The sequence below is a fragment of the Salmo salar genome, chromosome 18, assembly GCF_965601325.2.
Source record: "Salmo salar chromosome 18, fSalSal1, whole genome shotgun sequence".
NCBI classification, from domain to species: Eukaryota; Metazoa; Chordata; class Actinopteri; order Salmoniformes; family Salmonidae; genus Salmo; species Salmo salar.
Genome location: NC_138308.1, coordinates 101451462 through 101523550, shown reverse-complemented (window position 1 = coordinate 101523550; position 72089 = coordinate 101451462).

Below are 72089 nucleotides of genomic sequence, written 5' to 3'. Positions count from 1 at the left end.
TACCTCCATTTTGACTCATTAGCCCATGTGTTCTGTCTCGTGCCTCCATTTTGACTCATTAGCCTATGTGTTCTGTCTCTTGCCTCCATTTTGACTCATTAGCCCATGTGTTCTGTCTCGTGCCTCCATTTTGACTCATTAACCCATGTGTTCTGTCTCGTGCCTCCATTTTGACTCATTAGCCCATGTGTACTGTCTCGTGTCTCCATTTTGATTCATTAGCCCATGTGTACTGTCTCGTGCCTCCATTTTGACACATTAGCCCATGTGTTCTGTCTCGTGCCTCCATTTTTACTCATTAGCCCATGTGTTCAGTCTCGTGCCTCCATTTTGACTCATTAGCCCATGTTTTCTGTCTCGTGCCTCCATTTTGACTCATTAGCCCATGTGTTCTGTCTCGTGCCTCCAATTTGACTCATTAGCCTATGTGTTCTGTCTCGTGCCTACAGTTTTGACTCATTAGCCCATGTGTAATGTCTCGTACCTCCATTTTGACTCATTAGCCCATGTGTTCTGTCTCGTGCCTCCATTTTAACTCATTAGCCCATTTTTTCTGTCTCGTGCCTCCATTTTGACTCATTAACCCATGTGTTCTGTCTCGTGCCTTCATTTTGACTCATTAGCCTATGTGTTCTGTCTCGTGCCTACAGTTTTGACTCATTAGCCCATGTGTAATGTCTAGTACCTCCATTTTGACTCATTAGCCCATGTGTTCTGTCTCGTGCCTCCATTTTGACTCATTAGCCCATTTTTTCTGTCGCGTGCCTCCATTTTGACTCATTAGCCCATGTGTTCTGTCTCGTGCCTCCATTTTGACTCATTAACCCATGTGTTCTGTCTCGTGCCTACATTTTGACTCATTAGCCCATGTGTACTGTCTCGTACCTCCATTTTGACTCATTAGCACATGGGAACTGTCTCGTACCTCCATTTTGACTCATTAGCCCATGTGTTCTGTCTCGTGCCTACAGTTTTGACTCATTAGCCCATGTGTAATGTCTCGTACCTCCATTTTGACTCATTAGCCCATGTGTTCTGTCTCGTGCCTCCATTTTGACTCATTAGCCCATTTTTTCTGTCTCGTGCCTCCATTTTGACTCATTAACCCATGTGTTCTGTCTCGTGCCTTCATTTTGACTCATTAGCCTATGTGTTCTGTCTCGTGCCTACAGTTTTGACTCATTAGCCCATGTGTAATGTCTAGTACCTCCATTTTGACTCATTAGCCCATGTGTTCTGTCTCGTGCCTCCATTTTGACTCATTAGCCCATTTTTTCTGTCTCGTGCCTCAATTTTGACTCATTAGCCCATGTGTTCTGTCTCGTGCCTCCATTTTGACTCATTAACCCATGTGTTCTGTCTCGTGCCTACATTTTGACTCATTAGCCCATGTGTACTGTCTCGTACCTCCATTTTGACTCATTAGCACATGGGAACTGTCTCGTACCTCCATTTTGACTCATTAGCCCATGTGTTCTGTCTCGTGCCTCCATTTTGACTCATTAGCCTATGTGTTCTGTCTCTTGCCTCCATTTTGACTCATTAGCCCATGTGTTCTGTCTCGTGCCTCCATTTTGACTCATTAACCCATGTGTTCTGTCTCGTGCCTCCATTTTGACTCATTAGCCCATGTGTTCTGTCTCGTGCCTCCATTTTGACTCATTAGCCCATGTGTTCTGTCTTCTGACTCCATTTTGACTCATTAGCCCCTGTGTACTGTCTCGTGCCTACATTTTGACTCATTAGCCCATGTGTTCTGTCTCGTGCCTCCATTTTGACTCATTAGCCCATGTGTTCTGTCTCGTGCCTCCATTTTGACTCATTAGCCTATGTGTTCTGTCTCTTGCCTCCATTTTGACTCATTAGCCCATGTGTTCTGTCTCGTGCCTCCATTTTGACTCATTAACCCATGTGTTCTGTCTCGTGCCTCCATTTTGACTCATTAGCCCATGTGTTCTGTCTCGTGCCTCCATTTTGACTCATTAGCCCATGTGTTCTGTCTTCTGACTCCATTTTGACTCATTAGCCCCTGTGTACTGTCTCGTGCCTCCATTTTGACTCATTAGCCCATGTGTTCTGTCTCGTGCCTCCATTTTGACTCATTAGCCTATGTGTTCTGTCTCGTGCCTACAGTTTTGACTCATTAGCCCATGTGTAATGTCTCGTACCTCCATTTTGACTCATTAGCCCATGTGTTCTGTCTCGTGCCTCCATTTTGACTCATTAGCCCATTTTTTCTGTCTCGTGCCTCCATTTTGACTCATTAGCCCATGTGTTCTGTCTCGTGCCTCCATTTTGACTCATTAACCCATGTGTTCTGTCTCGTGCCTCCATTTTGACTCATTAGCCTATGTGTTCTGTCTCGTGCCTACATTTTGACTCATTAGCCCATGTGTACTGTCTCGTACCTCCATTTTGACTCATTAGCCCATGTGTTCTGTCTCGTGCCTCCATTTTGACTCATTAGCCCATTTTTTCTGTCTCGTGCCTCCATTTTGACTCATTAGCCCATGTGTTCTGTCTCGTGCCTCCATTTTGACTCATTAACCCATGTGTTCTGTCTCGTGCCTCCATTTTGACTCATTAGCCCATGTGTTCTGTCTCGTGACTCCATTTTGAATCATTAGTCCATGTGTTCTGTCTCGTACCTCCATTTTGACTCATTAGCACGTGTTCTGTCTTCTGACTCCATTTTGACTCATTAGCCCCTGTGCACTGTTTCGTGCCTACATTTTGACTCATTAGCCCATGTGTTCTGTCTCGTGCCTCCATTTTGAGACATTAGCCTATGTCTTCTGTCTCGTTGCTCCATTTTGACTCATTAGCATATGTGTTCTGTCTCATGCCTACATTTTGACTAATTAGCCCACGTGTACTGTCTCGTACCTTGATTTTGATTCATTAGCCCATGTGTTATGTCTCGTGCCTCCATTTTGACTCATTAGCCCATGTGTACTGTCTCGTGTCTCCATTTTGATTCATTAGCCCATGTGTACTGTCTCGTGCCTCCATTTTGACACATTAGCCCATGTGTTCTGTCTCGTGCCTCCATTTTTACTCATTAGCCCATGTGTTCAGTCTCGTGCCTCCATTTTGACTCATTAGCCCATGTTTTCTGTCTCGTGCCTCCATTTTGACTCATTAGCCCATGTGTTCTGTCTCGTGCCTCCATTTTGACTCATTAGCCTATGTGTTCTGTCTCGTGCCTACAGTTTTGACTCATTAGCCCATGTGTAATGTCTCGTACCTCCATTTTGACTCATTAGCCCATGTGTTCTGTCTCGTGCCTCCATTTTAACTCATTAGCCCATTTTTTCTGTCTCGTGCCTCCATTTTGACTCATTAACCCATGTGTTCTGTCTCGTGCCTTCATTTTGACTAATTAGCCTATGTGTTCTGTCTCGTGCCTACAGTTTTGACTCATTAGCCCATGTGTAATGTCTAGTACCTCCATTTTGACTCATTAGCCCATGTGTTCTGTCTCGTGCCTCCATTTTGACTCATTAGCCCATTTTTTCTGTCTCGTGCCTCCATTTTGACTCATTAGCCCATGTGTTCTGTCTCGTGCCTCCATTTTGACTCATTAACCCATGTGTTCTGTCTCGTGCCTACATTTTGACTCATTAGCCCATGTGTACTGTCTCGTACCTCCATTTTGACTCATTAGCACATGGGAACTGTCTCGTACCTCCATTTTGACTCATTAGCCCATGTGTTCTGTCTCGTGCCTCCATTTTGACTCATTAGCCTATGTGTTCTGTCTCTTGCCTCCATTTTGACTCATTAGCCCATGTGTTCTGTCTCGTGCCTCCATTTTGACTCATTAACCCATGTGTTCTGTCTCGTGCCTCCATTTTGACTCATTAGCCCATGTGTTCTGTCTCGTGCCTCCATTTTGACTCATTAGCCCATGTGTTCTGTCTTCTGACTCCATTTTGACTCATTAGCCCCTGTGTACTGTCTCGTGCCTACATTTTGACTCATTAGCCCATGTGTTCTGTCTCGTGCCTCCATTTTGACTCATTAGCCCATGTGTTCTGTCTCGTGCCTCCATTTTGACTCATTAGCCTATGTGTTCTGTCTCTTGCCTCCATTTTGACTCATTAGCCCATGTGTTCTGTCTCGTGCCTCCATTTTGACTCATTAACCCATGTGTTCTGTCTCGTGCCTCCATTTTGACTCATTAGCCCATGTGTTCTGTCTCGTGCCTACATTTTGACTCATTAGCCCATGTGTACTGTCTCGTACCTCCATTTTGACTCATTAGCACATGGGAACTGTCTCGTACCTCCATTTTGACTCATTAGCCCATGTGTTCTGTCTCGTGCCTCCATTTTGACTCATTAGCCTATGTGTTCTGTCTCTTGCCTCCATTTTGACTCATTAGCCCATGTGTTCTGTCTCGTGCCTCCATTTTGACTCATTAACCCATGTGTTCTGTCTCGTGCCTCCATTTTGACTCATTAGCCCATGTGTTCTGTCTCGTGCCTCCATTTTGACTCATTAGCCCATGTGTTCTGTCTTCTGACTCCATTTTGACTCATTAGCCCCTGTGTACTGTCTCGTGCCTACATTTTGACTCATTAGCCCATGTGTTCTGTCTCGTGCCTCCATTTTGACTCATTAGCCCATGTGTTCTGTCTCGTGCCTCCATTTTGACTCATTAGCCTATGTGTTCTGTCTCGTGCCTACAGTTTTGACTCATTAGCCCATGTGTAATGTCTCGTACCTCCATTTTGACTCATTAGCCCATGTGTTCTGTCTCGTGCCTCCATTTTGACTCATTAGCCCATTTTTTCTGTTTCGTGCCTCCATTTTGACTCATTAGCCCATGTGTTCTGTCTCGTGCCTCCATTTTGACTCATTAGCCCATGTGTACTGTCTCGTACCTCCATTTTGACTCATTAGTCCATGTGTTCTGTCTCGTGCCTCCATTTTGACTCATTAGCCCATTTTTTCTGTCTCGTGCCTCCATTTTGACTCATTAGCCCATGTGTTCTGTCTCGTGCCTCCATTTTGACTCATTAAACCATGTGTTCTGTCTCGTGCCTCCATTTTGACTCCTTAGCCCATGTGTTCTGTCTCGTGACTCCATTTTGAATCATTAGTCCATGTGTTCTGTCTCGTACCTCCATTTTGACTCATTAGCCCATGTGTTCTGTCTCGTGCCTCCATTTTGACTCATTAGCCCATGTGTTCTGTCTCGTGCCTCCATTTTGACTCATTAGCCTATGTTTTCTGTCTCGTGCCTACAGTTTTGACTCATTAGCCCATGTGTAATGTCTCGTACCTCCATTTTGACTCATTAGCCCATGTGTTCTGTCTCGTGCCTCCATTTTGACTCATTAGCCTATGTGTTCTGTCTCGTGCCTACATTTTGACTCATTAGCCCATGTGTTCTGTCTCGTGCCTCCATTTTGACTCATTAGCCTATGTGTTCTGTCTCGTGCCTCCATTTTGACTCATTAGCCCATGTGTTCTGTCTCGTGCCTCCATTTTGACGCATTAACCCATGTGTTCTGTCTCGTGCCTCCATTTTGACTCATTAGCCCATGTGTTCTGTCTCGTGCCTCCATTTTGACTCATTAGCCCATGTGTTCTGTCTTCTGACTCCATTTTGACTCATTAGCCCCTGTGTACTGTCTCGTGCCTACATTTTGACTCATTAGCCCATGTGTTCTGTCTCGTGCCTCCATTTTGACTCATTAGCCCATGTGTTCTGTCTCGTGCCTCCATTTTGACTCATTAGCCTATGTGTTCTGTCTCGTGGCTACAGTTTTGACTCATTAGCCCATGTGTAATGTCTCGTACCTCCATTTTGACTCATTAGCCCATGTGTTCTGTCTCGTGCCTCCATTTTGACTCATTAGCCCATTTTTTCTGTCTCGTGCCTCCATTTTGACACATTAGCCCATGTGTTCTGTCTCGTGCCTCCATTTTGACTCATTAACCCATGTGTTCTGTCTCGTTTCTCCATTTTGACTCATTAGCCTATGTGTTCTGTCTCGTGCCTACAGTTTTGACTCATTAGCCCATGTGTAATGTCTCGTACCTCCATTTTGACTCATTAGCCCATGTGTTCTGTCTCGTGCCTCCATTTTGACTCATTAGCCCATTTTTTCTGTCTCGTGCCTCCATTTTGACTCATTAGCCCATGTGTTCTGTCTCGTGCCTCCATTTTGACTCATTAACCCATGTGTTCTGTCTCGTGCCTACATTTTGACTCATTAGCCCATGTGTACTGTCTCGTACCTCCATTTTGACTCATTAGCCCATGTGTTCTGTCTCGTGCCTCCATTTTGACTCATTAGCCCATGTACTCTGTCTCGTGTCTCCATTTTGACTCATTAGCCCATGTGTTCTGTCTCGTGCCTCCATTTTGACTCATTAGCCCATGTGGTCTGTCTCGCGCCTCCATTTTGACTCATTAGCACATGGGAACTGTCTCGTACCTCCATTTTGACTCATTAGCCCATGTGTTCTGTCTCGTGCCTCCATTTTGACTCATTAGCCTATGTGTACTGTCTTGTGCCTCCATTTTGACTCATTAGCCCATGTGTTCTGTCTCGTGCCTCCATTTTGACTCATTAACCCATGTGTTCTGTCTCGTGCCTACATTTTGACTCATTAGCCCATGTGTACTGTCTCGTACCTCCATTTTGACTCATTAGCCCATGTGTTCTGTCTCGTGCCTCCATTTTGACTCATTAGCCCATGTACTCTGTCTCGTGTCTCCATTTTGACTCATTAACCCATGTGTTCTGTCTCGTGCCTCCATTTTGACTCATTAGCCTATGTGTTCTGTCTCGTGCCTACAGTTTTGACTCATTAGCCCATGTGAAATGTCTCGTACCTCCATTTTGACTCATTAGCCCATGTGTTCTGTCTCGTGCCTCCATTTTGACTCATTAGCCCATTTTTTCTGTCTCGTGCCTCCATTTTGACTCATTAGCCCATGTGTTCTGTCTCGTGCCTCCATTTTGACTCATTAACCCATGTGTTCTGTCTCGTGCCTACATTTTGACTCATTAGCCCATGTGTACTGTCTCGTACCTCCATTTTGACTCATTAGCCCATGTGTTCTGTCTCGTGCCTCCATTTTGACTCATTAGCCCATGTACTCTGTCTCGTGTCTCCATTTTGACTCATTAGCCCATGTGTTCTGTCTCGTGCCTCCATTTTGACTCATTAGCCCATGTGGTCTGTCTCGCGCCTCCATTTTGACTCATTAGCACATGGGAACTGTCTCGTACCTCCATTTTGACTCATTAGCCCATGTGTTCTGTCTCGTGCCTCCATTTTGACTCATTAGCCTATGTGTACTGTCTCGTGCCTCCATTTTGACTCATTAACCCATGTGTTCTGTCTCGTGCCTACATTTTGACTCATTAGCCCATGTGTACTGTCTCGTACCTCCATTTTGACTCATTAGCCCATGTGTTCTGTCTCGTGCCTCCATTTTGACTCATTAGCCCATGTACTCTGTCTCGTGTCTCCATTTTGACTCATTAGCCCATGTGTTCTGTCTCGTGCCTCCATTTTGACTCATTAGCCCATGTGGTCTGTCTCGTGCCTCCATTTTGACTCATTAGCACATGGGAACTGTCTCGTACCTCCATTTTGACTCATTAGCCCATGTGTTCTGTCTCGTGCCTCCATTTTGACTCATTTGCCTATGTGTTCAGTCTCGTGCCTACATTTTTACTCATTAGCCCATGTGTACTGTCTCGTGCCTCCATTTTGACTCATTAGCCCATGTGTACTGTCTCGTACCTCCATTTTGACTCATTAGCCCATGTGTTCTGTCTCGTGCCTCCATTTTGACTCATTAGCCCATGTACTCTGTCTCGTGTCTCCATTTTGACTCATTAGCCCATGTGTTCTGTCTTGTGCCTCCATTTCGACTCATTACACCATGTGGTCTGTCTCGCGCCTCCATTTTGACTCATTAGCCCATGTGTTCTGTCTCGTGCCTCCATTTTGACTCATTAGCCCATGTGTACTGTCTCGTACCTCCATTTTGACTCATTAGCCCATGTGTTCTGTCTCGTGCCTCCATTTTGACTCATTAACCCATGTGTTCTGTCTCGTGCCTACATTTTGACTCATTAGCCCATGTGTACTGTCTCGTACCTCCATTTTGACTCATTAGCCCATGTGTTCTGTCTCGTGCCTCCATTTTGACTCATTAGCCCATGTACTCTGTCTCGTGTCTCCATTTTGACTCATTAGCCCATGTGTTCTGTCTCGTGCCTCCATTTTGACTCATTAGCCCATGTGGTCTGTCTCGCGCCTCCATTTTGACTCATTAGCACATGGGAACTGTCTCGTACCTCCATTTTGACTCATTAGCCCATGTGTTCTGTCTCGTGCCTCCATTTTGACTCATTAACCCATGTGTTCTGTCTCGTGCCTACATTTTGACTCATTAGCCCATGTGTACTGTCTCGTACCTCCATTTTGACTCATTAGCCCATGTGTTCTGTCTCGTGCCTCCATTTTGACTCATTAGCCCATGTACTCTGTCTCGTGTCTCCATTTTAACTCATTAGCCCATGTGTTCTGTCTCGTGCCTCCATTTTGACTCATTAGCCCATGTGGTCTGTCTCGCGCCTCCATTTTGACTCATTAGCACATGGGAACTGTCTCGTACCTCCATTTTGACTCATTAGCCCATGTGTTCTGTCTCGTGCCTCCATTTTGACTCATTAGCCTATGTGTTCAGTCTCGTGCCTACATTTTTACTCATTAGCCCATGTGTACTGTCTCGTGCCTCCATTTTGACTCATTAGCCCGTGTACTGTCTCGTACCTCCATTTTGACTCATTAGCCCATGTGTTCTGTCTCGTGCCTCCATTTTGACTCATTAGCCCATGTACTCTGTCTCGTGTCTCCATTTTGACTCATTAGCCCATGTGTTCTGTCTCGTGCCTCCATTTCGACTCATTACACCATGTGGTCTGTCTCGCGCCTCCATTTTGACTCATTAGCCCATGTGTTCTGTCTCGTGCCTCCATTTTGACTCATTAGCCCATTTTTTCTGTCTCGTGCCTCCATTTTGACTCATTAGCCTATGTGTTCTGTCTCGTGCCTACATTTTGACTCATTAGCCCATGTGTACTGTCTCGTGCCTCCATTTTGACTCATTAGCCCATGTGTACTGTCTCGTGCCTCCATTTTGACTCATTAGCCCATGTGTACTGTCTCGTGACTCCATTTTGACACATTAGCCCATGTGTTCTGTCTCGTGCCTCCATTTTGACTCATTAGCCCATGTTTTCTGTCTCGTGCCTCCATTTTGACTCATTTGCCCATGTGTTCTGTCTCGCGCCTCCATTTTGACTCATTAGCACATGTGAACTGTCTTGTGCCTCCATTTTGACACATTAGGCCATGTGTTCTGTCTCGGGCCTCCATTTTGACTCATTAGCACATGTTTTCTGTCTCGTGCCTCCATTTTGACTCATTAACCCATGTGTTCTGTCTCGTGCCTCCATTTTGACTCATTAGCCTATGTGTTCTGTCTCGTCCCTACAGTTTTGACTCATTAGCCCATGTGTTCTGTCTCGTGACTCCATTTTGACTCATTAGCCCATTTTTTCTGTCTCGTGCCTCCATTTTGACTCATTAGCACATGTGTTCTGTCTCGTGCCTCCATTTTGACTCATTAACCCATGTGTTCTGTCTCGTGCCTCCATTTTGACTCATTAGCCTATGTGTTCTGTCTCGTGCCTACAGTTTTGACTCATTAGCCCATGTGTAATGTCTCGTACCTCCATTTTGACTCATTAGCACATGGGAACTGTCTCGTACCTCCATTTTGACTCATTAGCCCATGTGTTCTGTCTCGTGCCTCCATTTTGACTCATTAACCCATGTGTTCTGTCTCGTGCCTCCATTTTGACTCATTAGCCTATGTGTTCTGTCTCGTGCCTACATTTTGACTCATTAGCCCATGTGTACTGTCTCGTACCTCCATTTTGACTCATTAGTCCATGTGTTCTGTCTCGTGCCTCCATTTTGACTCATTAGCCCATTTTTTCTGTCTCGTGCCTCCATTTTGACTCATTAGCCCATGTGTTCTGTCTCGTGCCTCCATTTTGACTCATTAACCCATGTGTTCTGTCTCGTGCCTCCATTTTGACTCATTAGCCCATGTGTTCTGTCTCGTGACTCCATTTTGAATCATTAGCACGTGTTCTGTCTTCTGACTCCATTTTGACTCATTAGCCCCTGTGCACTGTCTCGTGCCTACATTTTGACTCATTAGCCCATGTGTTCTGTCTCGTGCCTACATTTTGACTCATTAGCCTATGTGTTCTGTCTCGTGCCTACATTTTGACTCATTAGCCCATGTGTACTGTCTCGTGCCTCCATTTTGACTCATTAGCCCATGTGTACTGTCTCGTGACTCCATTTTGACACATTAGCCCATGTGTTCTGTCTCGTGCCTCCATTTTGACTCATTAGCCCATGTTTTCTGTCTCGTGCCTCCATTTTGACTCATTTGCCCATGTGTTCTGTCTCGCGCCTCCATTTTGACTCATTAGCACATGTGAACTGTCTTGTGCCTCCATTTTGACACATTAGGCCATGTGTTCTGTCTCGTGCCTCCATTTTGACTCATTAGCACATGTTTTCTGTCTCGTGCCTCCATTTTGACTCATTAACCCATGTGTTCTGTCTCGTGCCTCCATTTTGACTCATTAGCCTATGTGTTCTGTCTCGTCCCTACAGTTTTGACTCATTAGCCCATGTGTTCTGTCTCGTGCCTCCATTTTGACTCATTAGCCCATTTTTTCTGTCTCGTGCCTCCATTTTGACTCATTAGCACATGTGTTCTGTCTCGTGCCTCCATTTTGACTCATTAACCCATGTGTTCTGTCTCGTGCCTCCATTTTGACTCATTAGCCTATGTGTTCTGTCTCGTGCCTACAGTTTTGACTCATTAGCCCATGTGTAATGTCTCGTACCTCCATTTTGACTCATTAGCACATGGGAACTGTCTCGTACCTCCATTTTGACTCATTAGCCCATGTGTTCTGTCTCGTGCCTCCATTTTGACTCATTAACCCATGTGTTCTGTCTCGTGCCTCCATTTTGACTCATTAGCCTATGTGTTCTGTCTCGTGCCTACATTTTGACTCATTAGCCCATGTGTACTGTCTCGTACCTCCATTTTGACTCATTAGTCCATGTGTTCTGTCTCGTGCCTCCATTTTGACACATTAGCCCATGTGTTCTGTCTCGTGCCTCCATTTTGACTCATTAACCCATGTGTTCTGTCTCGTGCCTCCATTTTGACTCATTAGCCTATGTGTTCTGTCTCGTGCCTACAGTTTTGACTCATTAGCCCATGTGTAATGTCTCGTACCTCCATTTTGACTCATTAGCCCATGTGTTCTGTCTCGTGCCTCCATTTTGACTCATTAGCCCATTTTTTCTGTCTCGTGTCTCCATTTTGACTCATTAGCCCATGTGTTCTGTCTCGTGCCTCCATTTTGACTCATTAGCCCATGTGGTCTGTCTCGCGCCTCCATTTTGACTCATTAGCACATGGGAACTGTCTCGTACCTCCATTTTGACTCATTAGCCCATGTGTTCTGTCTCGTGCCTCCATTTTGACTCATTAGCCTATGTGTACTGTCTCGTGCCTCCATTTTGACTCATTAGCCCATGTGTTCTGTCTCGTGCCTCCATTTTGACTCATTAACCCATGTGTTCTGTCTCGTGCCTACATTTTGACTCATTAGCCCATGTGTACTGTCTCGTACCTCCATTTTGACTCATTAGCCCATGTGTTCTGTCTCGTGCCTCCATTTTGACTCATTAGCCCATGTACTCTGTCTCGTGTCTCCATTTTGACTCATTAACCCATGTGTTCTGTCTCGTGCCTCCATTTTGACTCATTAGCCTATGTGTTCTGTCTCGTGCCTACAGTTTTGACTCATTAGCCCATGTGTAATGTCTCGTACCTCCATTTTGACTCATTAGCCCATGTGTTCTGTCTCGTGCCTCCATTTTGACTCATTAGCCCATTTTTTCTGTCTCGTGCCTCCATTTTGACTCATTAGCCCATGTGTTCTGTCTCGTGCCTCCATTTTGACTCATTAACCCATGTGTTCTGTCTCGTGCCTACATTTTGACTCATTAGCCCATGTGTACTGTCTCGTACCTCCATTTTGACTCATTAGCCCATGTGTTCTGTCTCGTGCCTCCATTTTGACTCATTAGCCCATGTACTCTGTCTCGTGTCTCCATTTTGACTCATTAGCCCATGTGTTCTGTCTCGTGCCTCCATTTTGACTCATTAGCCCATGTGGTCTGTCTCGCGCCTCCATTTTGACTTATTAGCACATGGGAACTGTCTCGTACCTCCATTTTGACTCATTAGCCCATGTGTTCTGTCTCGTGCCTCCATTTTGACTCATTAGCCTATGTGTACTGTCTCGTGCCTCCATTTTGACTCATTAACCCATGTGTTCTGTCTCGTGCCTACATTTTGACTCATTAGCCCATGTGTACTGTCTCGTACCTCCATTTTGACTCATTAGCCCATGTGTTCTGTCTCGTGCCTCCATTTTGACTCATTAGCCCATGTACTCTGTCTCGTGCCTCCATTTTGACTCATTAGCCCATGTGGTCTGTCTCGTGCCTCCATTTTGACTCATTAGCACATGGGAACTGTCTCGTACCTCCATTTTGACTCATTAGCCCATGTGTTCTGTCTCGTGCCTCCATTTTGACTCATTTGCCTATGTGTTCAGTCTCGTGCCTACATTTTTACTCATTAGCCCATGTGTACTGTCTCGTGCCTCCATTTTGACTCATTAGCCCATGTGTACTGTCTCGTACCTCCATTTTGACTCATTAGCCCATGTGTTCTGTCTCGTGCCTCCATTTTGACTCATTAGCCCATGTACTCTGTCTCGTGTCTCCATTTTGACTCATTAGCCCATGTGTTCTGTCTCGTGCCTCCATTTCGACTCATTACACCATGTGGTCTGTCTCGCGCCTCCATTTTGACTCATTAGCCCATGTGTTCTGTCTCGTGCCTCCATTTTGACTCATTAGCCCATTTTTTCTGTCTCGTGCCTCCATTTTGACTCATTAGCCCATGTGTTCTGTCTCGTGCCTCCATTTTGACTCATTAACCCATGTGTTCTGTCTCGTGCCTACATTTTGACTCATTAGCCCATGTGTACTGTCTCGTACCTCCATTTTGACTCATTAGCCCATGTGTTCTGTCTCGTGCCTCCATTTTGACTCATTAGCCCATGTACTCTGTCTCGTGTCTCCATTTTGACTCATTAGCCCATGTGTTCTGTCTCGTGCCTCCATTTTGACTCATTAGCCCATGTGGTCTGTCTCGCGCCTCCATTTTGACTCATTAGCACATGGGAACTGTCTCGTACCTCCATTTTGACTCATTAGCCCATGTGTTCTGTCTCGTGCCTCCATTTTGACTCATTAGCCTATGTGTACTGTCTCGTGCCTCCATTTTGACTCATTAGCCCATGTGTTCTGTCTCGTGCCTCCATTTTGACTCATTAACCCATGTGTTCTGTCTCGTGCCCACATTTTGACTCATTAGCCCATGTGTACTGTCTCGTACCTCCATTTTGACTCATTAGCCCATGTGTTCTGTCTCGTGCCTCCATTTTGACTCATTAGCCCATGTACTCTGTCTCGTGTCTCCATTTTGACTCATTAGCCCATGTGTTCTGTCTCGTGCCTCCATTTTGACTCATTAGCCCATGTGGTCTGTCTCGCGCCTCCATTTTGACTCATTAGCACATGGGAACTGTCTCGTACCTCCATTTTGACTCATTAGCCCATGTGTTCTGTCTCGTGCCTCCATTTTGACTCATTAGCCTATGTGTTCAGTCTCGTGCCTACATTTTTACTCATTAGCCCATGTGTACTGTCTCGTGCCTCCATTTTGACTCATTAGCCCATGTGTACTGTCTCGTACCTCCATTTTGACTCATTAGCCCATGTGTTCTGTCTCGTGCCTCCATTTTGACTCATTAGCCCATGTACTCTGTCTCGTGTCTCCATTTTGACTCATTAGCCCATGTGTTCTGTCTCGTGCCTCCATTTCGACTCATTACACCATGTGGTCTGTCTCGCGCCTCCATTTTGACTCATTAGCCCATGTGTTCTGTCTCATGCCTCCATTTTGACTCATTAGCCCATTTTTTCTGTCTCGTGCCTCCATTTTGACTCATTAGCCCATGTGTTCTGTCTCGTGCCTACATTTTGACTCATTAGCCTATGTGTTCTGTCTCGTGCCTACATTTTGACTCATTAGCCCATGTGTACTGTCTCGTGCCTCCATTTTGACTCATTAGCCCGTGTGTACTGTCTCGTGACTCCATTTTGACACATTAGCCCATGTGTTCTGTCTCGTGCCTCCATTTTGACTCATTAGCCCATGTTTTCTGTCTCGTGCCTCCATTTTGACTCATTTGCCCATGTGTTCTGTCTCGCGCCTCCATTTTGACTCATTAACCCATGTGTTCTGTCTCGTGCCTCCATTTTGACTCATTAGCCTATGTGTTCTGTCTCGTCCCTACAGTTTTGACTCATTAGCCCATGTGTTCTGTCTCGTGCCTCCATTTTGACTCATTAGCACATGTGTTCTGTCTCGTGCCTCCATTTTGACTCATTAACCCATGTGTTCTGTCTCGTGCCTCCATTTTGACTCATTAGCCTATGTGTTCTGTCTCGTGCCTACAGTTTTGACTCATTAGCCCATGTGTAATGTCTCGTACCTCCATTTTGACTCATTAGCACATGGGAACTGTCTCGTACCTCCATTTTGACTCATTAGCCCATGTGTTCTGTCTCGTGCCTCCATTTTGACTCATTAACCCATGTGTTCTGTCTCGTGCCTCCATTTTGACTCATTAGCCTATGTGTTCTGTCTCGTGCCTACATTTTGACTCATTAGCCCATGTGTACTGTCTCGTACCTCCATTTTTACTCATTAGTCCATGTGTTCTGTCTCGTGCCTCCATTTTGACTCATTAGCCCATTTTTCTGTCTCGTGCCTCCATTTTGACTCATTAGCCCATGTGTTCTGTCTCGTGCCTCCATTTTGACTCATTAACCCATGTGTTCTGTCTCGTGCCTCCATTTTGACTCATTAGCCCATGTGTTCTGTCTCGTGACTCCATTTTGAATCATTAGCACGTGTTCTGTCTTCTGACTCCATTTTGACTCATTAGCCCCTGTGCACTGTCTCGTGCCTACATTTTGACTCATTAGCCCATGTGTTCTGTCTCGTGCCTACATTTTGACTCATTAGCCTATGTGTTCTGTCTCGTGCCTACATTTTGACTCATTAGCCCATGTGTACTGTCTCGTGCCTCCATTTTGACTCATTAGCCCATGTGTACTGTCTCGTGACTCCATTTTGACACATTAGCCCATGTGTTCTGTCTCGTGCCTCCATTTTGACTCATTAGCCCATGTTTTCTGTCTCGTGCCTCCATTTTGACTCATTTGCCCATGTGTTCTGTCTCGCGCCTCCATTTTGACTCATTAGCACATGTGAACTGTCTTGTGCCTCCATTTTGACACATTAGGCCATGTGTTCTGTCTCGTGCCTCCATTTTGACTCATTAGCACATGTTTTCTGTCTCATGCCTCCATTTTGACTCATTAACCCATGTGTTCTGTCTCGTGCCTCCATTTTGACTCATTAGCCTATGTGTTCTGTCTCGTCCCTACAGTTTTGACTCATTAGCCCATGTGTAATGTCTCGTACCTCCATTTTGACTCATTAGCACATGGGAACTGTCTCGTACCTCCATTTTGACTCATTAGCCCATGTGTTCTGTCTCGTACCTTGATTTTGATTCATTAGCCCATGTGTTATGTCTCGTGCCTCCATTTTGACTCATTAGCCCATGTGTACTGTCTCGTGTCTCCATTTTGATTCATTAGCCCATGTGTACTGTCTCGTGCCTCCATTTTGACACATTAGCCCATGTGTTCTGTCTCGTGCCTCCATTTTTACTCATTAGCCCATGTGTTCTGTCTCGTGCCTCCATTTTGACTCATTAGCCCATGTTTTCTGTCTCGTGCCTCCATTTTGACTCATTAGCCCATGTGTTCTGTCTCGTGCCTCCATTTTGACTCATTAGCCTATATGTTCTGTCTCGTGCCTACAGTTTTGACTCATTAGCCCATGTGTAATGTCTCGTGCCTCCATTTTGGCTCATTAACCCATGTGTTCTGTCTCGTGCCTCCATTTTGACTCATTAGCCTATGTGTTCTGTCTCGTGCCTACAGTTTTGACTCATTAGCCCATGTGTAATGTCTCGTACCTCCATTTTGACTCATTAGCCCATGTGTTCTGTCTCGTGCCTCCATTTTGACTCATTAGCCCATTTTTTTCTGTCTCGTGCCTCCATTTTGACTCATTAGCCCATGTGTTCTGTCTCGTGCCTCCATTTTGACTCATTAACCCATGTGTTCTGTCTCGTGCCTACATTTTGACTCATTAGCCCATGTGTACTGTCTCGTACCTCCATTTTGACTCATTAGCCCATGTGTTCTGTCTCGTGCCTCCATTTTGACTCATTAGCCTATGTGTTCTGTCTCGTGCCTCCATTTTGACTCATTAGCCCATGTGTTCTGTCTCGTGCCTCCATTTTGACGCATTAACCCATGTGTTCTGTCTCGTGCCTCCATTTTGACTCATTAGCCCATGTGTTCTGTCTCGTGCCTCCATTTTGACTCATTAGCCCATGTGTTCTGTCTTCTGACTCCATTTTGACTCATTAGCCCCTGTGTACTGTCTCGTGTCTACATTTTGACTCATTAGCCCATGTGTTCTGTCTCGTGCCTCCATTTTGACTCATTAACCCATGTGTTCTGTCTCGTGCCTCCATTTTGAGTCATTAGCCTATGTGTTCTGTCTCGTGCCTACATTTTGACTCATTAGCCCATGTGTACTGTCTCGTACCTCCATTTTGACTCATTAGCCCATGTGTTCTGTCTCGTGCCTCCATTTTGACTCATTAGCCCATTTTTTCTGTCTCGTGCCTCCATTTTGACTCATTAGCCCATGTGTTCTGTCTCGTATCTCCATTTTGACTCATTAGCACGTGTTCTGTCTTCTGACTCCATTTTGACTCATTAGCCCCTGTGCACTGTCTCGTGCCTACATTTTGACTCATTAGCCCATGTGTTCTGTCTCGTGCCTCCATTTTGACTCATTAGCCCATGTGTACTGTCTCGTGCCTACATTTTGACTCATTAGCCTATGTCTTCTGTCTCGTGGCTCCATTTTGACTCATTAGCATATGTGTTCTGTCTCATGCCTACATTTTGACTAATTAGCCCACGTGTACTGTCTCGTACCTTGATTTTGATTCATTAGCCCATGTGTTATGTCTCGTGCCTCCATTTTGACTCATTAGCCCATGTGTACTGTCTCGTGTCTCCATTTTGATTCATTAGCCCATGTGTACTGTCTCGTGCCTCCATTTTGACACATTAGCCCGTGTGTTCTGTCTCGTGCCTCCATTTTTACTCATTAGCCCATGTGTTCTGTCTCGTGCCTCCATTTTGACTCATTAGCCCATGTTTTCTGTCTCGTGCCTCCATTTTGACTCATTAGCCCATGTGTTCTGTCTCGTGCCTCCATTTTGACTCATTAGCCTATGTGTTCTGTCTCGTGCCTACAGTTTTGACTCATTAGCCCATGTGTAATGTCTCGTACCTCCATTTTGACTCATTAGCCCATGTGTTCTGTCTCGTGCCTCCATTTTGACTCATTAGCCCATTTTTTCTGTCTCGTGCCTCCATTTTGACTCATTAGCCCATGTTTTCTGTCTCGTGCCTCCATTTTGACTCATTTGCCCATGTGTTCTGTCTCGCGCCTCCATTTTGACTCATTAGCACATGTGAACTGTCTTGTGCCTCCATTTTGACACATTAGGCCATGTGTTCTGTCTCGTGCCTCCATTTTTACTCATTAGCCCATGTGTTCTGTCTCGTGCCTCCATTTTGACTCATTAGCACATGTTTTCTGTCTCGTGCCTCCATTTTGACTCATTAACCCATGTGTTCTGTCTCGTGCCTCCATTTTGACTCATTAGCCTATGTGTTCTGTCTCGTCCCTACAGTTTTGACTCATTAGCCCATGTGTTCTGTCTCGTGCCTCCATTTTGACTCATTAGCACATTTTTTCTGTCTCGTGCCTCCATTTTGACTCATTAGCACATGTGTTCTGTCTCGTGCCTCCATTTTGACTCATTAACCCATGTGTTCTGTCTCGTGCCTCCATTTTGACTCATTAGCCTATGTGTTCTGTCTCGTGCCTACAGTTTTGACTCATTAGCCCATGTGTAATGTCTCGTACCTCCATTTTGACTCATTAGCCCATGTGTTCTGTCTCGCGCCTCCATTTTGACTCATTAGCACATGGGAACTGTCTCGTACCTCCATTTTGACTCATTAGCCCATGTGTTCTGTCTCGTGCCTCCATTTTGACTCATTAACCCATGTGTTCTGTCTCGTGCCTCCATTTTGACTCATTAGCCCATGTGTTCTGTCTCGCGCCTCCATTTTGACTCATTAGCACATGGGAACTGTCTCGTACCTCCATTTTGACTCATTAGCCCATGTGTTCTGTCTCGTGCCTCCATTTTGACTCATTAACCCATGTGTTCTGTCTCGTGCCTCCATTTTGACTCATTAGCCTATGTGTTCTGTCTCGTGCCTACATTTTGACTCATTAGCCCATGTGTACTGTCTCGTACCTCCATTTTGACTCATTAGTCCATGGTTCTGTCTCGTGCCTCCATTTTGACTCATTAGCCCATTTTTTCTGTCTCGTGCCTCCATTTTGACTCATTAGCCCATGTGTTCTGTCTCGTGCCTCCATTTTGACTCATTAGCCCATGTGTTCTGTCTCGTGACTCCATTTTGAATCATTAGTCCATGTGTTCTGTCTCGTACCTCCATTTTGACTCATTAGCACGTGTTCTGTCTTCTGACTCCATTTTGACTCATTGCCCCTGTGCACTGTCTCGTGTCTACATTTTCACTCATTAGCCCATGTGTTCTGTCTCGTGCCTCCATTTTGACACATTAGCCTATGTCTTCTGTCTCGTGGCTCCATTTTGACTCATTAGCATATGTGTTCTGTCTCATGCCTACATTTTGACTAATTAGCCCACGTGTACTGTCTCGTACCTTGATTTTGATTCATTAGCCCATGTGTTATGTCTCGTGCCTCCATTTTGACTCATTAGCCCATGTGTACTGTCTCGTGTCTCCATTTTGATTCATTAGCCCATGTGTACTGTCTCGTGCCTCCATTTTGACACATTAGCCCATGTGTTCTGTCTCGTGCCTCCATTTTTACTCATTAGCCCATGTGTTCTGTCTCGTGCCTCCATTTTGACTCATTAGCCCATGTTTTCTGTCTCGTGCCTCCATTTTGACTCATTAGCCCATGTGTTCTGTCTCGTCCCTCCATTTTGACTCATTAGCCTATGTGTTCTGTCTCGTGCCTACAGTTTTGACTCATTAGCCCATGTGTAATGTCTCGTGCCTCCATTTTGACTCATAAACCCATGTGTTCTGTCTCGTGCCTCCATTTTGACTCATTAGCCTATGTGTTCTGTCTAGTACCTACAGTTTTGACTCATTAGCCCATGTGTAATGTCTCGTACCTCCATTTTGACTCATTAGCCCATGTGTTCTGTCTCGTGCCTCCATTTTGACTCATTAGCCCATTTTTTCTGTCTCGTGCCTCCATTTTGACTCATTAGCCCATGTGTTCTGTCTCGTGCCTCCATTTTGACTCATTAACCCATGTGTTCTGTCTCGTGCCTACATTTTGACTCATTAGCCCATGTGTACTGTCTCGTACCTCCATTTTGACTCATTAGCACATGGGAACTGTCTCGTACCTCCATTTTGACTCATTAGCCCATGTGTTCTGTCTTGTGCCTCCATTTTGACTCATTAGCCTATGTGTTCTGTCTCGTGCCTCCATTTTGACTCATTAGCCCATGTGTTCTGTCTCGTGCCTCCATTTTGACGCATTAACCCATGTGTTCTGTCTCGTGCCTCCATTTTGACTCATTAGCCCATGTGTTCTGTCTCGTGCCTCCATTTTGACTCATTAGCCCATGTGTTCTGTCTTCTGACTCCATTTTGACTCGTTAGCCCCTGTGTACTGTCTCGTGCCTACATTTTGACTCATTAGCCCATGTGTTCTGTCTCGTGCCTCCATTTTGACTCATTAGCCTATGTGTTCTGTCTCGTGGCTACAGTTTTGACTCATTAGCCCATGTGTAATGTCTCGTACCTCCATTTTGACTCATTAGCACATGTGTTCTGTCTCGTGCCTCCATTTTGACTCATTAGCCCATGTGTTCTGTCTCGTGCCTCCATTTTGACTCATTAACCCATGTGTTCTGTCTCGTGCCTACATTTTGACTCATTAGCCCATGTGTACTGTCTCGTACCTCCATTTTGACTCATTAGCACATGGGAACTGTCTCGTACCTCCATTTTGACTCATTAGCCCATGTGTTCTGTCTCGTGCCTCCATTTTGACTCATTAGCCTATGTGTTCTGTCTCGTGCCTCCATTTTGACTCATTAGCCCATGTGTTCTGTCTCGTGCCTCCATTTTGACGCATTAACCCATGTGTTCTGTCTCGTGCCTCCATTTTGACTCATTAGCCCATGTGTTCTGTCTCGTGCCTCCATTTTGACTCATTAGCCCATGTGTTCTGTCTTCTGACTCCATTTTGACTCGTTAGCCCCTGTGTACTGTCTCGTGCCTACATTTTGACTCATTAGCCCATGTGTTCTGTCTCGTGCCTCCATTTTGACTCATTAGCCCATGTGTTCTGTCTCGTGCCTCCATTTCGACTCATTAGCCTATGTGTTCTGTCTCGTGGCTACAGTTTTGACTCATTAGCCCATGTGTAATGTCTCGTACCTCCATTTTGACTCATTAGCCCATGTGTTCTGTCTCGTGCCTCCATTTTGACTCATTAGCCCATTTTTTCTGTCTCGTGCCTCCATTTTGACTCATTACCCATGTGTTCTGTCTCGTGCCTCCATTTTGACTCATTAACCCATGTGTTCTGTTTCGTGCCTCCATTTTGACTCATTAGCCTATGTGTTCTGTCTCGTGCCTCCATTTTGACTCATTAGCCCATTTTTTCTGTCTCGTGCCTCCATTTTGACTCATTAGCCCATGTGTTCTGTCTCGTGCCTCCATTTTGACTCATTAACCCATGTGTTCTGTCTCGTGCCTCCATTTTGACTCATTAGCCCATGTGTTCTGTCACGTTACTCCATTTTGAATCATTAGTCCATGTGTTCTGTCTCGTACCTCCATTTTGACTCATTAGCACGTGTTCTGTCTTCTGACTCCATTTTGACTCATTAGCCCCTGTGCACTGTCTCGTGCCTACATTTTGACTCATTAGCCCATGTGTAATGTCTCGTACCTCCATTTTGACTCATTAGCCCATGTGTTCTGTCTCGCGCCTCCATTTTGACTCATTAGCACATGGGAACTCTCTCGTACCTCCATTTTGACTCATTAGCCCATGTGTTCTGTCTCGTGCCTCCATTTTGACTCATTAACCCATGTGTTCTGTCTCGTGCCTCCATTTTGACTCATTAGCCTATGTGTTCTGTCTCGTGCCTCCATTTTGACTCATTAGCCCATGTGTACTGTCTCGTACCTCCATTTTGACTCATTAGTCCATGTGTTCTGTCTCGTGCCTCCATTTTGACTCATTAGCCCATTTTTTCTGTCTCGTGCCTCCATTTTGACTCATTAGCCCATGTGTTCTGTCTCGTGCCTCCATTTTGACTCATTAACCCATGTGTTCTGTCTCGTGCCTCCATTTTGACTCATTAGCCCATGTGTTCTGTCTCGTGACTCCATTTTGAATCATTAGTCCATGTGTTCTGTCTCGTACCTCCATTTTGACTCATTAGCACGTGTTCTGTCTTCTGACTCCATTTTGACTCATTAGCCCCTGTGCACTGTCTCGTGCCTACATTTTGACTCATTAGCCCATGTGTTCTGTCTCGTGCCTCCATTTTGACCCATTAGACTATGTCTTCTGTCTCGTGGCTCCATTTTGACTCATTAGCATATGTGTTCTGTCTCATGCCTACATTTTGACTAATTAGCCCACGTGTACTGTCTCGTACCTTGATTTTGATTCATTCGCCCATGTGTTATGTCTCGTGCCTCCATTTTGACTCATTAGCCCATGTGTACTGTCTCGTGTCTCCATTTTGATTCATTAGCCCATGTGTACTGTCTCGTGCCTCCATTTTGACACATTAGCCCATGTGTTCTGTCTCGTGCCTCCATTTTTACTCATTAGCCCATGTGTTCTGTCTCGTGCCTCCATTTTGACTCAATAGCCCATGTTTTCTGTCTCGTGCCTCCATTTTGACTCATTAGCCCATGTGTTCTGTATCGTGCCTCCATTTTGACTCATTAGCCTATGTGTTCTGTCTCGTGCCTACAGTTTTGACTCATTAGCCCATGTGTAATGTCTCGTGCCTCCATTTTGACTCATTAACCCATGTGTTCTGTCTCGTGCCTCCATTTTGACTCATTAGCCTATGTGTTCTGTCTCGTGCCTACAGTTTTGACTCATTAGCCCATGTGTAATGTCTCGTACCTCCATTTTGACTCATTAGCCCTTGTGTTCTGTCTCGTGCCTCCATTTTGACTCATTAGCCCATTTTTTCTGTCTCGTGCCTCCATTTTGACTCATTAGCCCATGTGTTCTGTCTCCTGCCTCCATTTTGACTCATTAACCCATGTGTTCTGTCTCGTGCCTACATTTTGACTCATTAGCCCATGTGTACTGTCTCGTACCTCCATTTTGACTCATTAGCACATGGGAACTGTCTCGTACCTCCATTTTGACTCATTAGCCCATGTGTTCTGTCTCGTGCCTCCATTTTGAGTCATTAGCCTATGTGTTCTGTCTCGTGCCTCCATTTTGACTCATTAGCCCATGTGTTCTGTCTCGTGCCTCCATTTTGACGCATTAACCCATGTCTTCTGTCTCGTGCCTCCATTTTGACTCATTAGCCCATGTGTTCTGTCTCGTGCCTCCATTTTGACTCATTAGCCCATGTGTTCTGTCTTCTGACTCCATTTTGACTCATTAGCCCATGTGTACTGTCTCGTGTCTCCATTTTGACTCATTAGCCCATGTGTTCTGTCTCGTGCCTCCATTTTGACTCATTAGCCCATTTTTTCTGTCTCGTGCCTCCATTTTGACACATTAGCCCATGTGTTCTGTCTCGTGCCTCCATTTTGACTCATTAACCCATGTGTTCTGTCTCGTGCCTCCATTTTGACTCATTAGCCTATGTGTTCTGTCTCGTGCCTACAGTTTTGACTCATTAGCCCATGTGTAATGTCTCGTACCTCCATTTTGACTCATTAGCCCATGTGTTCTGTCTCGTGCCTCCATTTTGACTCATTAGCCCATTTTTTCTGTCTCGTGCCTCCATTTTGACTCATTAGCCCATGTTTTCTGTCTCGTGCCTCCATTTTGACTCATTAACCCATGTGTTCTGTCTCGTGCCTACATTTTGACTCATTAGCCCATGTGTACTGTCTCGTACCTCCATTTTGACTCATTAGCCCATGTGTTCTGTCTCGTGCCTCCATTTTGACTCATTAGCCCATGTACTCTGTCTCGTGCCTCCATTTTGACTCATTAGCCTATGTGTTCAGTCTCGTGCCTACATTTTGACTCATTAGCCCATGTGTACTGTCTCGTGCCTCCATTTTGACTCATTAGCCCATGTGTACTGTCTCGTACGTCCATTTTGACTCATTAGCCCATGTGTTCTGTCTCGTGCCTCCATTTTGACTCATTAGCCCATGTACTCTGTCTCGTGTCTCCGTTTTGACTCATTAGCCCATGTGTTCTGTCTCGTGCCTCCATTTCGACTCATTACACCATGTGGTCTGTCTAGCGCCTCCATTTTGACTCATTAGCCCATGTGTTCTGTCTCGTGCTTCCATTTTGACTCATTAGCCCATTTTTTCTGTCTCGTGCCTCCATTTTGACTCATTAACCCATGTGTTCTGTCTCGTGCCTACATTTTGACTCATTAGCCCATGTGTACTGTCTCGTACCTCCATTTTGACTCATTAGCCCATGTGTTCTGTCTCGTGCCTCCATTTTGACTCATTAGCCCATGTACTCTGTCTCGTGTCTCCATTTTGACTCATTAGCCCATGTGTTCTGTCTCGTGCCTCCATTTTGACTCATTAGCCCATGTGTTCTGTCTCGTGCCTCCATTTTGAGTCATTAGCCCATGTGTACTGTCTCGTGCCTTCATTTTGACTCATTAGTCTATGTGTTCTGTCTCGTGCCTACATTTTTACTCATTAGCCCATTTTTTCTGTCTCGTGCCTCCATTTTGACTCATTAGCCCATGTGTTCTGTCTCGTGCCTCCATTTTGACTCATTAACCCATGTGTTCTGTCTAGCGCCTCCATTTTGACTCATTAGCCTATGTGTTCTGTCTCGTGCCTACAGTTTTGACTCATTAGCCCATGTGTAATGTCTCGTACCTCCATTTTGACTCATTAGCCCATGTGTTCTGTCTCGTGCCTCCATTTTGACTCATTAACCCATGTGTTCTGTCTCGTGCCTACTTTTTGACTCATTAGCCCATGTGTACTGTCTCGTAGTTCCATGTTGACTCATTAGCCCATGTGTTCTGTCTCGTGTCTCCATTTTGACTCATTAGCCAATGTACTCTGTCTCGTGTCTCCATTTTGACTCATTAGCCCATGTGTTCTGTCTCGTGCCTCCATTTTGACTCATTAGCCCATGTGGTCTGTCTCGCGCCTCCATTTTGACTCATTAGCACATGGGAACTGTCTCGTACCTCCATTTTGACTCATTAGCCCATGTGTTCTGTCTCGTGCCTCCATTTTGACTCATTAGCCTATGTGTACTGTCTCGTGCCTCCATTTTGTCTCATTAGCCCATGTGTTCTGTCTCGTGCCTCCATTTTGACTCATTAACCCATGTGTTCTGTCTCGTGCCTACATTTTGACTCATTAGCCCATGTGTACTGTCTCGTACCTCCATTTTGACTCATTAGCCCATGTGTTCTGTCTCGTGCCTCCATTTTGACTCATTAGCCCATGTACTCTGTCTCGTGTCTCCATTTTGACTCATTAGCCCATGTGTTCTGTCTGGTGCCTCCATTTTGACTCATTAGCCCATGTGGTCTGTCTCGCGCCTCCATTTTGACTCATTAGCACATGGGAACTGTCTCGTACCTCCATTTTGACTCATTAGCCTATGTGTTCTGTCTCGTGCCTACAGTTTTGACTCATTAGCCCATGTGTAATGTCTCGTACCTCCATTTTGACTCATTAGCCCATGTGTTCTGTCTCGCGCCTCCATTTTGACTCATTAGCACATGGGAACTGTCTCGTACCTCCATTTTGACTCATTAGCCCATGTGTTCTGTCTCGTGCCTCCATTTTGACTCATTAGCCTATGTGTACTGTCTCGTGCCTCCATTTTGACTCATTAGCCCATGTGGTCTGGCTCGTGCCTCCATTTTGACTCATTAGCCTATGTGTACTGTCTCGTGCCTCCATTTTGACTCATTAGCCCATGTGGTCTGGCTCGTGCCTCCATTTTGACTCATTAACCCATGTGTTCTGTCTCGTGCCTACATTTTGACTCATTAGCCCATGTGTACTGTCTCGTACCTCCATTTTGACTCATTAGCCCATGTGTTCTGTCTCGTGCCTCCATTTCGACTCATTACACCATGTGGTCTGTCTAGCGCCTCCATTTTGACTCATTAGCCCATGTGTTCTGTCTCGTGCTTCCATTTTGACTCATTAGCCCATTTTTTCTGTCTCGTGCCTCCATTTTGACTCATTAACCCATGTGTTCTGTCTCGTGCCTACATTTTGACTCATTAGCCCATGTGTACTGTCTCGTACCTCCATTTTGACTCATTAGCCCATGTGTTCTGTCTCGTGCCTCCATTTTGACTCATTAGCCCATGTACTCTGTCTCGTGTCTCCATTTTGACTCATTAGCCCATGTGTTCTGTCTCGTGCCTCCATTTTGACTCATTAGCCCATGTGTTCTGTCTCGTGCCTCCATTTTGAGTCATTAGCCCATGTGTACTGTCTCGTGCCTTCATTTTGACTCATTAGTCTATGTGTTCTGTCTCGTGCCTACATTTTTACTCATTAGCCCATTTTTTCTGTCTCGTGCCTCCATTTTGACTCATTAGCCCATGTGTTCTGTCTCGTGCCTCCATTTTGACTCATTAACCCATGTGTTCTGTCTAGCGCCTCCATTTTGACTCATTAGCCTATGTGTTCTGTCTCGTGCCTACAGTTTTGACTCATTAGCCCATGTGTAATGTCTCGTACCTCCATTTTGACTCATTAGCCCATGTGTTCTGTCTCGTGCCTCCATTTTGACTCATTAACCCATGTGTTCTGTCTCGTGCCTACTTTTTGACTCATTAGCCCATGTGTACTGTCTCGTAGTTCCATGTTGACTCATTAGCCCATGTGTTCTGTCTCGTGTCTCCATTTTGACTCATTAGCCCATGTACTCTGTCTCGTGTCTCCATTTTGACTCATTAGCCCATGTGTTCTGTCTCGTGCCTCCATTTTGACTCATTAGCCCATGTGGTCTGTCTCGCGCCTCCATTTTGACTCATTAGCACATGGGAACTGTCTCGTACCTCCATTTTGACTCATTAGCCCATGTGTTCTGTCTCGTGCCTCCATTTTGACTCATTAGCCTATGTGTACTGTCTCGTGCCTCCATTTTGTCTCATTAGCCCATGTGTTCTGTCTCGTGCCTCCATTTTGACTCATTAACCCATGTGTTCTGTCTCGTGCCTACATTTTGACTCATTAGCCCATGTGTACTGTCTCGTACCTCCATTTTGACTCATTAGCCCATGTGTTCTGTCTCGTGCCTCCATTTTGACTCATTAGCCCATGTACTCTGTCTCGTGTCTCCATTTTGACTCATTAGCCCATGTGTTCTGTCTGGTGCCTCCATTTTGACTCATTAGCCCATGTGGTCTGTCTCGCGCCTCCATTTTGACTCATTAGCACATGGGAACTGTCTCGTACCTCCATTTTGACTCATTAGCCTATGTGTTCTGTCTCGTGCCTACAGTTTTGACTCATTAGCCCATGTGTAATGTCTCGTACCTCCATTTTGACTCATTAGCCCATGTGTTCTGTCTCGCGCCTCCATTTTGACTCATTAGCACATGGGAACTGTCTCGTACCTCCATTTTGACTCATTAGCCCATGTGTTCTGTCTCGTGCCTCCATTTTGACTCATTAGCCTATGTGTACTGTCTCGTGCCTCCATTTTGACTCATTAGCCCATGTGGTCTGGCTCGTGCCTCCATTTTGACTCATTAGCCTATGTGTACTGTCTCGTGCCTCCATTTTGACTCATTAGCCCATGTGGTCTGGCTCGTGCCTCCATTTTGACTCATTAACCCATGTGTTCTGTCTCGTGCCTACATTTTGACTCATTAGCCCATGTGTACTGTCTCGTACCTCCATTTTGACTCATTAGCCCATGTGTTCTGTCTCGTGCCTCCATTTTGACTCATTAGCCCATGTACTCTGTCTCGTGTCTCCATTTTGACTCATTAGCCCATGTGTTCTGTCTCGTGCCTCCATTTTGACTCATTAGCCCATGTGGTCTGTCTCGCGCCTCCACTTTGACTCATTAGCACATGGGAACTGTCTCGTACCTCCATTTTGACTCATTAGCCCATGTGTTCTGTCTCGTGCCTCCATTTTGACTCATTAGCCTATGTGTTCTGTCTCGTGCCTACATTTTGACTCATTAGCCCATGTGTACTGTCTCGTGCCTCCATTTGGACTCATTAGCCCATGTGTACTGTCTCGTACCTCCATTTTGACTCATTAGCCCATGTGTTCTGTCTCGTGCCTCCATTTTGACTCATTAGCCCATGTACTCTGTCTCGTGTCTCCATTTTGACTCATTAGCCCATGTGTTCTGTCTCGTGCCTCCATTTCGACTCATTACACCATGTGGTCTGTCTCGTACCTCCATTTTGACTCATTAGCCCATGTGTTCTGTCTCATGCCTCCATTTTGACTCATTAACCCATGTGTTCTGTCTCGTGCCTACATTTTGACTCATTAGCCCATGTGTACTGTCTCGTACCTCCATTTTGACTCATTAGCCCATGTGTTCTGTCTCGTGCCTCCATTTTGACTCATTAGCCCATGTACTCTGTCTCGTGTCTCCATTTTGACTCATTAGCCCATGTGTTCTGTCTCGTGCCTCCATTTTGACTCATTAGCCCATGTGGTCTGTCTCGCGCCTCCATTTTGACTCATTAGCACATGGGAACTGTCTCGTACCTCCATTTTGACTCAATAGCCTATGTGTTCTGTCTCGTGCCTACAGTTTTGACTCATTAGCCCATGTGTAATGTCTCGTACCTCCATTTTGACTCATTAGCCCATGTGTTCTGTCTCGCGCCTCCATTTTGACTCATTAGCACATGGGAACTGTCTCGTACCTCCATTTTGACTCATTAGCCCATGTGTTCTGTCTCGTGCCTCCATTTTGACTCATTAGCCTATGTGTACTGTCTCGTGCCTCCATTTTGACTCATTAGCCCATGTGGTCTGTCTCGTGCCTCCATTTTGACTCATTAACCCATGTGTTCTGTCTCGTGCCTACATTTTGACTCATTAGCCCATGTGTACTGTCTCGTACCTCCATTTTGACTCATTAGCCCATGTGTTCTGTCTCGTGCCTCCATTTTGACTCATTAGCCCATGTACTCTGTCTCGTGTCTCCATTTTGACTCATTAGCCCATGTGTTCTGTCTCGTGCCTCCATTTTGACTCATTAGCCCATGTGGTCTGTCTCGCGCCTCCATTTTGACTCATTAGCACATGGGAACTGTCTCGTACCTCCATTTTGACTCATTAGCCCATGTGTTCTGTCTCGTGCCTCCATTTTGACTCATTAGCCTATGTGTTCTGTCTCGTGCCTACATTTTGACTCATTAGCCCATGTGTACTGTCTCGTGCCTCCATTTGGACTCATTAGCCCATGTGTACTGTCTCGTACCTCCATTTTGACTCATTAGCCCATGTGTTCTGTCTCGTGCCTCCATTTCGACTCATTACACCATGTGGTCTGTCTCGTACCTCCATTTTGACTCATTAGCCCATGTGTTCTGTCTCGTGCCTACATTTTGACTCATTAGCCTATGTTTTCTGTCTCGTGCCTACATTTTGACTCATTAGCCCATGTGTACTGTCTCGTGCCTCCATTTTGACTCATTAGCCCATGTGTACTGTCTCGTGACTCCATTTTGACACATTAGCCCATGTGTTCTGTCTCGTGCCTCCATTTTGACTCATTAGCCCATGTTTTCTGTCTCGTGCCTCCATTTTGACTCATTTGCCCATGTGTTCTGTCTCGCGCCTCCATTTTGACTCATTAGCACATGTGAACTGTCTTGTGCCTCCATTTTGACACATTAGGCCATGTGTTCTGTCTCGTGCCTCCATTTTTACTCATTAGCCCATGTGTTCTGTCTCGTGCCTCCATTTTGACTCATTAGCACATGTTTTCTGTCTCGTGCCTCCATTTTGACTCATTAACCCATGTGTTCTGTCTCGTGCCTCCATTTTGACTCATTAGCCTATGTGTTCTGTCTCGTGCCTACAGTTTTGACTCATTAGCCCATGTGTTCTGTCTCGTGCCTCCATTTTGACTCATTAGCCCATTTTTTCTGTCTCGTGCCTCCATTTTGACTCATTAGCACATGTGTTCTGTCTCGTGCCTCCATTTTGACTCATTAACCCATGTGTTCTGTCTCGTGCCTCCATTTTGACTCATTAGCCTATGTGTTCTGTCTCGTGCCTCCATTTTGACTCATTAGCCCATTTTTTCTGTCTCGTGCCTCCATTTTGACTCATTAGCCCATGTGTTCTGTCTCGTGCCTCCATTTTGACTCATTAACCCATGTGTTCTGTGTCGTGCCTCCATTTTGACTCATTAGCCTATGTGTTCTGTCTCGTGCCTACATTTTGACTCATTAGCCCATGTGTACTGTCTCGTACCTCCATTTTGACTCATTAGCCCATGTGTTCTGTCTCGTGCCTCCATTTTGACTCATTAGCCCATGTGTTCTGTCTCGTGCCTCCATTTTGACTCATTAGCCTATGTGTTCTGTCTCGTGCCTACATTTTGACTCATTAGCCCATGTGTACTGTCTCGTACCTCCATTTTGACTCATTAGCCCATGTGTTCTGTCTCGTGCCTCCATTTTGACACATTAGCCCATGTGTTCTGTCTCGTGCCTCCATTTTGACTCATTAACCCATGTGTTCTGTCTCGTGCCTCCATTTTGACTCATTAGCCTATGTGTTCTGTCTCGTGCCTACAGTTTTGACTCATTAGCACATGGGAACTGTCTCGTACCTCCATTTTGACTCATTAGCCCATGTGTTCTGTCTCGTGCCTACATTTTGACTCATTAGCCTATGTGTTCTGTCTCGTGCCTACATTTTGACTCATTAGCCCATGTGTACTGTCTCGTGCCTCCATTTTGACTCATTAGCCCATGTGTACTGTCTCGTGACTCCATTTTGACACATTAGCCCATGTGTTCTGTCTCGTGCCTCCATTTTGACTCATTAGCCCATGTTTTCTGTCTCGTGCCTCCATTGTGACTCATTTGCCCATGTGTTCTGTCTCGCGCCTCCATTTTGACTCATTAGCACATGTGAACTGTCTTGTGCCTCCATTTTGACACATTAGGCCATGTGTTCTGTCTCGTGCCTCCATTTTTACTCATTAGCCCATGTGTTCTGTCTCGTGCCTCCATTTTGACTCATTAGCACATGTTTTCTGTCTCGTGCCTCCATTTTGACTCATTAACCCATGTGTTCTGTCTCGTGCCTCCATTTTGACTCATTAGCCTATGTGTTCTGTCTCGTGCCTACAGTTTTGACTCATTAGCCCATGTGTTCTGTCTCGTGCCTCCATTTTGACTCATTAGCACAGTTTTTCTGTCTCGTGCCTCCATTTTGACTCATTAGCACATGTGTTCTGTCTCGTGCCTCCATTTTGACTCATTAACCCATGTGTTCTGTCTCGTGCCTCCATTTTGACTCATTAGCCTATGTGTTCTGTCTCGTGCCTACAGTTTTGACTCATTAGCCCATGTGTAATGTCTCGTACCTCCATTTTGACTCATTAGCCCATGTGTTCTGTCTCGTGCCTCCATTTTGACTCATTAGCCCATTTTTTCTGTCTCGTGCCTCCATTTTGACTCATTAGCCCATGTGTTCTGTCTCGTGCCTCCATTTTGACTCATTAACCCATGTGTTCTGTGTCGTGCCTCCATTTTGACTCATTAGCCTATGTGTTCTGTCTCGTGCCTACATTTTGACTCATTAGCCCATGTGTACTGTCTCGTACCTCCATTTTGACTCATTAGCCCATGTGTTCTGTCTCGTGCCTCCATTTTGACTCATTAGCCCATGTGTACTGTCTCGTGCCTCCATTTTGACTCATTAGCCTATGTGTTCTGTCTCGTGCCTACATTTTGACTCATTAGCCCATGTGTACTGTCTCGTACCTCCATTTTGACTCATTAGCCCATGTGTTCTGTCTCGTGCCTCCATTTTGACACATTAGCCCATGTGTTCTGTCTCGTGCCTCCATTTTGACTCATTAACCCATGTGTTCTGTATAATGCCTCCATTTTGACTCATTAGCCTATGTGTTCTGTCTCGTGCCTACAGTTTTGACTCATTAGCCCATGTGTAATGTCTCGTACCTCCATTTTGACTCATTAGCCCATGTGTTCTGTCTCGTGCCTCCATTTTGACTCATTAACCTGTTGGGGATCTTATCCCGATATCGGGATTCATTGTCAAGAGACCACGGCGGGAAATTCAAAAACTGCAAGAATCTAATAATTTCAATTTCTCAAACAATCAACTATTTCTCACAATTTGAAAGATAAACATCTCCTAAATCCAACCACATTGTCCGATTTCAAAGAGGCTTTACGGCGAAAGCATAAAGTTAGGTTATGTTAGGAGAGTACATTGAAAATAGCTGTGTGTAATGTTTTGTCAATTCAAACACAGGCGTCACCATAAGCGGATAACCAGCTAGAATTATACACCAACCTTTGACAATCTTCCTCAGATGACACTCCTAAGACATTATGTTACACAATACATGCATTTTTTGTTCCATCAAGTTGATATTTATATCCAAAAACAGCATTTTACCGAAGCGGTGAAAATCAGATTTTTTTTTCTCTCAAATGCTTCCGGTGAACAACGTTACAAATCACAAAATTACTATTCGATAACGTTGGTAAATTATATTATTGTCATTCAAATATTCATAGTTTAACATTTCGTAAATGCTACTGCAATGCCAGATTTCAAAATAACTTTACTGGGAAATCACAATTTGCAATAAACCGGGTGCTGTGCTAAGAACAATAGGCTAGGCTATACAGGTTAGCACCATATGTAACCATGTAATATCAAAATTACTATTGTCAATATTCCCTTACCTTTGATTATCTTCATCCATTGGCACTTCTAGAAATCCCAGGTCCACTACAAATGTGGTTTCTTTTGACAAAGTTCATAATTGATGTCCAAATAACTCCAAGTTGTTCCATGTTGTTAGCGCTTCGGTAGGCTACTAAAAAGTAGCGCGGGGGGGGGGGGGATTCACGGCGAAAAGTAAAAAAAATAATCTATTTACATTGTTCAAACATGTCAAACGTTGTTTAGCATCAATCTTTAGAGCCATTTTTAACGTGAAACATCAGTAATGTTTCAACCCGACCTCTCCTGTGTCTTGAAAAACGTCTTTGAAAAATGTATCGCATCACATGATTGCGCAGGTGCAGCCAATAATGAAGTGACGACATCCCAGGGAGGTCAACTTCTCTTCATTGCCATCCGGTCTCTGTTCATCATAGACGCTTCAAACAACTTTATAAAGATCGTTGACATCTAGTGGAAGCCGTAGGAGTTGCGAAATGAATCCTTTCTCACTATGGTATCTATAAAACAATGACACTAAATAGTACAGTCACAAAATTCAATTTTTTTTAACCTCTATGGGACCGGCGGGACGAATTCGTCCCACCTACGTAACATCCACTGCCAGCCTGTGGCGCGATTTTCAAAATCTTCAAAATCCTATTACTTCAATTTCTCAAACATATGACTATTTTACAGCCATTTAAAGATAAGACTCTCGTTAATCTAACCACACTGTCCGATTTCAAAAAGGCTTTACAACGAAAGCAAAACATTAGATTATGTCAGCAGAGTACCAAGCCAGAAATAATCAGACACCCATTTTTCAAGCCAGCATATAATGTCACCAAAACCCAGAAGACAGCTAAATGCAGCACTCACCTTTGATGATCTTCATCAGATGACAACCCTAGGACATTATGTTATACAATACATGCATGTTTTGTTCAATCAAGTTCATATTTATATCAAAAACCAGCTTTTTACATTAGCATGTGACGTTCAGAACTAGCATACCCCCCGCAAACTTACGGGGAATTCGCTAACATTTTACTAAATTACTCACGATAAACGTTCACAAAAAGCATAACAATTATTTTAAGAATTATAGATACAGACCTCCTCTATGCACTCGATATGTCCGATTTTAAAATAGCTTTTTGGTGAAAGCACATTTTGCAATATTCTAAGTATATAGCCCAGGCATCACGGGCTCGCTATTTAGACACCCGGCAAGTTTAGCACTCACCATAATCATATTTACTATTATAAAAATGTCATTACCTTTTGTTGTCTTCGTCAGAATGCACACCCAGGACGTCTACTTCAATAACAAATGTTGGTTTGGTCCAAAATAATCCATCGTTATATCCGAATAGCGGCGTTTTGTTCGTGCGTTCCAGACACTATCCGAAATAGTAAAGAAGTGTCGCGCGCTTGGCGCAATTCCTGACAATAAAATTCAAAGTATTCAATTGCCGTACGTCGAAGCATGTCAACCGCTGTTTAAAATCAATTTTTACGTCATTTTTCTCGTAGAAAAGCGGTAAAATTCCGACAGGGAATCTCCTTTTCGGCAAACAGAGGAAAAAATCCCAAAGGCGGGGGCGGTCGGGGTCACGCGCATAAGCTAGTGTCTCTTGATGGGCCACTTGAGAAAGGCGATAATGTGTTTCAGCCTGGGGCTGGAATGACGACATTCTCTTTTTTCCCGGGCTATGAGAGCCTATGGACGACGTGGGAAGTGTCACGTTAGAGCAGAGATCCTTAGTAAATGATAGAGATGGAAAAGAAGTTCCAGAAATGGTCAGACAGGCCACTTCCTGTAAAGGAATCTCTCAGGTTTTGACCTGCCATTTGAGTTCTGTTATACTCACAGACACCATTCAAACAGTTTTAGAAAATTTAGGGTGTTTTCTATCCATATGTAATAAGTATATGCATATTCTAGTTACTGAGTAGGAGTGGTAACCAGATTAAATCGGGTATGTTTTTTATCCAGCCGTGTCAATGCTGCCCCCTAGCCCTAACAGGTTAAAGAATTATAGATTTACATCTTTTGAACGCAATCAACTTGCCAGATTTAAAAATAACCTTACTGGGAAATCACACTTTGCAATAATCTGAGCACTGTGCCCAGAAAAATACGCGTTGCGATACAGACTAGACGTCATGTTGGGGAGATCTAAAATCGAAAATACTATGTAAATAATCCATTACCTTTGATTCTCTTCATCAGATGTCACTTCCAGGTATCACAGGTCCATAACGAATGTAGTTTTGTTCAAAAAAGCTCATCATTTATGTCCAAAAATCTCCGTCTCGTTAGCACATGATGTAAGCCAGCCGGACTTCTCGTCATGAACGAGGGGAAAAAATATATTTCCGTTCGTTCAAACATGTCAAACGTTGTATAGCATAAATCATTAGGGCCTTTTTTAACCAGAACATGAATAATATTCAAGGTGGACGAATGCATAGTCTTTTATAACGTATTGGAACGAGGGTACCCAACATGAAGTAGCGCGCCAGGTGTCTAATGGGACATCACCGTTCCATGGCTCTTGTTCGGTCAGATCTCCCTCCAGAAGACTCAAAACACTTTGTAAAGGCTGGTGACATCTAGTGGAAGCAATAGGAAGTGCCAAAATATTCCTAAACCCCTGTGTTTTTCAATGGGATAGGTTTAAAGTCAATACAACACATCAGGTATCCACTTCCTGTCAGAAAATGTCTCAGGGTTTTGCCTGCCAAATGAGTTCTGTTATACTCACAGACACCATTCAAACAGTTTTGGAAACTTTAGAGTGTTTTCTATCCATATATAATAAGTATATGCATATTCTAGTTACTGGGTAGGATTAGTAACCAGATTAAATCGGGTACATTTTTTTTTATCCAGACGTGCAAATGCTGCCCCCTAGACCCAACAGGTTAACCACCTAACCGAGGAACTCAATTTAACCTTGCGCAATACCCTAGATGCAGTTGCACCCCTAAAAACTAAAAACATCTGTCATAAGAAACTAGCTCCCTGGTATACAGAAAATACACGAGCTCTGAAGCAAGCTTCCAGAAAATTGGAACGGAAATGGCGCCACACCAAACTGGAAGTCTTCCGACTAGCTTGGAAAGACAGTACCGTGCAGTATCGAAGAGCCCTTACTGCTGCTCGATCATCCTATTTTTCCAACTTAATTGAGGAAAATAAGAACAATCCGAAATTTCTTTTTGATACTGTCGCAAAGCTAACTAAAAAGCAGCCTTCGCAAATGGAGGATGGCTTTCACTTCAGCAGTAATAAATTTATGAACTTCTTTGAGGAAAAGATCATGATCATTAGAAAGCAAATTACAGACTCCTCTTTAAATCTGGGTATTCCTCCAAAGCTCCATTGTCCTGAGTCTGCACAACTCTGCCAGGACCTAGGATCAAGGGAGATACTAAAGTGTTTTAGTACTATATCTCTTGACGCAATGATGAAAATAATCATGGCCTCCAAACCCTCAAGCTGCATACTGGACCCTATTCCAACTAAACTACTGAAAGAGCTGCTTCCTGTGCTTGGCCCTCCTATGTTGAACATAATAAACGGCTCTCTATCCACCGGATGTGTACCAAGCTCACTAAAAGTGGCAGTAATAAAGCCTCTCTTGAAAAAGCCGAATCTTGATCCAGAAATTATAAAAAACTATCGGCCTATATCGAATCTTCCATTCCTCTCCAAAATTTTAGAAAAAGCTGTTGCACAGCAACTGACTGCCTTCCTGAAGACAAACAATGTATACGAAATGCTTCAGTCTGGTTTTAGACCCCATCATAGCACTGAGACTGCACTTGTGAAGGTGGTAAATGACCTTTTAATGACGTCAGACCGAGGCTCTGCATCTGTCCTCGTGCTCCTAGATCTTAGTGCCGCTTTTGATACCATCGATCACCACATTCTTTTGGAGAGATTGGAAACCCAAATTGGTCTACATGGACAAGTTCTGGCCTGGTTTAGATCTTATCTGTCGGAAAGATATCAGTTTGTCTCTGTGAATGGTTTGTCCTCTGACAAATCAATTGTAAATTTCGGTGTTCCTCAAGGTTCCGTTTTAGGACCACTATTGTTTTCACTATATATTTTACCTCTTGGGGATGTCATTCGAAAACATAATGTTAAATTTCACTGCTATGCAGACGACACACAGCTGTACATTTCAATGAAACATGGTGAAGCCCCAAAATTGCCCTCGCTAGAAGCCTGTGTTTCAGACATAAAGAAGTGGATGGCTGCAAACTTTCTACTTTTAAACTCGGACAAAACAGAGATGCTTGTTCTAGGTCCCAAGAAACAAAGAGATCTTCTGTTGAATCTGACAATTAATCTGGATGGTTGTACAGTCGTCTCAAATAAAACTGTGAAGGACCTCGGCGTTACTCTGGACCCTGATCTCTCTTTTGAAGAACATATCAAGACTGTTTCAAGGACAGCTTTTTTCCATCTACGTAACATTGCAAAAATCAGAAATTTTCTGTCCAAAAATGACGCAGAAAAATTAATCCATGCTTTTGTTACTTCTAGGCTGGACTACTGCAATGCTCTACTTTCCGGCTACCCGGATAAAGCACTAAATAAACTTCAGTTAGTGCTAAATACGGCTGCTAGAATCCTGACTAGAACCAAAAAATTTGATCATATTACTCCAGTGTTAGCCTCCCTACACTGGCTTCCTGTTAAGGCAAGGGCTGATTTCAAGGTTTTACTGCTAACCTACAAAGCATTACATGGGCTTGCTCCTACCTATCTTTCCGATTTGGTCCTGCCGTACATACCTACACGTACGCTACGGTCACAAGACGCAGGCCTCCTAATTGTCCCTAGAATTTCTAAGCAAACGGCTGGAGGTAGGGCTTTCTCCTATAGAGCTCCATTTTTATGGAATGGTCTGCCTACCAATGTGAGAGACGCAGACTCAGTCTCAACCTTTAACCTCTTGGGGCTAGGTGGGACGCTAGCGTGCCACCCGTGGTGCACTCCATCAACAGCAGGTGCATTTCAAGAGCGGCAAATTTGAATCCAAATAAATGTCAAAATTCAAATTTTTCAAAAATACAACTATGTTACACCATTTGAAAGATAAACATCTCCTTAATCTAACCACGTTTTACGATTTCAAAAAGGTTTTACGGCGAAAGCATAAATTTAGAGTATGTTAGGACAGTACATTTACAAGAGTTGTGTGTAATGTTTTGTCAAGTCAAAGACAGGGTCACCAAAACCATAAAACCAGCTAAAATGATACACTAACCTTTTACAATCTCCATCAGATGACACTCCTAGGACATTATGTTAGACAATGCATGCATTTTTAGTTCTATCAAGTTGATATTTATATCCAAAAACAGCGTTTTACTATGGCATTGATGTTGAGGAAATCGTTTCCCTCCAATAACCGGCAGTCAAGTCAGCGTCACAAATTAAATAATTAAAATTAGAAAACATTGGTAAAATATTATATTGTCATTTAAAGAATTATAGATTTACATCTTTTGAACGCAATCAACTTGCCAGATTTAAAAATAACCTTACTGGGAAATCACACTTTGCAATAATCTGAGCACTGTGCCCAGAAAAATACGCGTTGCGATACAGACTAGACGTCATGTTGGGGAGATCTAAAATCGAAAATACTATGTAAATAATCCATTACCTTTGATTCTCTTCATCAGATGTCACTTCCAGGTATCACAGGTCCATAACGAATGTAGTTTTGTTCAAAAAAGCTCATCATTTATGTCCAAAAATCTCCGTCTCGTTAGCACATGATGTAAGCCAGCCGGACTTCTCGTCATGAACGAGGGGAAAAAATATATTTCCGTTCGTTCAAACATGTCAAACGTTGTATAGCATAAATCATTAGGGCCTTTTTTAACCAGAACATGAATAATATTCAAGGTGGACGAATGCATAGTCTTTTATAACGTATTGGAACGAGGGTACCCAACATGAAGTAGCGCGCCAGGTGTCTAATGGGACATCACCGTTCCATGGCTCTTGTTCGGTCAGATCTCCCTCCAGAAGACTCAAAACACTTTGTAAAGGCTGGTGACATCTAGTGGAAGCAATAGGAAGTGCCAAAATATTCCTAAACCCCTGTGTTTTTCAATGGGATAGGTTTAAAGTCAATACAACACATCAGGTATCCACTTCCTGTCAGAAAATGTCTCAGGGTTTTGCCTGCCAAATGAGTTCTGTTATACTCACAGACACCATTCAAACAGTTTTGGAAACTTTAGAGTGTTTTCTATCCATATATAATAAGTATATGCATATTCTAGTTACTGGGTAGGATTAGTAACCAGATTAAATCGGGTACATTTTTTTTTATCCAGACGTGCAAATGCTGCCCCCTAGACCCAACAGGTTAACCACCTAACCGAGGAACTCAATTTAACCTTGCGCAATACCCTAGATGCAGTTGCACCCCTAAAAACTAAAAACATCTGTCATAAGAAACTAGCTCCCTGGTATACAGAAAATACACGAGCTCTGAAGCAAGCTTCCAGAAAATTGGAACGGAAATGGCGCCACACCAAACTGGAAGTCTTCCGACTAGCTTGGAAAGACAGTACCGTGCAGTATCGAAGAGCCCTTACTGCTGCTCGATCATCCTATTTTTCCAACTTAATTGAGGAAAATAAGAACAATCCGAAATTTCTTTTTGATACTGTCGCAAAGCTAACTAAAAAGCAGCCTTCGCAAATGGAGGATGGCTTTCACTTCAGCAGTAATAAATTTATGAACTTCTTTGAGGAAAAGATCATGATCATTAGAAAGCAAATTACAGACTCCTCTTTAAATCTGGGTATTCCTCCAAAGCTCCATTGTCCTGAGTCTGCACAACTCTGCCAGGACCTAGGATCAAGGGAGATACTAAAGTGTTTTAGTACTATATCTCTTGACGCAATGATGAAAATAATCATGGCCTCCAAACCCTCAAGCTGCATACTGGACCCTATTCCAACTAAACTACTGAAAGAGCTGCTTCCTGTGCTTGGCCCTCCTATGTTGAACATAATAAACGGCTCTCTATCCACCGGATGTGTACCAAGCTCACTAAAAGTGGCAGTAATAAAGCCTCTCTTGAAAAAGCCGAATCTTGATCCAGAAATTATAAAAAACTATCGGCCTATATCGAATCTTCCATTCCTCTCCAAAATTTTAGAAAAAGCTGTTGCACAGCAACTGACTGCCTTCCTGAAGACAAACAATGTATACGAAATGCTTCAGTCTGGTTTTAGACCCCATCATAGCACTGAGACTGCACTTGTGAAGGTGGTAAATGACCTTTTAATGACGTCAGACCGAGGCTCTGCATCTGTCCTCGTGCTCCTAGATCTTAGTGCCGCTTTTGATACCATCGATCACCACATTCTTTTGGAGAGATTGGAAACCCAAATTGGTCTACATGGACAAGTTCTGGCCTGGTTTAGATCTTATCTGTCGGAAAGATATCAGTTTGTCTCTGTGAATGGTTTGTCCTCTGACAAATCAATTGTAAATTTCGGTGTTCCTCAAGGTTCCGTTTTAGGACCACTATTGTTTTCACTATATATTTTACCTCTTGGGGATGTCATTCGAAAACATAATGTTAAATTTCACTGCTATGCAGACGACACACAGCTGTACATTTCAATGAAACATGGTGAAGCCCCAAAATTGCCCTCGCTAGAAGCCTGTGTTTCAGACATAAAGAAGTGGATGGCTGCAAACTTTCTACTTTTAAACTCGGACAAAACAGAGATGCTTGTTCTAGGTCCCAAGAAACAAAGAGATCTTCTGTTGAATCTGACAATTAATCTGGATGGTTGTACAGTCGTCTCAAATAAAACTGTGAAGGACCTCGGCGTTACTCTGGACCCTGATCTCTCTTTTGAAGAACATGAGTGTTTTCTATCCATATATAATAAGTATATGCATATTCTAGTTACTGGGTAGGATTAGTAACCAGATTAAATCGGGTACATTTTTTTTATCCAGACGTGCAAATGCTGCCCCCTAGACCCAACAGGTTAAGTCTTTACTGAAGACTTATCTCTTCAGTAGGTCCTATGATTAAGTATAGTCTGGCCCAGGAGTGTGAAGGTGAACGGAAAGGCTGGAGCAACGAACCGCCCTTGCTGTCTCTGCCTTGCCGGTTCCCCTCTTTCCACTGGGATTCTCTGCCTCTAACCCTTTTACAGAGGCTGAGTCACTGGCCTACTGGTGTTCTTCCATGCCGTCCATGGGAGGGGTGCGTCACTTGAGTGGGTTGAGTCACTGACGTGGTCTTCCTGTCTGGGTTGGCGCCCCCCCCCCCCCCTTGGGTTGTGCCATGGCGGAGATCGTTGTGGGCTATACTCGGCCTTGTCTTAGGACGGTAAGTTGGTGGTTGGAGACATCCCTCTAGTGGTGTGGGGGCTGTGCTTTGGCAAAGTGGGTGGGGTTATATCCTGCCTGTTTGGCCCTGTCCGGGGGTATCATCGGATGGGGCCACAGTGTCTTCTGATCCCTCCTGTCTCAGCCTCCAGTAGTTATGCTGCAGTAGTTTATGTGTCGGGGGGCTAGGGTCAGTCTGTTACATCTGGAGTATTTCTCTTGTCTTATCCGGTGTCCTGTGTGTATTTAAATATGCTCTCTCTAATTCTCTCTTTCTCTCTTTCTGTCTTTCTCTCGGAGGACCTGAGCCCTAGGACCATGCCTCAGGACTACCTGGTATGATGACTCCTTGCTGTCCCCAGTCCACCTGGCCGTGCTGCTGCTCCAGTTTCAACTGTTCTGCCTGCGGCTATGGAACCCTGACCTGTTCACCGGACGTGCTTGTTGCACCCTCGACAACTACTATGATTATTATTATTTGACCATGCTGGTCATTTATGAACATTTTAACATTTTAACATTTTGACCATGTTCTGTTATAATATCCACCCTGCACAGCCAGAAGAGGACTGGCCACCCCTCATAGCCTGGTTCCTCTCTAGGTTTCTTCCTAGGTTTTTGGCCTTTCTAGGGAGTTTTTCCTAGGGAGTTTTTCCTAGCCACCGTGCTTCTTTCACATGCTTTGCTTGCTGTTTGGGGTTTTAGGCTGGGTTTCTGTACAGCACTTTGAGAATATCAGCTGATGTACGAAGGGCTATATAAAAAAAAAATTGAATTTGAAACCTCCATTTTGACTCATTAGCCAATGTGGTCTATCTCGTGCCTCCATTTTGAATCATTAGTCCATGTGTTCTGTCTTGTTCCTCCATTTTGATTCATTAGCCCATGTGTTCTGGCTCGTGCCTCCATTTTGACTCATTAGCCCATGTGTTCTGTCTCGTGTCTCCATTTTGACTCATTAGCCCATGTGTTCTGTCTTGTTCCTCCATTTTGATTAATTAGCCCATGTGTGCTGTCTGTGCCTCCATTTTGAATCATTAGTCCATGTGTTCTGTCTCGTACCTCCATTTTAACTCATTAGCCCATGTATTCTGTCTCGTGCCTCCATTTTGACTCATTAGCCCATGTCTTCTGTCTCGTACCTCCATTTTGATTCATTAGCCCATGTGTTCTGTCTCGTGACTCCATTTTGACTCATTAGCCCATGTGTACTGTCTCGTGCCACCATTTTGACACATTAGCCCATGTGTTCTGTCTCATACCTCCATTTTGATTAATTAGCCCATGTGTTCTGTCTAGCGCCTTCATTTTGACTCATTAGCACATGTGTTCTGTCTTCTGACTCCATTTTGACTCATTAGCCCATGTGTTCTGTCTCGTGCCTCCATTTTGAATCATTAGTCCATGCGTACTGTCTCAAACCTCCATTTTCACTCATTAGCCAATGTGTTCTGTCTAATATCTCTATTTTGACTCATTTGTCCATGTGTTTGGTCTTGTACCTCCATTTTGACTCATTAGTCCATGTGTTCTGTCTCGTACCTCCATTTTGAGTCATTAGCCCATGTGATCTGTCTCGTGCCTCCATTTTGAATCATTAGCCCATGTGTTCTGTCTAGCGCCTTCATTTTGACACATTAGCACATGTGTTCTGTCTTCTGACTCCATTTTGACTCATTAGCCCATGTGTTCTGTCTCGTGCCTCCATTTTGAATCATTAGTCCATGCGTACTGTCTCAAACCTCCATTTTCACTCATTAGCCAATGTGTTCTGTCTCATATCTCTATTTTGACTCATTTGTCCATGTGTTTGGTCTTGTACCTCCATTTTGACTCATTAGTCCATGTGTTCTGTCTCGTACCTCCATTTTGAGTCATTAGCCCATGTGATCTGTCTCGTGCCTCCATTTTGAATCATTAGCCCATTTGTTCGGTCTGTTGTCTCCATTTTGAATCATTAGCCCATGTGTTCTGTCTCGTACCTCCATTTTAACTCATTAGCCCATGTGTACTGTCTAGGTTCTTCATTTTGACTCATTAGCCCATGTGTACTGTCTAGGTTCTTCATTTTGACACATTAGTTCATGTGTTCTGTCTCATACCTCCATTTTGATTCATTAGCCCATGTGTTCTGTCTCGTGACTCCATTTTGACTCATTAGCCCATGTGTACTGTCTTGTACCTCCATTTTGACTTATTAGGCCATGTGTTCTGTCTCGTGCCTCCATTTTGAATCATTAGTCCATGTGTTCTGTCTTGTTCCTCCATTTTGATTCATTAGCCCATGTGTTCTGGCTCGTGCCTCCATTTTGACTCATTAGCCCATGTGTTCTGTCTCGTGTCTCCATTTTGACTCATTAGCCCATGTGTTCTGTCTTGTTCCTCCATTTTGATTAATTAGCCCATGTGTGCTGTCTGTGCCTCCATTTTGAATCATTAGTCCATGTGTTCTGTCTCGTACCTCCATTTTAACTCATTAGCCCATGTATTCTGTCTCGTGCCTCCATTTTGACTCATTAGCCCATGTCTTCTGTCTCGTACCTCCATTTTGATTCATTAGCCCATGTGTTCTGTCTCGTGACTCCATTTTGACTCATTAGCCCATGTGTACTGTCTCGTGCCACCATTTTGACGCATTAGCCCATGTGTTCTGTCTCATACCTCCATTTTGATTAATTAGCCCATGTGTTCTGTCTAGCGCCTTCATTTTGACTCATTAGCACATGTGTTCTGTCTTCTGACTCCATTTTGACTCATTAGCCCATGTGTTCTGTCTCGTGCCTCCATTTTGAATCATTAGTCCATGCGTACTGTCTCAAACCTCCATTTTCACTCATTAGCCAATGTGTTCTGTCTAATATCTCTATTTTGACTCATTTGTCCATGTGTTTGGTCTTGTACCTCCATTTTGACTCATTAGTCCATGTGTTCTGTCTCGTACCTCCATTTTGAGTCATTAGCCCATGTGATCTGTCTCGTGCCTCCATTTTGAATCATTAGCCCATGTGTTCTGTCTAGCGCCTTCATTTTGACACATTAGCACATGTGTTCTGTCTTCTGACTCCATTTTGACTCATTAGCCCATGTGTTCTGTCTCGTGCCTCCATTTTGAATCATTAGTCCATGCGTACTGTCTCAAACCTCCATTTTCACTCATTAGCCAATGTGTTCTGTCTCATATCTCTATTTTGACTCATTTGTCCATGTGTTTGGTCTTGTACCTCCATTTTGACTCATTAGTCCATGTGTTCTGTCTCGTACCTCCATTTTGAGTCATTAGCCCATGTGATCTGTCTCGTGCCTCCATTTTGAATCATTAGCCCATTTGTTCGGTCTGTTGTCTCCATTTTGAATCATTAGCCCATGTGTTCTGTCTCGTACCTCCATTTTAACTCATTAGCCCATGTGTACTGTCTAGGTTCTTCATTTTGACTCATTAGCCCATGTGTACTGTCTAGGTTCTTCATTTTGACACATTAGTTCATGTGTTCTGTCTCATACCTCCATTTTGATTCATTAGCCCATGTGTTCTGTCTCGTGACTCCATTTTGACTCATTAGCCCATGTGTACTGTCTTGTACCTCCATTTTGACTTATTAGGCCATGTGTTCTGTCTCGTGCCTCCATTTTGACTCATTAACCCATGTGTTCTGTCTCGTGCCTCCATTTTGACTGATTAGCACATGTGTTCTGTCTCGTACCTCCATTTTGAGTAATTGCCCATGTGATCTGTCTCGTGCCTCCATTTTCAATCATTAGTCCATGTATTCTGTCTTGTTCCTCCATTTTGATTAATTAGCCCATGTGTTCTGTCTCGTGCCTCTATTTTGAATCATTAGCCCATGTGTTCTGTCTCGTACCTCCATTTTAACTCATTAGCCCATGTATTCTGTCTCGTGCCTCCATTTTGACTCATTAGCCCATGTGTTCTGTCTCGTACCTCCATTTTGATTCATTAGCCCATGTGTACTGTCTCGTGCCTCCATTTTGACTCATTAGCCTATGTGTTCTGTCTCGTGCATCCATTTTGACTCATTAGCCCATGTGTTCTGTCTCGTGCCTCCATTTTGACTCATTAGCCCATGTGTTCTGTCACGTGCCTCCATTTTGACTCATTAGCCCATGTGTTCTGTCTCGTGCCTCAATTTTGACTCAATGACCTATGTGTTCTGTCTCGTGACTCCATTTTGACTCATTAGCCCATGTGTTCTGTCTCGTGACTCCATTTTGACTCATTAGCCAATGTGTTCTGTCTCATATCTCTATTTTGACTCATTTGTCCATGTGTTGTGTCTTGTTCCTCCATTTTGAATCATTATTCCATGCGTACTGTCTCAAACCTCCATTTTGACTCATTAGCCAATGTGGTCTGTCTCGTGCCTCCATTTTGAATCATTAGTCCATGTGTTCTGTCTTGTTCCTCCATTTTGATTCATTAGCCCATGTGTTCTGTCTCGTGCCTCCATTTTGACTCATTAGCCCATGTGTTCTGTCTCGTGTCTCCATTTTGACTCATTAGCCCAAATGTACTGTCTCGTGCCTCCATTTTGACTCATTAGCCCATGTGTTCTGTCTCGTGCGTCCATTTTATTTCATAAGCCCATGTGTTCTGTCTCGTGCCTCCATTTTGACTCATTAGCCCATGTGTTCTGTCTTCTGACTCCATTTTGACTCATTAGCCCATGTGTTCTGTCTCGTGCCTCCATTTTGAATCATTAGTCCATGCGTACTGTCTCAAACCTCCATTTTGACTCATTAGCCAATGTGTTCTGTCTCATATCTCTATTTTGACTCATTTGTCCATGTGTTTGGTCTCGTGCCTCCATTTTGACTCATTAGCCTTTGTTGTACGGTCTTGTACCTCCATTTTGACTCATTAGTCCATGTGTTCTGTCTTGTTCCTCCATTTTGATTCATTAGCCCATGTGTTCTGTCTGGTGTCTCCATTTTGAATCATTAGCCCATGTGTTCTGTCTCGTACCTCCATTTTGACTTATTAGCCCATGTGTACTGTCTAGGTTCTTCATTTTGACACATTAGTCCATGTGTACTGTCTCGTGCCTCCATTTTGACTCATTAACCCATGTGTTCTGTCTCGTACCTCCATTTTGATTCATTAGACCATGTGTTCTGTCTCCTGACTCCATTTTCACTCATTAGCCCATGTGTACTGTCTCGTGCCTCCATTTTGACTCATTAGCCCATGTGTTTGGTCTTGTACCTCCAATTTGACTCATTAGTCCATGTGTTCTGTCTCGTACCTCCATTTTGAGTCATTAGCCCATGTGATCTGTCTCGTGCCACCATTTTGAATCATTAGCCCATTTGTTCGGTCTGGTGTCTCCATTTTGAATCATTAGCCCATGTGTTCTGTCTCGTACCTCCATTTTGACTCATTATCCCATGTGTACTGTCTAGGTTCTTCATTTTGACACATTAGTCCATGTGCTCTGTCTCGTACCTCCATTTTGACACATTAGGCCATGTGTTCTGTCTCGTGCCTCCATTTTGACTCATTAGCCCATGTGTTCTGTCTCGTGCCTCCATTTTGACTCATTAGCCCATGTGTTCTGTCTCGTCACTCCATTTTGATTCATTAGCCCATGTGTTCTGTCTCGTGCCTCCATTTTGACTCATTAGCCCATGTGTTCTGTCTCGTGCCTCTGTTTTGCCTCATTAGCCCATGTGTTCTGTCTCGTGACTCCATTTTTACTCATTAGCCCATGTGTTCTGTCTCGTGCCTCCGTTTTGACTCATTAGCCCATGTGTTCTGTCTTGTGCCTACATTTTTACTCATTAGCCCATGTGTTCTGTCTCGTGCCTCCATTTTGACTCATTAGCCCATGTGTTCTGTCTCGTGCCTCAATTTTGACTCATTAGCCCATGTGTTCTGTCTCGTGCCTACATTTTGACTCATTAGCCCATGTGTACTGTCTCGTACCTACATTTTGACTCATTAGCCCATGTGTACTGTCTCGTGTCTCCATTTTGACTCATTAGCCCATGTGTTCTGTCTCGTGCCTCCATTTTGACTCATTAGCCCATTTTTTCTGTCTCGTGCCTCCATTTCGACTCATTAGCCCATGTGTTCTGTCTCGTGCCTACATTTTGACTCATTAGCCCATGTGTACTGTCTCGTGCCTCCATTTTGACTCATTAGCCCATGTATTCTGTCTCGTGCCTCCATTTTGACGCATTAGCCTATGTGTTCTGTCTCGTGCCTACATTTTGACTCATTAGCCCATGTGTACTGTCTCGCACCTCCATTTTGACTCATTGGCCCATGTGTTCTGTCTCGTGCCTCCATTTTGACTCATTAGCCCATTTTTTCTGTCTCGTGCCTCCATTTTGACTCATTAGCCCATGTGTTCTGTCTCGTCACTCCATTTTGATTCATTAGCCCATGTGTTCTGTCTCGTGCCTCCATTTTGACTCATTAGCCCATGTGTTCTGTCTCGTGCCTCTGTTTTGCCTCATTAGCCCATGTGTTCTGTCTCGTGACTCCATTTTTACTCATTAGCCCATGTGTTCTGTCTCGTGCCTCCGTTTTGACTCATTAGCCCATGTGTTCTGTCTTGTGCCTACATTTTTACTCATTAGCCCATGTGTTCTGTCTCGTGCCTCCATTTTGACTCATTAGCCCATGTGTTCTGTCTCGTGCCTCCATTTTGACTCATTAGCCCATGTGTTCTGTCTCGTGCCTACATTTTGACTCATTAGCCCATGTGTACTGTCTCGTACCTACATTTTGACTCATTAGCCCATTTGTTCTGTCTCGTGCCTCCATTTTAGCTCATTAGCCCATGTGTACTGTCTCGTGCCTCCATTTTGACTCATTAGCCTATGTGTTCTGTCTCGTGCCTACATTTTGACTCATTAGCCCATGTGTACTGTCTCGTACCTCCATTTTGACTCATTAGCCCATTTGTTCTGTCTCGTGCCTCCATTTTGACTCATTAGCCCATGTGTACTGTCTCGTGCCTCCATTTTGACTCATTAGCCTATGTGTTCTGTCTCGTGCATACATTTTGACTCATTAGCCCATGTGTACTGTCTCGTACCTCCATTTTGACTCATTAGCCCATGTGTTCTGTCTCGTGCCTCTGTTTTGACTCATTAGCCCATGTGTTCTGTCTCGTGCCTCCATTTTGACTCATTAGCCCATGTGTTCTGTCTCGTGCCTCCATTTTGACTCATTAGCCAATGTGTACTGTCTCGTGCCTCCATTTTGACTCATTAGCCTATGTGTTCTGTCTCGTGCCTACATTTTGACTCATTAGCCCATGTGTACTGTCTCGTACCTCCATTTTGACTCATTAGCCCATGTGTTCTTGCTCGTGCCTCCGTTTTGACTCATTAGCCCATGTGTTCTGTCTCGTGCCTCCATTTTGACTCATTAGCCCATGTGTTCTGTCTCGTGCCTCCATTTTGACTCATTAGCCCATGTGTTCTGTCTCGTGCCTACATTTTTACTCATTAGCACATGTGTACTGTCCAGTACCTACATTTTGATTCATAAGCCCATGTGTTCTGTCTCGTCACTCCATTTTGATTCATTAGCCCATGTGTTCTGTCTCGTACCTCCATTTTGACTCATTAGCCCATGTGTACTGTCTCGTGTCTCCATTTTGACTCATTAGCCCATGTGTTCTGTCTCGTGCCTCCATTTTGACTCATTAGCCCATTTTTTCTGTCTCGTGCCTCCATTTCGACTCATTAGCCCATGTGTTCTGTCTCGTGCCTACATTTTGACTCATTAGCCCATGTGTACTGTCTCGTGCCTCCATTTTGACTCATTAGCCCATGTGTTCTGTCTCGTGCCTCCATTTTGACGCATTAGCCTATGTGTTCTGTCTCGCGCCTACATTTTGACTCATTAGCCCATGTGTACTGTCTCGCACCTCCATTTTGACTCATTGGCCCATGTGTTCTGTCTCGTGCCTCCATTTTGACTCATTAGCCCATTTTTTCTGTCTCGTGCCTCCATTTTGACTCATTAGCCCATGTGTTCTGTCTCGTTACTCCATTTTGATTCATTAGCCCATGTGTTCTGTCTCGTGCCTCCATTTTGACTCATTAGCCCATGTGTTCTGTCTCGTGCCTCTGTTTTGCCTCATTAGCCCATGTGTTCTGTCTCGTGCCTCCATTTTGACTCATTAGCCCATGTGTTCTGTCTCGTGCCTACATTTTTACTCATTAGCACATGTGTACTGTCTAGTACCTACATTTTGATTCATAAGCCCATGTGTTCTGTCTCGTCACTCCATTTTGATTCATTAGCCCATGTGTTCTGTCTCGTATCTCCATTTTGACTCATCAGCCCATGTGTACTGTCTCGTGTCTCCATTTTGACTCATTAGCCCATGTGTTCTGTCTCGTGCCTCCATTTTGACTCATTAGCCCATTTTTTCTGTCTCGTGCCTCCATTTCGACTCATTAGCCCATGTGTTCTGTCTCGTGCCTACATTTTGACTCATTAGCCCATGTGTACTGTCTCGTGCCTCCATTTTGACTCATTAGCCCATGTGTTCTGTCTCGTGCCTCCATTTTGACGCATTAGCCTATGTGTTCTGTCTTGTGCCTACATTTTGACTCATTAGCCCATGTGTTCTGTCTCGTGCCTCCATTTTGACTCATTAGCCCATTTTTTCTGTCTCGTGCCTCCATTTTGACTCATTAGCCCATGTGTTCTGTCTCGTCACTCCATTTTGATTCATAAGCCCATGTGTTCTGTCTCGTCACTCCATTTTGATTCATTAGCCCATGTGTTCTGTCTCGTGCCTCCATTTTGACTCATTAGCCCATGTGTGCTGTCTCGTGCCTCCATTTTGACTCATTAGCCCAGTTTTTCTGTCTCGTTCCTCCATTTTGACTCATTAGCCAATGTGTTCTGTCTCGTGCCTACATTTTGACTCATTAGCCCATGTGTACTGTCTCGTACCTCCATTTTGACTCATTAGCCCATGTGTTCTGTCTCGTGCCTCCATTTTGACTCATTAGCCCATGTGTTCTGTCTCGTGCCTCCATTTTGACGCATTAGCCTATGTGTTCTGTCTCGTGCCTACATTTTGACTCATTAGCCCATGTGTTCTGTCTCATATCTCTATTTTGACTCATTTGTCCATGTGTTAGGTCTCGTGCGTACATTTTGACTCATTAGCCCATGTGTACTGTCTCGTGCCTCCATTTTGACTCATTAGCCCATGTGTTCTGTCTCGTGCCTCCATTTTGACTCATTAGCCCATGTGTTCTGTCTCGTGCCTCCATTTTGACTCATTAGCCCATGTGTTCTGTCTCGTGCCTCCATTTTGACTCATTAGCCCATGTGTATTGTCTCGTGCCTCCATTTTGACTCATTAGCCTATGTGTTCTGTCTCGTGCCTCCATTTTGACTCATTAGCCTATGTGTTCTGTCTCGTGCCTACATTTTGACTCATTAGCCCATGTGTACTGTCTCGTACCTCCGTTTTGACTCATTAGCCCATGTGTTCTGTCTCGTGCCTCCATTTTGACTCATTAGCCCATGTGTTCTGTCTCATATCTCTATTTTGACTCATTTGTCCATGTGTTAGGTCTCGTGCGTACATTTTGACTCATTAGCCCATGTGTACTGTCTCGTGCCTCCATTTTGACTCATTAGCCCATGTGTTCTGTCTCGTGCCTCCATTTTGACTCATTAGCCCATGTGTTCTGTCTCGTGCCTCCATTTTGACTCATTAGCCCATGTGTTCTGTCTCGTGCCTCCATTTTGACTCATTAGCCCATGTGTATTGTCTCGTGCCTCCATTTTGACTCATTAGCCTATGTGTTCTGTCTCGTGCCTCCATTTTGACTCATTAGCCTATGTGTTCTGTCTCGTGCCTACATTTTGACTCATTAGCCCATGTGTACTGTCTCGTACCTCCGTTTTGACTCATTAGCCCATGTGTTCTGTCTCGTGCCTCCATTTTGACTCATTAGCCCATGTGTTCTGTCTCGTGCCTCCATTTTGACTCATTAGCCCATGTGTTCTGTCTCGTGCCAACATTTTTACTCATTAGCACATGTGTACTGTCTAGTACCTACATTTTGATTCATAAGCCCATGTGTTCTGTCTCGTGCCTCCATTTTGAGTCATTAGCCCATGTGTACTGTCTCGTGCCTCCATTTTGACTCATTAGCCTATGTGTTCTGTCTCGTGCCTACATTTTTACTCATTAGCCCATGTGTACTGTCTCGTACCTCCATTTTGACTCATTAGCCCATGTGTTCTGTCTCGTGCCTCTGTTTTGACTCATTAGCCCATGTGTTCTGTCTCGTGCCTCCATTTTGACTCATTAGCCCATGTGTTCTGTCTCGTGCCTCCATTTTGACTCATTAGCCAATGTGTACTGTCTCGTGCCTCCTTTTTGACTCATTAGCCTATGTGTTCTGTCTCGTGCCTACATTTTGACTCATTAGCCCATGTGTACTGTCTCGTACCTCCATTTTGACTCATTAGCCCATGTGTTCTGTCTCGTGCCTCCGTTTTGACTCATTAGCCCATGTGTTCTGTCTCGTGCCTCCATTTTGACTCATTAGCCCATGTGTTCTGTCTCGTGCCTCCATTTTGACTCATTAGCCCATGTGTTCTGTCTTGTGCCTACATTTTGACTCATTAGCCCATGTGTACTGTCTCGTACCTCCATTTTGACTCATTAGCCCATTTGTTCTGTCTCGTGCCTCCATTTTAGCTCATTAGCCCATGTGTACTGTCTCGTGCCTCCATTTTGACTCATTAGCCTATGTGTTCTGTCTCGTGCCTACATTTTGACTCATTAGCCCATGTGTACTGTCTCGTACCTCCATTTTGACTCATTAGCCCATTTGTTCTGTCTCGTGCCTCCATTTTGACTCATTAGCCCATGTGTACTGTCTCGTGCCTCCATTTTGACTCATTAGCCTATGTGTTCTGTCTCGTGCATACATTTTGACTCATTAGCCCATGTGTACTGTCTCGTACCTCCATTTTGACTCATTAGCCCATGTGTTCTGTCTCGTGCCTCTGTTTTGACTCATTAGCCCATGTGTTCTGTCTCGTGCCTCCATTTTGACTCATTAGCCCATGTGTTCTGTCTCGTGCCTCCATTTTGACTCATTAGCCAATGTGTACTGTCTCGTGCCTCCTTTTTGACTCATTAGCCTATGTGTTCTGTCTCGTGCCTACATTTTGACTCATTAGCCCATGTGTACTGTCTCGTACCTCCATTTTGACTCATTAGCCCATGTGTTCTGTCTCGTGCCTCCGTTTTGACTCATTAGCCCATGTGTTCTGTCTCGTGCCTCCATTTTGACTCATTAGCCCATGTGTTCTGTCTCGTGCCTCCATTTTGACTCATTAGCCCATGTGTTCTGTCTCGTGCCTACATTTTGACTCATTAGCCCATGTGTACTGTCTCGTACCTCCATTTTGACTCATTAGCCCATTTGTTCTGTCTCGTGCCTCCATTTTAGCTCATTAGCCCATGTGTACTGTCTCGTGCCTCCATTTTGACTCATTAGCCTATGTGTTCTGTCTCGTGCCTACATTTTGACTCATTAGCCCATGTGTACTGTCTCGTACCTCCATTTTGACTCATTAGCCCATTTGTTCTGTCTCGTGCCTCCATTTTGACTCATTAGCCCATGTGTACTGTCTCGTGCCTCCATTTTGACTCATTAGCCTATGTGTTCTGTCTCGTGCATACATTTTGACTCATTAGCCCATGTGTACTGTCTCGTACCTCCATTTTGACTCATTAGCCCATGTGTTCTGTCTCGTGCCTCCATTTTGACTCATTAGCCCATGTGTTCTGTCTCGTGCCTACATTTTTACTCATTAGCACATGTGTACTGTCTAGTACCTACATTTTGATTCATAAGCCCATGTGTTCTGTCTCGTCACTCCATTTTGATTCATTAGCCCATGTGTTCTGTCTCGTATCTCCATTTTGACTCATCAGCCCATGTGTACTGTCTCGTGTCTCCATTTTGACTCATTAGCCCATGTGTTCTGTCTCGTGCCTCCATTTTGACTCATTAGCCCATTTTTTCTGTCTCGTGCCTCCATTTCGACTCATTAGCCCATGTGTTCTGTCTCGTGCCTACATTTTGACTCATTAGCCCATGTGTACTGTCTCGTGCCTCCATTTTGACTCATTAGCCCATGTGTTCTGTCTCGTGCCTCCATTTTGACGCATTAGCCTATGTGTTCTGTCTTGTGCCTACATTTTGACTCATTAGCCCATGTGTTCTGTCTCGTGCCTCCATTTTGACTCATTAGCCCATTTTTTCTGTCTCGTGCCTCCATTTTGACTCATTAGCCCATGTGTTCTGTCTCGTCACTCCATTTTGATTCATAAGCCCATGTGTTCTGTCTCGTCACTCCATTTTGATTCATTAGCCCATGTGTTCTGTCTCGTGCCTCCATTTTGACTCATTAGCCCATGTGTACTGTCTCGTGCCTCCATTTTGACTCATTAGCCCAGTTTTTCTGTCTCGTTCCTCCATTTTGACTCATTAGCCAATGTGTTCTGTCTCGTGCCTACATTTTGACTCATTAGCCCATGTGTACTGTCTCGTACCTCCATTTTGACTCATTAGCCCATGTGTTCTGTCTCGTGCCTCCATTTTGACTCATTAGCCCATGTGTTCTGTCTCGTGCCTCCATTTTGACGCATTAGCCTATGTGTTCTGTCTCGTGCCTACATTTTGACTCATTAGCCCATGTGTTCTGTCTCATATCTCTATTTTGACTCATTTGTCCATGTGTTAGGTCTCGTGCGTACATTTTGACTCATTAGCCCATGTGTACTGTCTCGTGCCTCCATTTTGACTCATTAGCCCATGTGTTCTGTCTCGTGCCTCCATTTTGACTCATTAGCCCATGTGTTCTGTCTCGTGCCTCCATTTTGACTCATTAGCCCATGTGTTCTGTCTCGTGCCTCCATTTTGACTCATTAGCCCATGTGTATTGTCTCGTGCCTCCATTTTGACTCATTAGCCTATGTGTTCTGTCTCGTGCCTCCATTTTGACTCATTAGCCTATGTGTTCTGTCTCGTGCCTACATTTTGACTCATTAGCCCATGTGTACTGTCTCGTACCTCCGTTTTGACTCATTAGCCCATGTGTTCTGTCTCGTGCCTCCATTTTGACTCATTAGCCCATGTGTTCTGTCTCATATCTCTATTTTGACTCATTTGTCCATGTGTTAGGTCTCGTGCGTACATTTTGACTCATTAGCCCATGTGTACTGTCTCGTGCCTCCATTTTGACTCATTAGCCCATGTGTTCTGTCTCGTGCCTCCATTTTGACTCATTAGCCCATGTGTTCTGTCTCGTGCCTCCATTTTGACTCATTAGCCCATGTGTTCTGTCTCGTGCCTCCATTTTGACTCATTAGCCCATGTGTATTGTCTCGTGCCTCCATTTTGACTCATTAGCCTATGTGTTCTGTCTCGTGCCTCCATTTTGACTCATTAGCCTATGTGTTCTGTCTCGTGCCTACATTTTGACTCATTAGCCCATGTGTACTGTCTCGTACCTCCGTTTTGACTCATTAGCCCATGTGTTCTGTCTCGTGCCTCCATTTTGACTCATTAGCCCATGTGTTCTGTCTCGTGCCTCCATTTTGACTCATTAGCCCATGTGTTCTGTCTCGTGCCAACATTTTTACTCATTAGCACATGTGTACTGTCTAGTACCTACATTTTGATTCATAAGCCCATGTGTTCTGTCTCGTGCCTCCATTTTGAGTCATTAGCCCATGTGTACTGTCTCGTGCCTCCATTTTGACTCATTAGCCTATGTGTTCTGTCTCGTGCCTACATTTTTACTCATTAGCCCATGTGTACTGTCTCGTACCTCCATTTTGACTCATTAGCCCATGTGTTCTGTCTCGTGCCTCTGTTTTGACTCATTAGCCCATGTGTTCTGTCTCGTGCCTCCATTTTGACTCATTAGCCCATGTGTTCTGTCTCGTGCCTCCATTTTGACTCATTAGCCAATGTGTACTGTCTCGTGCCTCCTTTTTGACTCATTAGCCTATGTGTTCTGTCTCGTGCCTACATTTTGACTCATTAGCCCATGTGTACTGTCTCGTACCTCCATTTTGACTCATTAGCCCATGTGTTCTGTCTCGTGCCTCCGTTTTGACTCATTAGCCCATGTGTTCTGTCTCGTGCCTCCATTTTGACTCATTAGCCCATGTGTTCTGTCTCGTGCCTCCATTTTGACTCATTAGCCCATGTGTTCTGTCTCGTGCCTACATTTTGACTCATTAGCCCATGTGTACTGTCTCGTACCTCCATTTTGACTCATTAGCCCATTTGTTCTGTCTCGTGCCTCCATTTTAGCTCATTAGCCCATGTGTACTGTCTCGTGCCTCCATTTTGACTCATTAGCCTATGTGTTCTGTCTCGTGCCTACATTTTGACTCATTAGCCCATGTGTACTGTCTCGTACCTCCATTTTGACTCATTAGCCCATTTGTTCTGTCTCGTGCCTCCATTTTGACTCATTAGCCCATGTGTACTGTCTCGTGCCTCCATTTTGACTCATTAGCCTATGTGTTCTGTCTCGTGCATACATTTTGACTCATTAGCCCATGTGTACTGTCTCGTACCTCCATTTTGACTCATTAGCCCATGTGTTCTGTCTCGTGCCTCTGTTTTGACTCATTAGCCCATGTGTTCTGTCTCGTGCCTCCATTTTGACTCATTAGCCCATGTGTTCTGTCTCGTGCCTCCATTTTGACTCATTAGCCAATGTGTACTGTCTCGTGCCTCCTTTTTGACTCATTAGCCTATGTGTTCTGTCTCGTGCCTACATTTTGACTCATTAGCCCATGTGTACTGTCTCGTACCTCCATTTTGACTCATTAGCCCATGTGTTCTGTCTCGTGCCTCCGTTTTGACTCATTAGCCCATGTGTTCTGTCTCGTGCCTCCATTTTGACTCATTAGCCCATGTGTTCTTTCTCGTGCCTCCATTTTGACTCATTAGCCCATGTGTTCTGTCTCGTGCCTACATTTTGACTCATTAGCCCATGTGTACTGTCTCGTACCTCCATTTTGACTCATTAGCCCATTTGTTCTGTCTCGTGCCTCCATTTTAGCTCATTAGCCCATGTGTACTGTCTCGTGCCTCCATTTTGACTCATTAGCCTATGTGTTCTGTCTCGTGCCTACATTTTGACTCATTAGCCCATGTGTACTGTCTCGTACCTCCATTTTGACTCATTAGCCCATTTGTTCTGTCTCGTGCCTCCATTTTGACTCATTAGCCCATGTGTACTGTCTCGTGCCTCCATTTTGACTCATTAGCCTATGTGTTCTGTCTCGTGCATACATTTTGACTCATTAGCCCATGTGTACTGTCTCGTACCTCCATTTTGACTCATTAGCCCATGTGTTCTGTCTCGTGCCTCTGTTTTGACTCATTAGCCCATGTGTTCTGTCTCGTGCCTCCATTTTGACTCATTAGCCCATGTGTTCTGTCTCGTGCCTCCATTTTGACTCATTAGCCAATGTGTACTGTCTCGTGCCTCCATTTTGACTCATTAGCCTATGTGTTCTGTCTCGTGCCTACATTTTGACTCATTAGCCCATGTGTACTGTCTCGTACCTCCATTTTGACTCATTAGCCCATGTGTTCTGTCTCGTGCTTCCGTTTTGACTCATTAGCCCATGTGTTCTGTCTCGTGCCTCCATTTTGACTCATTAGCCCATGTGTTCTGTCTCGTGCCTCCATTTTGACTCATTAGCCCATGTGTACTGTCTCGTGCCTCCATTTTGACTCATTAGCCCATTTGTTCTGTCTCGTGCCTCCATTTTGACTCATTAGCCCATGTGTACTGTCTCGTGCCTCCATTTTGACTCATTAGCCTATGTGTTCTGTCTCGTGCATACATTTTGACTCATTAGCCCATGTGTACTGTCTCGTACCTCCATTTTGACTCATTAGCCCATGTGTTCTGTCTCGTGCCTCTGTTTTGACTCATTAGCCCATGTGTTCTGTCTCGTGCCTCCATTTTGACTCATTAGCCCATGTGTTCTGTCTCGTGCCTCCATTTTGACTCATTAGCCAATGTGTACTGTCTCGTGCCTCCATTTTGACTCATTAGCCTATGTGTTCTGTCTCGTGCCTACATTTTGACTCATTAGCCCATGTGTACTGTCTCGTACCTCCATTTTGACTCATTAGCCCATGTGTTCTGTCTCGTGCTTCCGTTTTGACTCATTAGCCCATGTGTTCTGTCTCGTGCCTCCATTTTGACTCATTAGCCCATGTGTTCTGTCTCGTGCCTCCATTTTGACTCATTAGCCCATGTGTTCTGTCTCGTGCCTACATTTTTACTCATTAGCACATGTGTACTGTCTAGTACCTACATTTTGATTCATAAGCCCATGTGTTCTGTCTCGTCACTCCATTTTGATTCATTAGCCCATGTGTTCTGTCTCGTACCTCCATTTTGACTCATTAGCCCATGTGTACTGTCTCGTGTCTCCATTTGGACTCATTAGCCCATGTGTTCTGTCTCGTGCCTCCATTTTGACTCATTAGCCCATTTTTTCTCTCTCGTGCCTCCATTTCGACTCATTAGCCCATGTGTTCTGTCTCGTGCCTACATTTTGACTCATTAGCCCATGTGTACTGTCTCGTGCCTCCATTTTGACTCATTAGCCCATGTATTCTGTCTCGTGCCTCCATTTTGACGCATTAGCCTATGTGTTCTGTCTCGTGCCTACATTTTGACTCATTAGCCCATGTGTACTGTCTCGCACCTCCATTTTGACTCATTGGCCCATGTGTTCTGTCTCGTGCCTCCATTTTGACTCATTAGCCAATTTTTTCTGTCTCGTGCCTCCATTTTGACTCATTAGCCCATGTGTTCTGTCTCGTCACTCCATTTTGATTCATTAGCCCATGTGTTCTGTCTCGTGCCTCCATTTTTACTCATTAGCCCATGTGTTCTGTCTCGTGCCTCCATTTTGACTCATTAGCCCATGTGTTCTGTCTTGTGCCTACATTTTGACTCATTAGCCCATGTGTTCTGTCTCGTGCCTCCATTTTGACTCATTAGCCCATGTGTTCTGTCTCGTGCCTCCATTTTGACTCATTAGCCCATGTGTTCTGTCTCGTGCCTACATTTTGACTCATTAGCCCATGTGTACTGTCTCGTACCTCCATTTTGACTCATTAGCCCATGTGTTCTGTCTCGTGCCTCCATTTTGACTCATTAGCCCATGTGTATTGTCTCGTGCCTCCATTTTGACTCATTAGCCTATGTGTTCTGTCTCGTGCCTCCATTTTGACTCATTAGCCTATGTGTTCTGTCTCGTGCCTACATTTTGACTCATTAGCCCATGTGTACTGTCTCGTACCTCCGTTTTGACTCATTAGCCCATGTGTTCTGTCTCGTGCCTCCATTTTGACTCATTAGCCCATGTGTTCTGTCTCGTGCCTCCATTTTGACTCATTAGCCCATGTGTTCTGTCTCGTGCCAACATTTTTACTCATTAGCACATGTGTACTGTCTAGTACCTACATTTTGATTCATAAGCCCATGTGTTCTGTCTCGTGCCTCCATTTTGAGTCATTAGCCCATGTGTTCTGTCTCGTGCCTCCATTTTGACTCATTAGCCCATGTGTTCTGTCTCGTGCCTACATTTTGACTCATTAGCCCATGTGTACTGTCTCGTACCTCCATTTTGACTCATTAGCCCATGTGTTCTGTCTCGTGCCTCCATTTTGACTCATTAGCCCATGTGTATTGTCTCGTGCCTCCATTTTGACTCATTAGCCTATGTGTTCTGTCTCGTGCCTCCATTTTGACTCATTAGCCTATGTGTTCTGTCTCGTGCCTACATTTTGACTCATTAGCCCATGTGTACTGTCTCGTACCTCCGTTTTGACTCATTAGCCCATGTGTTCTGTCTCGTGCCTCCATTTTGACTCATTAGCCCATGTGTTCTGTCTCGTGCCTCCATTTTGACTCATTAGCCCATGTGTTCTGTCTCGTGCCAACATTTTTACTCATTAGCACATGTGTACTGTCTAGTACCTACATTTTGATTCATAAGCCCATGTGTTCTGTCTCGTGCCTCCATTTTGAGTCATTAGCCCATGTGTACTGTCTCGTGCCTCCATTTTGACTCATTAGCCTACGTGTTCTGTCTCGTGCCTACATTTTTACTCATTAGCCCATGTGTACTGTCTCGTACCTCCATTTTGACTCATTAGCCCATGTGTTCTGTCTCGTGCCTCTGTTTTGACTCATTAGCCCATGTGTTCTGTCTCGTGCCTCCATTTTGACTCATTAGCCCATGTGTTCTGTCTCGTGCCTCCATTTTGACTCATTAGCCAATGTGTACTGTCTCGTGCCTCCTTTTTGACTCATTAGCCTATGTGTTCTGTCTCGTGCCTACATTTTGACTCATTAGCCCATGTGTACTGTCTCGTACCTCCATTTTGACTCATTAGCCCATGTGTTCTGTCTCGTGCCTCCGTTTTGACTCATTAGCCCATGTGTTCTGTCTCGTGCCTCCATTTTGACTCATTAGCCCATGTGTTCTGTCTCGTGCCTCCATTTTGACTCATTAGCCCATGTGTTCTGTCTCGTGCCTACATTTTGACTCATTAGCCCATGTGTACTGTCTCGTACCTCCATTTTGACTCATTAGCCCATTTGTTCTGTCTCATACCTCCATTTTAGCTCATTAGCCCATGTGTACTGTCTCGTGCCTCCATTTTGACTCATTAGCCTATGTGTTCTGTCTCGTGCCTACATTTTGACTCATTAGCCCATGTGTACTGTCTCGTACCTCCATTTTGACTCATTAGCCCATTTGTTCTGTCTCGTGCCTCCATTTTGACTCATTAGCCCATGTGTACTGTCTCGTGCCTCCATTTTGACTCATTAGCCTATGTGTTCTGTCTCGTGCATACATTTTGACTCATTAGCCCATGTGTACTGTCTCGTACCTCCATTTTGACTCATTAGCCCATGTGTTCTGTCTCGTGCCTCTGTTTTGACTCATTAGCCCATGTGTTCTGTCTCGTGCCTCCATTTTGACTCATTAGCCCATGTGTTCTGTCTCGTGCCTCCATTTTGACTCATTAGCCAATGTGTACTGTCTCGTGCCTCCATTTTGACTCATTAGCCTATGTGTTCTGTCTCGTGCCTACATTTTGACTCATTAGCCCATGTGTACTGTCTCGTACCTCCATTTTGACTCATTAGCCCATGTGTTTTGTCTCGTGCTTCCGTTTTGACTCATTAGCCCATGTGTTCTGTCTCGTGCCTCCATTTTGACTCATTAGCCCATGTGTTCTGTCTCGTGCCTCCATTTTGACTCATTAGCCCATGTGTTCTGTCTCGTGCCTACATTTTTACTCATTAGCACATGTGTACTGTCTAGTACCTACATTTTGATTCATAAGCCCATGTGTTCTGTCTCGTCACTCCATTTTGATTCATTAGCCCATGTGTTCTGTCTCGTACCTCCATTTTGACTCATTAGCCCATGTGTACTGTCTCGTGTCTCCATTTGGACTCATTAGCCCATGTGTTCTGTCTCGTGCCTCCATTTTGACTCATTAGCCCATTTTTTCTCTCTCGTGCCTCCATTTCGACTCATTAGCCCATGTGTACTGTCTCGTGCCTCCATTTTGACTCATTAGCCCATGTATTCTGTCTCGTGCCTCCATTTTGACTCATTAGCCCATGTATTCTGTCTCGTGCCTCCATTTTGACGCATTAGCCCATGTGTACTGTCTCGCACCTCCATTTTGACTCATTGGCCCATGTGTTCTGTCTCGTGCCTCCATTTTGACTCATTAGCCAATTTTTTCTGTCTCGTGCCTCCATTTTGACTCATTAGCCCATGTGTTCTGTCTCGTCACTCCATTTTGATTCATTAGCCCATGTGTTCTGTCTCGTGCCTCCATTTTTACTCATTAGCCCATGTGTTCTGTCTCGTGCCTCCATTTTGACTCATTAGCCCATGTGTTCTGTCTTGTGCCTACATTTTGACTCATTAGCCCATGTGTTCTGTCTCGTGCCTCCATTTTGACTCATTAGCCCATGTGTTCTGTCTCGTGCCTCCATTTTGACTCATTAGCCCATGTGTTCTGTCTCGTGCCTACATTTTGACTCATTAGCCCATGTGTACTGTCTCGTACCTCCATTTTGACTCATTAGCCCATTTGTTCTGTCTCGTGCCTCCATTTTAGCTCATTAGCCCATGTGTACTGTCTCGTGCCTCCATTTTGACTCATTAGCCTATGTGTTCTGTCTCGTGCCTACATTTTGACTCATTAGCCCATGTGTACTGTCTCGTACCTCCATTTTGACTCATTAGCCCATGTGTACTGTCTCGTGCCTCCATTTTGACTCATTAGCCTATGTGTTCTATCTCGTGCATACATTTTGACTCATTAGCCCATGTGTACTGTCTCGTACCTCCATTTTGACTCATTAGCCCATGTGTTCTGTCTCGTGCCTCTGTTTTGACTCATTAGCCCATGTGTTCTGTCTCGTGCCTCCATTTTGACTCATTAGCCCATGTGTTCTGTCTCGTGCCTCCATTTTGACTCATTAGCCAATGTGTACTGTCTCGTGCCTCCATTTTGACTCATTAGCCTATGTGTTCTGTCTCGTGCCTACATTTTGACTCATTAGCCCATGTGTACTGTCTCGTACCTCCATTTTGACTCATTAGCCCATGTGTTCTGTCTCGTGCCTCCGTTTTGACTCATTAGCCCATGTGTTCTGTCTCGTGCCTCCATTTTGACTCATTAGCCCATGTGTTCTGTCTCGTGCCTCCATTTTGACTCATTAGCCCATGTGTTCTGTCTCGTGCCTACATTTTTACTCATTAGCACATGTGTACTGTCCAGTACCTACATTTTGATTCATAAGCCCATGTGTTCTGTCTCGTCACTCCATTTTGATTCATTAGCCCATGTGTTCTGTCTCGTACCTCCATTTTGACTCATTAGCCCATGTGTACTGTCTCGTGTCTCCATTTTGACTCATTAGCCCATGTGTTCTGTCTCGTGCCTCCATTTTGACTCATTAGCCCATTTTTTCTGTCTCGTGCCTCCATTTCGACGCATTAGCCCATGTGTTCTGTCTCGTGCCTACATTTTGACTCATTAGCCCATGTGTACTGTCTCGTGCCTCCATTTTGACTCATTAGCCCATGTGTTCTGTCTCGTGCCTCCATTTTGACGCATTAGCCTATGTGTTCTGTCTCGTGCCTACATTTTGACTCATTAGCCCATGTGTACTGTCTCGCACCTCCATTTTGACTCATTGGCCCATGTGTTCTGTCTCGTGCCTCCATTTTGACTCATTAGCCCATTTTTTCTGTCTCGTGCCTCCATTTTGACTCATTAGCCCATGTGTTCTGTCTCGTCACTCCATTTTGATTCATTAGCCCATGTGTTCTGTCTCGTGCCTCCATTTTGACTCATTAGCCCATGTGTTCTGTCTCGTGCCTCTGTTTTGCCTCATTAGCCCATGTGTTCTGTCTCGTGCCTCCATTTTGACTCATTAGCCCATGTGTTCTGTCTCGTGCCTCCATTTTGACTCATTAGCCCATGTGTTCTGTCTCGTGCCTACATTTTGACTCATTAGCCCATGTGTACTGTCTCGTACCTCCATTTTGACTCATTAGCCCATTTGTTCTGTCTCGTGCCTCCATTTTGACTCATTAGCCCATGTGTACTGTCTCGTGCCTCCATTTTGACTCATTAGCCTATGTGTTCTGTCTCGTGCATACATTTTGACTCATTAGCCCATGTGTACTGTCTCGTACCTCCATTTTGACTCATTAGCCCATGTGTTCTGTCTCGTGCCTCTGTTTTGACTCATTAGCCCATGTGTTCTGTCTCGTGCCTCCATTTTGACTCATTAGCCCATGTGTTCTGTCTCGTGCCTCCATTTTGACTCATTAGCCAATGTGTACTGTCTCGTGCCTCCATTTTGACTCATTAGCCTATGTGTTCTGTCTCGTGCCTACATTTTGACTCATTAGCCCATGTGTACTGTCTCGTACCTCCATTTTGACTCATTAGCCCATGTGTTCTGTCTCGTGCCTCCGTTTTGACTCATTAGCCCATGTGTTCTGTCTCGTGCCTCCATTTTGACTCATTAGCCCATGTGTTCTGTCTCGTGCCTCCATTTTGACTCATTAGCCCATGTGTTCTGTCTCGTGCCTACATTTTTACTCATTAGCACATGTGTACTGTCCAGTACCTACATTTTGATTCATAAGCCCATGTGTTCTGTCTCGTCACTCCATTTTGATTCATTAGCCCATGTGTTCTGTCTCGTACCTCCATTTTGACTCATTAGCCCATGTGTACTGTCTCGTGTCTCCATTTTGACTCATTAGCCCATGTGTTCTGTCTCGTGCCTCCATTTTGACTCATTAGCCCATTTTTTCTGTCTCGTGCCTCCATTTCGACTCATTAGCCCATGTGTTCTGTCTCGTGCCTACATTTTGACTCATTAGCCCATGTGTACTGTCTCGTGCCTCCATTTTGACTCATTAGCCCATGTGTTCTGTCTCGTGCCTCCATTTTGACGCATTAGCCTATGTGTTCTGTCTCGTGCCTACATTTTGACTCATTAGCCCATGTGTACTGTCTCGCACCTCCATTTTGACTCATTGGCCCATGTGTTCTGTCTCGTGCCTCCATTTTGACTCATTAGCCCATTTTTTCTGTCTCGTGCCTCCATTTTGACTCATTAGCCCATGTGTTCTGTCTCGTCACTCCATTTTGATTCATTAGCCCATGTGTTCTGTCTCGTGCCTCCATTTTGACTCATTAGCCCATGTGTTCTGTCTCGTGCCTCTGTTTTGCCTCATTAGCCCATGTGTTCTGTCTCGTGCCTCCATTTTGACTCATTAGCCCATGTGTTCTGTCTCGTGCCTACATTTTTACTCATTAGCACATGTGTACTGTCTAGTGCCTACATTGTGATTCATAAGCCCATGTGTTCTGTCTCGTGCCTCTGTTTTGACTCATTAGCCCATGTGTTCTGTCTCGTGCCTCCATTTTGACTCATTAGCCCATGTGTTCTGTCTCGTGCCTCCATTTTGACTCATTAGCCAATGTGTACTGTCTCGTGCCTCCATTTTGACTCATTAGCCTATGTGTTCTGTCTCGTGCCTACATTTTGACTCATTAGCCCATGTGTACTGTCTCGTACCTCCATTTTGACTCATTAGCCCATGTGTTCTGTCTCGTGCTTCCGTTTTGACTCATTAGCCCATGTGTTCTGTCTCGTGCCTCCATTTTGACTCATTAGCCCATGTGTTCTGTCTCGTGCCTCCATTTTGACTCATTAGCCCATGTGTTCTGTCTCGTGCCTACATTTTTACTCATTAGCACATGTGTACTGTCTAGTACCTACATTTTGATTCATAAGCCCATGTGTTCTGTCTCGTCACTCCATTTTGATTCATTAGCCCATGTGTTCTGTATCGTACCTCCATTTTGACTCATTAGCCCATGTGTACTGTCTCGTGCCTCCATTTTGACTCATTAGCCTATGTGTTCTGTCTCGTGCCTACATTTTGACTCATTAGCCCATGTGTACTGTCTCGTACCTCCATTTTGACTCATTAGCCCATTTGTTCTGTCTCGTGCCTCCATTTTGACTCATTAGCCCATGTGTACTGTCTCGTGCCTCCATTTTGACTCATTAGCCTATGTGTTCTGTCTCGTGCATACATTTTGACTCATTAGCCCATGTGTACTGTCTCGTACCTCCATTTTGACTCATTAGCCCATGTGTTCTGTCTCGTGCCTCTGTTTTGACTCATTAGCCCATGTGTTCTGTCTCGTGCCTCCATTTTGACTCATTAGCCCATGTGTTCTGTCTCGTGCCTCCATTTTGACTCATTAGCCAATGTGTACTGTCTCGTGCCTCCATTTTGACTCATTAGCCTATGTGTTCTGTCTCGTGCCTACATTTTGACTCATTAGCCCATGTGTACTGTCTCGTACCTCCATTTTGACTCATTAGCCCATGTGTTCTGTCTCGTGCTTCCGTTTTGACTCATTAGCCCATGTGTTCTGTCTCGTGCCTCCATTTTGACTCATTAGCCCATGTGTTCTGTCTCGTGCCTCCATTTTGACTCATTAGCCCATGTGTTCTGTCTCGTGCCTACATTTTTACTCATTAGCACATGTGTACTGTCTAGTACCTACATTTTGATTCATAAGCCCATGTGTTCTGTCTCGTCACTCCATTTTGATTCATTAGCCCATGTGTTCTGTCTCGTACCTCCATTTTGACTCATTAGCCCATGTGTACTGTCTCGTGTCTCCATTTGGACTCATTAGCCCATGTGTTCTGTCTCGTGCCTCCATTTTGACTCATTAGCCCATTTTTTCTGTCTCGTGCCTCCATTTCGACTCATTAGCCCATGTGTTCTGTCTCGTGCCTACATTTTGACTCATTAGCCCATGTGTACTGTCTCGTGCCTCCATTTTGACTCATTAGCCCATGTATTCTGTCTCGTGCCTCCATTTTGACGCATTAGCCTATGTGTTCTGTCTCGTGCCTACATTTTGACTCATTAGCCCATGTGTACTGTCTCGCACCTCCATTTTGACTCATTGGCCCATGTGTTCTGTCTCGTGCCTCCATTTTGACTCATTAGCCAATTTTTTCTGTCTCGTGCCTCCATTTTGACTCATTAGCCCATGTGTTCTGTCTCGTCACTCCATTTTGATTCATTAGCCCATGTGTTCTGTCTCGTGCCTCCATTTTTACTCATTAGCCCATGTGTTCTGTCTCGTGCCTCCATTTTGACTCATTAGCCCATGTGTTCTGTCTTGTGCCTACATTTTGACTCATTAGCCCATGTGTTCTGTCTCGTGCCTCCATTTTGACTCATTAGCCCATGTGTTCTGTCTCGTGCCTCCATTTTGACTCATTAGCCCATGTGTTCTGTCTCGTGCCTACATTTTGACTCATTAGCCCATGTGTACTGTCTCGTACCTCTATTTTGACTCATTAGCCCATTTGTTCTGTCTCGTGCCTCCATTTTAGCTCATTAGCCCATGTGTACTGTCTCGTGCCTCCATTTTGACTCATTAGCCTATGTGTTCTGTCTCGTGCCTACATTTTGACTCATTAGCCCATGTGTACTGTCTCGTACCTCCATTTTGACTCATTAGCCCATTTGTTCTGTCTCGTGCCTCCATTTTGACTCATTAGCCCATGTGTACTGTCTCGTGCCTCCATTTTGACTCATTAGCCTATGTGTTCTGTCTCGTGCATACATTTTGACTCATTAGCCCATGTGTACTGTCTCGTACCTCCATTTTGACTCATTAGCCCATGTGTTCTGTCTCGTGCCTCTGTTTTGACTCATTAGCCCATGTGTTCTGTCTCGTGCCTCCATTTTGACTCATTAGCCCATGTGTTCTGTCTCGTGCCTCCATTTTGACTCATTAGCCAATGTGTACTGTCTCGTGCCTCCATTTTGACTCATTAGCCTATGTGTTCTGTCTCGTGCCTACATTTTGACTCATTAGCCCATGTGTACTGTCTCGTACCTCCATTTTGACTCATTAGCCCATGTGTTCTGTCTCGTGCCTCCGTTTTGACTCATTAGCCCATGTGTTGTGTCTCGTGCCTCCATTTTGACTCATTAGCCCATGTGTTCTGTCTCGTGCCTCCATTTTGACTCATTAGCCCATGTGTTCTGTCTCGTGCCTACATTTTTACTCATTAGCACATGTGTACTGTCCAGTACCTACATTTTGATTCATAAGCCCATGTGTTCTGTCTCGTCACTCCATTTTGATTCATTAGCCCATGTGTTCTGTCTCGTACCTCCATTTTGACTCATTAGCCCATGTGTACTGTCTCGTGTCTCCATTTTGACTCATTAGCCCATGTGTTCTGTCTCGTGCCTCCATTTTGACTCATTAGCCCATTTTTTCTGTCTCGTGCCTCCATTTCGACGCATTAGCCCATGTGTTCTGTCTCGTGCCTACATTTTGACTCATTAGCCCATGTGTACTGTCTCGTGCCTCCATTTTGACTCATTAGCCCATGTGTTCTGTCTCGTGCCTCCATTTTGACGCATTAGCCTATGTGTTCTGTCTCCTGCCTACATTTTGACTCATTAGCCCATGTGTACTGTCTCGCACCTCCATTTTGACTCATTGGCCCATGTGTTCTGTCTCGTGCCTCCATTTTGACTCATTAGCCCATTTTTTCTGTCTCGTGCCTCCATTTTGACTCATTAGCCCATGTGTTCTGTCTCGTCACTCCATTTTGATTCATTAGCCCATGTGTTCTGTCTCGTGCCTCCATTTTGACTCATTAGCCCATGTGTTCTGTCTCGTGCCTCTGTTTTGCCTCATTAGCCCATGTGTTCTGTCTCGTGCCTCCATTTTGACTCATTAGCCCATGTGTTCTGTCTCGTGCCTCCATTTTGACTCATTAGCCCATGTGTTCTGTCTCGTGCCTACATTTTGACTCATTAGCCCATGTGTACTGTCTCGTACCTCCATTTTGACTCATTAGCCCATTTGTTCTGTCTCGTGCCTCCATTTTAGCTCATTAGCCCATGTGTAATGTCTCGTGCCTCCATTTTGACTCATTAGCCTATGTGTTCTGTCTCGTGCCTACATTTTGACTCATTAGCCCATGTGTACTGTCTCGTACCTCCATTTTGACTCATTAGCCCATTTGTTCTGTCTCGTGCCTCCATTTTGACTCATTAGCCCATGTGTACTGTCTCGTGCCTCCATTTTGACTCATTAGCCTATGTGTTCTGTCTCGTGCATACATTTTGACTCATTAGCCCATGTGTACTGTCTCGTACCTCCATTTTGACTCATTAGCCCATGTGTTCTGTCTCGTGCCTCCATTTTGACTCATTAGCCCATTTTTTCTGTCTCGTGCCTCCATTTCGACTCATTAGCCCATGTGTTCTGTCTCGTGCCTACATTTTGACTCATTAGCCCATGTGTACTGTCTCGTGCCTCCATTTTGACTCATTAGCCCATGTGTTCTGTCTCGTGCCTCCATTTTGACGCATTAGCCTATGTGTTCTGTCTCGTGCCTACATTTTGACTCATTAGCCCATGTGTACTGTCTCGCACCTCCATTTTGACTCATTGGCCCATGTGTTCTGTCTCGTGCCTCCATTTTGACTCATTAGCCCATTTTTTCTGTCTCGTGCCTCCATTTTGACTCATTAGCCCATGTGTTCTGTCTCGTCACTCCATTTTGATTCATTAGCCCATGTGTTCTGTCTCGTGCCTCCATTTTGACTCATTAGCCCATGTGTTCTGTCTCGTGCCTCTGTTTTGCCTCATTAGCCCATGTGTTCTGTCTCGTGCCTCCATTTTGACTCATTAGCCCATGTGTTCTGTCTCGTGCCTACATTTTTACTCATTAGCACATGTGTACTGTCTAGTACCTACATTTTGATTCATAAGCCCATGTGTTCTGTCTCGTGCCTCTGTTTTGACTCATTAGCCCATGTGTTCTGTCTCGTGCCTCCATTTTGACTCATTAGCCCATGTGTTCTGTCTCGTGCCTCCATTTTGACTCATTAGCCAATGTGTACTGTCTCGTGCCTCCATTTTGACTCATTAGCCTATGTGTTCTGTCTCGTGCCTACATTTTGACTCATTAGCCCATGTGTACTGTCTCGTACCTCCATTTTGACTCATTAGCCCATGTGTTCTGTCTCGTGCTTCCGTTTTGACTCATTAGCCCATGTGTTCTGTCTCGTGCCTCCATTTTGACTCATTAGCCCATGTGTTCTGTCTCGTGCCTCCATTTTGACTCATTAGCCCATGTGTTCTGTCTCGTGCCTACATTTTTACTCATTAGCACATGTGTACTGTCTAGTACCTACATTTTGATTCATAAGCCCATGTGTTCTGTCTCGTCACTCCATTTTGATTCATTAGCCCATGTGTTCTGTCTCGTACCTCCATTTTGACTCATTAGCCCATGTGTACTGTCTCGTGTCTCCATTTTGACTCATTAGCCCATGTGTTCTGTCTCGTGCCTCCATTTTGACTCATTAGCCCATTTTTTCTGTCTCGTGCCTCCATTTCGACTCATTAGCCCATGTGTTCTGTCTCGTGCCTACATTTTGACTCATTAGCCCATGTGTACTGTCTCGTGCCTCCATTTTGACTCATTAGCCCATGTATTCTGTCTCGTGCCTCCATTTTGACGCATTAGCCTATGTGTTCTGTCTCGTGCCTACATTTTGACTCATTAGCCCATGTGTACTGTCTCGCACCTCCATTTTGACTCATTGGCCCATGTGTTCTGTCTCGCGTCTCCATTTTGACTCATTAGCCCATTTTTTCTGTCTCGTGCCTCCATTTTGACTCATTAGCCCATGTGTTCTGTCTCGTCACTCCATTTTGATTCATTAGCCCATGTGTTCTGTCTCGTGCCTCCATTTTGACTCATTAGCCCATGTGTTCTGTCTCGTGCCTCTGTTTTGCCTCATTAGCCCATGTGTTCTGTCTCGTGACTCCATTTTTACTCATTAGCCCATGTGTTCTGTCTCGTGCCTCCATTTTGACTCATTAGCCCATGTGTTCTGTCTTGTGCCTACATTTTGACTCATTAGCCCATGTGTTCTGTCTCGTGCCTCCATTTTGACTCATTAGCCCATGTGTTCTGTCTCGTGCCTCCATTTTGACTCATTAGCCCATGTGTTCTGTCTCGTGCCTACATTTTGACTCATTAGCCCATGTGTACTGTCTCGTACCTCCATTTTGACTCATTAGCCCATTTGTTCTGTCTCGTGCCTCCATTTTAGCTCATTAGCCCATGTGTACGGTCTCGTGCCTCCATTTTGACTCATTAGCCTATGTGTTCTGTCTCGTGCCTACATTTTGACTCATTAGCCCATGTGTACTGTCTCGTACCTCCATTTTGACTCATTAGCCCATTTGTTCTGTCTCTTGCCTCCATTTTGACTCATTAGCCCATGTGTACTGTCTCGTGCCTCCATTTTGACTCATTAGCCCATGTGTTCTGTCTCGTGCCTCCATTTTGACGCATTAGCCTATGTGTTCTGTCTCGTGCCTACATTTTGACTCATTAGCCCATGTGTACTGTCTCGCACCTCCATTTTGACTCATTGGCCCATGTGTTCTGTCTCGTGCCTCCATTTTGACTCAATAGCCCATTTTTTCTGTCTCGTGCCTCCATTTTGACTCATTAGCCCATGTGTTCTGTCTCGTCACTCCATTTTGATTCATTAGCCCATGTGTTCTGTCTCGTGCCTCCATTTTGACTCATTAGCCCATGTGTTCTGTCTCGTGCCTCTGTTTTGCCTCATTAGCCCATGTGTTCTGTCTCGTGCCTCCATTTTGACTCATTAGCCCATGTGTTCTGTCTCGTGCCTACATTTTTACTCATTAGCACATGTGTACTGTCTAGTACCTACATTTTGATTCATAAGCCCATGTGTTCTGTCTCGTGCCTCTGTTTTGACTCATTAGCCCATGTGTTCTGTCTCGTGCCTCCATTTTGACTCATTAGCCCATGTGTTCTGTCTCGTGCCTCCATTTTGACTCATTAGCCAATGTGTACTGTCTCGTGCCTCCATTTTGACTCATTAGCCTATGTGTTCTGTCTCGTGCCTACATTTTGACTCATTAGCCCATGTGTACTGTCTCATACCTCCATTTTGACTCATTAGCCCATGTGTTCTGTCTCGTGCTTCCGTTTTGACTCATTAGCCCATGTGTTCTGTCTCGTGCCTCCATTTTGACTCATTAGCCCATGTGTTCTGTCTCGTGCCTCCATTTTGACTCATTAGCCCATGTGTTCTGTCTCGTGCCTACATTTTTACTCATTAGCACATGTGTACTGTCTAGTACCTACATTTTGATTCATAAGCCCATGTGTTCTGTCTCGTCACTCCATTTTGACTCATTAGCCCATGTGTACTGTCTCGTGTCTCCATTTTGACTCATTAGCCCATGTGTTCTGTCTCGTGCCTCCATTTTGACTCATTAGCCCATTTTTTCTGTCTCGTGCCTCCATTTCGACTCATTAGCCCATGTGTTCTGTCTCGTGCCTACATTTTGACTCATTAGCCCATGTGTACTGTCTCGTGCCTCCATTTTGACTCATTAGCCCATGTATTCTGTCTCGTGCCTCCATTTTGACGCATTAGCCTATGTGTTCTGTCTCGTGCCTACATTTTGACTCATTAGCCCATGTGTACTGTCTCGCACCTCCATTTTGACTCATTGGCCCATGTGTTCTGTCTCGTGCCTCCATTTTGACTCATTAGCCCATTTTTTCTGTCTTGTGCCTCCATTTTGACTCATTAGCCCATGTGTTCTGTCTCGTCACTCCATTTTGATTCATTAGCCCATTTGTTCTGTCTCGTGCCTCCATTTTAGCTCATTAGCCCATGTGTAATGTCTCGTGCCTCCATTTTGACTCATTAGCCTATGTGTTCTGTCTCGTGCCTACATTTTAGCTCATTAGCCCATGTGTAATGTCTCGTGCCTCCATTTTGACTCATTAGCCTATGTGTTCTGTCTCGTGCCTACATTTTGACTCATTAGCCCATGTGTACTGTCTCGTACCTCCATTTTGACTCATTAGCCCATTTGTTCTGTCTCGTGCCTCCATTTTGACTCATTAGCCCATGTGTACTGTCTCGTGCCTCCATTTTGACTCATTAGCCTATGTGTTCTGTCTCGTGCATACATTTTGACTCATTAGCCCATGTGTACTGTCTCGTACCTCCATTTTGACTCATTAGCCCATGTGTTCTGTCTCGTGCCTCTGTTTTGACTCATTAGCCCATGTGTTCTGTCTCGTGCCTCCATTTTGACTCATTAGCCCATGTGTTCTGTCTCGTGCCTCCATTTTGACTCATTAGCCAATGTGTACTGTCTCGTGCCTCCATTTTGACTCATTAGCCTATGTGTTCTGTCTCGTGCCTACATTTTGACTCATTAGCCCATGTGTACTGTCTCGTACCTCCATTTTGACTCATTAGCC